General features: G+C 36.9%; 6 protein-coding genes and 2 pseudogenes across 15 annotated transcripts in view; 6 read left to right on the top strand and 2 right to left on the bottom strand.

The window, feature by feature from the left end:
* Window positions 1-1,296, bottom strand: part of LOC125476746 (threonine--tRNA ligase, chloroplastic/mitochondrial 2-like) — a 3,469-nt gene extending 2,173 nt beyond the window's left edge. For 5 of the 10 annotated variants that reach the window (XM_048583202.1, XM_048583204.1, XM_048583203.1 and 2 more), the window contains exons 1-2: window positions 835-1,295; window positions 222-368 (exon numbers count right to left, since the gene is read on the bottom strand). In XM_048583202.1, the coding sequence (XP_048439159.1) occupies window positions 222-368; window positions 835-969 (282 nt within the window). In that variant the 5' untranslated portion in view covers window positions 970-1,295. The other 5 variants (XR_007258049.1, XR_007258050.1, XM_048583207.1 and 2 more) reach the window with 3 other exon arrangements.
* Window positions 1,297-3,423: 2,127 nt separating this feature from the next.
* LOC125476808 (TMV resistance protein N-like) lies at window positions 3,424-4,142 on the bottom strand. Its single transcript, XM_048583361.1, has 2 exons — window positions 3,582-4,142; window positions 3,424-3,429 (listed from the first exon to the last, which is right to left on the bottom strand). Exons 1-2 carry the CDS (start codon window positions 4,140-4,142, stop codon window positions 3,424-3,426), a joined length of 567 nt encoding a protein of 188 aa, XP_048439318.1.
* Window positions 4,143-6,957: 2,815 nt separating this feature from the next.
* LOC103952600 lies at window positions 6,958-15,298 on the top strand (annotated as a pseudogene).
* A 7,022-nt stretch (window positions 15,299-22,320) lies between these two features.
* On the top strand, window positions 22,321-25,325 carry LOC103952516 (putative 12-oxophytodienoate reductase 11). The gene is made up of 5 exons (XM_048582887.1): window positions 22,321-22,705; window positions 23,130-23,270; window positions 23,370-23,500; window positions 23,953-24,117; window positions 24,445-25,325. Exons 1-5 carry the CDS (start codon window positions 22,629-22,631, stop codon window positions 25,035-25,037), a joined length of 1,107 nt encoding a protein of 368 aa, XP_048438844.1. The 5' UTR covers window positions 22,321-22,628; the 3' UTR covers window positions 25,038-25,325.
* Window positions 25,326-32,263: 6,938 nt separating this feature from the next.
* Window positions 32,264-34,902, top strand: LOC103952517 (putative 12-oxophytodienoate reductase 11). The gene is made up of 5 exons (XM_009364102.3): window positions 32,264-32,430; window positions 33,153-33,293; window positions 33,422-33,552; window positions 33,711-33,887; window positions 34,097-34,902. The coding sequence occupies exons 1-5, from the start codon at window positions 32,342-32,344 to the stop codon at window positions 34,687-34,689; spliced, it is 1,131 nt and encodes a 376-aa protein (XP_009362377.2). The 5' UTR covers window positions 32,264-32,341; the 3' UTR covers window positions 34,690-34,902.
* A 15,433-nt stretch (window positions 34,903-50,335) lies between these two features.
* LOC108867616 lies at window positions 50,336-52,910 on the top strand (annotated as a pseudogene).
* Window positions 52,911-59,586: 6,676 nt separating this feature from the next.
* On the top strand, window positions 59,587-62,475 carry LOC103952519 (putative 12-oxophytodienoate reductase 11). The gene is made up of 5 exons (XM_009364103.3): window positions 59,587-59,818; window positions 60,728-60,868; window positions 60,997-61,127; window positions 61,287-61,463; window positions 61,666-62,475. Exons 1-5 carry the CDS (start codon window positions 59,730-59,732, stop codon window positions 62,256-62,258), a joined length of 1,131 nt encoding a protein of 376 aa, XP_009362378.2. The 5' UTR covers window positions 59,587-59,729; the 3' UTR covers window positions 62,259-62,475.
* A 599-nt stretch (window positions 62,476-63,074) lies between these two features.
* LOC103952598 (lycopene epsilon cyclase, chloroplastic-like) lies at window positions 63,075-66,123 on the top strand. The gene is made up of 5 exons (XM_048583198.1): window positions 63,075-63,228; window positions 63,338-63,625; window positions 63,813-63,909; window positions 63,998-64,836; window positions 64,958-66,123. The coding sequence occupies exons 2-4, from the start codon at window positions 63,368-63,370 to the stop codon at window positions 64,255-64,257; spliced, it is 615 nt and encodes a 204-aa protein (XP_048439155.1). The 5' UTR covers window positions 63,075-63,228; window positions 63,338-63,367; the 3' UTR covers window positions 64,258-64,836; window positions 64,958-66,123.
* Window positions 66,124-71,460: the final 5,337 nt, after the last annotated feature.

Raw genomic sequence — 71,460 nt, 5'->3', positions numbered from 1 at the left:
TTTAATACTATCCAAAATATCCAATTTGTATGGTTCGTTGAGAGTGGTTATTCTTTTTGTGAGCTTCATCTCTTGAAACTTCTTCTCTTATGAGTGGTAAGTTTCAACCAATGATGCTATCCTACAAACCACAAAAGAAATGTTCACGAATACTTTTCAATAGTTTCATGGTTCCAAAACTTTGATACAAACATGATAACTTATACAGAAATTCCACTTACCATCTCCTTCTTGATTCTCTTCAACTCTTTGTCCGTCAAAGGCTCCATATCAAAATCATAATAGAACCCATTTTCTATCCACGGACCAATTGTCACTCTTGCATCCGGGAAGAACTTTTGAACAGCCATGGCCATCGCGTGTGCACACTGCAGTCAAACACATATACATGGTTCATCACCATAACAGCGGAAAAGGTGCCATTAATACCAAACTACAAGGAAATTCAGAAAAAAATGAACATAGCTCGACCTCAACACTTTATCAAAATACAGAAACCCGTGCATCTTCTCACATTCCCAAAAACAGGACGAAAATTTTCCCAGCTTATCCGCTGCTGTACACCCATTTTTCCATGTCCTATTCGATCAAATTTCAAATTGCCGAGAAGTTATGTTCTTATTTTCTTCATCCTTACTTCCTCATTCTTCACAACAGAATCAGGTGACAATTAGTAACGTAGAATTGAAAATAGTTAATTAAAAGCATCAAACTTTCAAAAAGGGGAAGCTCCTAAGAATCTAAAAATTCAAAAAATTCAACAGGAAAGCACTCCTACTTCAATTTAACATAACACAATCATAAATCCAATCCAAATGCAATTTCAATAAATACCATGTGTCGAATTCTGATGAGGTTTTCGGAGGACTCGTTTGTTGGAAGCACGACTTTCTCAGACTTATCAGCTACCTCCATCTGGGCATCCTTCAATTTGTCGTCTTGGGTCGAGACCTGAGCCTCCGTGGCCATCGCCGAGGAGGTGAAGACTCCATTTCTACCGCCGTAGAGGGACAGAGCCCTGAACTCGGAGCTCAGTGTTTAACTGGGGAAAGCAAAGAAGAGGTCTTGAGGAGAGGGATCATTGAGAGGAAGGAAGAAGAAGTGGCCATTGCCATTCTCTGAAGGATTAACACCTGGGTTGTGTTTGGATTTCAGAATTATGATTGGGTTCGTGTGTAACGGTGGAGGGTGAGTGAGAGTGGCGTGTTCGTGACTTCGTTTGTGGTGGAGGTTTTGGCTTTCCGATTTTTTCCCTCGGGGGTGCAGTCAAATAAGGATTTAGCGGGATTTTAAAGAATTTTAAAAGATTTTGGATTAGTCAATTAGAATTTAAAAAAAAATGTAAGAGAGTGTATTCAAATAAAGGCTAGTCAAGAATTTTACAAGATTTTAGAATCCTGAAGTAGTCAATTAGAATTTTAAAGAATTTTTATTGAGATTATGAAAATCTATATGTATTCAAAAATTTATAAATTTTGAAGGATTTTGATCGAGAGTGACTGAAGCAGAGGCTATTATGAGAGAGAAGTTGAAACGGAATGAAAAGTCGAGAGATTGCAGTCGAAGCAGACCTTTTGATGATGATGGACACGTAACCCATCCCCTCACCAAATTCCACACAACCGGCGATCTAGCGGATGATCAAAGTGTGGATCGAAAAATGAAAATTCCAATCTGAACGGAAATTCCAGCCCAAAGACCCAAAGCCCCATCTAAATCCAGTGACAATTTTGAAAATAAAATTAAATGAGGGGGCAGAGAGACTCAGTGGCAATTTCGTAAGTAAACTTAAATGTACCCCAAAATTGCACAGTACCACCTCCCCTACTTTAGACTAAAGTAATAACTATTAAAATTTATAGGGGATTAGAATGAAACAAACTTGTCCCTCACAATCCTATCATTTGGAGAGGGATTAGAATGGATAATCCCTCATTGTAGCTTTCATTGTCTTAACATCGATTTTAGGATTGATTTTCATATATATATATATATACACATATATATATATATATATATCCTTTGTTCGAAATAAATAAATAAAGGTATTGATCTTCATACCATCAGCATATCTATTGTTTTCATCTTTTTCCACAAGTGTGATTTGGAACAAATGTTTTTACATATAAAGGAGAATGTCTATCAGATTGGTCATTAGAAGCATACACTTGCCAAGGGCATGAATCTGAGCCTTAACCATGTACCAATCATTTGTGGTTAACTTGTAAGACCTGCAATTGTTATGAAAGTGTCATCTCACAGCTTCTTTGAATTCCTTGGAACTTGGAAATGTAAGAATATGAGCATGAGTATGAGTCTGGAGAATCGGTTATTCGTCTAAAGTTTGATAGAAAGTCTTAACAAGTATGGATTATCAATCCATGTTGTTCTAGGATTCAAATTGAACAAGGAACTGATTCACCTATTGTAAACAATTTCAGTTTTTTGTATGGATTTTAATAGGAAAATCCTTATTTGTCTTGGCTAGGATTATGTTCTATATATATAGTGGCCTATCCTTTCAAAGATATTACACTCTGTCTCGGACTAAGACCTATTATTTGTTTGAACATTTTAAATCTGGAAAGAGGAGAACGTTTACTACTTGTTTTGCTACTGAGATCGACTATGGCTTCTTCTTCTGGTGCATCTGCAGGTAAGAGCTGTACAATAGTTATGACCTATGGTTTGTGTTTTGATGGCTGTGATTCATAATTCACGATCTTGGTTTATACGTTTAGTCTAACAGGAAAAACCACCCCCAAATCAAACTCTATGATACTAAGATCAGTTTCTTTTCTATAATGTTTAAACATGGGCCGTTTCTTCTTCCTCCTATTCCTTCTCATTGAATCCGGTTCTTCACCATTTGAGTTCCCATATAGGCTTCTAAGTTCTTTCAAGTTGTACTCATCAGGCTCTCTGGTTCTTCTACTCGAATTTCATTATGTACATCTTTCTTGTTGATACAACCAATGTTAAAATTGCATACGGGCATATGAAGCTCAACTAGATTTTTCAGGGTAAAATTTGACGGCAAAGATTCCAGTGGATATCTGGCCAATAAAGACAAGGAAGAGAATCAAAAAGGTCTAGAGAACCAATGAATTTGCAGTCAAATATTTCAGATTCAACCACAATTAGCATTATTATTAGGTTAGACATCTTTTTGAAGTCTACACGTTTCAACGGTCGCTCCTCAATCATAGACCAATTAAAGAATATGGCTTCAACATTTAGAGTTTCCTCACAATAAGAACAAAGTTCATATGTGAATATATATGTTTTCAGGATAATGCTAGGAAGACCAAAATTTTTAAATCAAATTTGCAAAGCAAATGTAATGCACATTTGGAAAATGAGTACTTGCGATGGGAATGATGTACAAGTGTCGTAGTCTAGTAAGATAATTGTATCCTCCTCCTAACACTAACACAATAAAAATTCAATCAAATTCATCTATTAACAACCTGACTTCTTTATTATAAATTAGTATTACTTAGTTCAATTATCATCTAAAGTTTGTAATTTTTTCTTTCCCTAAAAATGAAAAGAATTTTTTTAATGCATTTGGCTCTTACCATGTTACTCTTCAATACACGATAAACATCCTTATCAATGAACAACCTATCCGGTTTTCCGAGATCCTTAGTACATTCTTTCTGAACAATTGTCCTTCCCATTTCTTGTGGCAAATCGTGCATCTCTATGGTTTTCCTTCCCCATTTTGAATCAATTGATACGAGAGACATATCAATGAGAATTCTAATTCTGGTTGTCCCAAACAATCCACAAACATTTAACCTTTGTTTTACATACTCCATAGGCCACCCTTTATGAAAACATGCTACATCCAGAAATATCTCCTTCTCATTTTTACCCAATCTATCATACTCTAAAGGAACACCTCTAGCATAATGCACAGCCTTTTTTGCCAACTCCTTATAATTTGTTCTACGAGTACTGTTATTCTTGAAAGCACGTGAACAGAAGAGCTGAAGAGCATCATCCAGTTTTAATACCTCAACCTTGTATATATTATCCTCTTCAATAGTATGCCTAAGTATGCCCCTAACTCTACTTATGATAACGATTCTACTTCTAGTGCTATACGGAAGACGATCGCCAGCTAAACGTTCCATCATTGAACTACTCACATCATCAAGAACAGTGAGGATCTTCGTGTGGTTAAGTCTTTTTCGAACACTAGTTGATCCTATGGATAGACCTTCTTCCTTTAATGTCTCTCCAAGAAGTGTCTTTTGCAATTGTTTTAGAATTTTTGTTTGTTCTCCCTCCCTAACATTTAAAAGAAAACAAGAAGCTTCTAATTTAGAAGAGTCGTTGAAATACAACTTTAGCAAGGGTGGTCTTGCCAATACCACCCATGCCCCAAATACATACAGTGATACAAGTGTCTAGTGAATGAATGCTTAATAGTGATTGGATTATAGGCTTCTAACTGCCCCTCTGTTACAATCAATGTTTAAATTGCATAAATCTGTTTTTGGTTATTTAAGGCATGCCTTCACTTTAACCTTCCAGAGTGAAGCTATGAAATTAAATAATGGGGGTCATGAAATTCTGTGCGCAAGATTAAAAAAGATGCTAGGTGTTAGTCAGGCGGCGAGCAAGGATCTAGCGTTTAGGTGGTAAGGTAGATATAACAAAAATTTATTATACATTGTATAATTACGTGTCTGCTTAAACTTAAAAAATTCATAATTTCATTGCAATACATAAATTGCAAAATAGAATGACATATAGATTACAAAGTATTACAACATAATGAAGACATGAAGAACAATCATATAATGTGTGTCCATCTAAGTATCTAACAAGTCTTTTACAATTTATTGAAACAATTAAAATGCAAAATGAAAGTTATTTATTTTCTATTAAATGATAGTTGTGATCTAGACGGGTTTGATTGGGCTAGGCGGATGCTTAAATAGGTCTAAGCGTCATTTCTTTTCAAAAGCTTAGGGATTAATCGAGACGTTGGTTGGCTCTAAACAAAAATTTTAGAACAGTATCTATGCAGAAGGACCTAATAGACTAAAACTATTGTCTTTAGCAATTATCCTATACAATCATCACAACAAAACCGACACAAAACACGTAGTACAATGTTAAACAATCATTGAATTTTTAGTAAATTTAAGTAATAAGGAACCAAAAACCTAGAAAAAACGTGCGCACCCACCATCCATAAAGCTACAAATATCTATGCCATCAATCATTTTTCTTCAATTCTTCAACAACCCTTATCAAAATCAAACTTAAAATCAACTTCTTTCTCTTCAAGACCTGACTCCAACATTGCTGATAAAACGCATCTTGCATTCGTGCAAGTTGATTGCAGCGAGCTCTAGGAAGTGGGTTGATGAAAATATCCCTCCGTGTGAATGGCAACTTGTTTTTATGGTAAAAAAGATGAAAGGTAACATAGGTAGTAGATTGAGTCTAGGAAGGAAGGGACTGCATGGGGATAGAAACTGCACCAAGGTACATAGGTATAATTGATTTCTGTCATTGCAATAAAGCGTCATATGCCTCATTAATTGGAGTAATTGGAATAGATTAATAAGGTGAAGTGTGTTTCAAATGAAAATTCTATAAAAAAAGTGAACGCATAAAAATTGCATCAACATCCATTAAACTCCGAAACAAAATTAGAGAATCCATTAAAATCTGTAACAAAATTCATGTAGAATTCCTTTACAATTCACTTGAGTAATCAATTAAAATTCATAAACTCCATGAGAATTTATAATTCCGTTGAAATTTATTAGAATCCAAATTGAATGTACCCCTTAGACCTATTCTAACCCTTTGAGTAAAACTCAAATTTTAGATTCTAAACTTATCCCAACTTACTCCAACCTTTGGGGCAAATATGAGTTTTAACCCAATACTCATTTATGAGGCAAATTTAGGCTTGGATGCCCCTGGGTTAGTGGGGCTGGCCCACTATATTCGTGTATTTTTTTAATTTTATATTTATAATTTATTAAATCTAACGGCTAAGATCTAATATGATCAAATCTAACAGTAAAATTTAGATTTAATACTCTGTCTTAAAATCTTGATTGAATAAATTTTAGAAAATCACTGAAAATCCTAATTGAATACTCCAAATTCATTAAAAGAATTAAAATCTCTTAAAATTCCAATTAAATGCACCCCCTTATTCTGCTTGAGTAGTTGAGATTTGGGCTGGTGGGTTTTGTTCATTTGGAAACAGGGTTGCAGAAATTCCCGGTTTTTTACAAGAAAAATGAAATTACTGCTTTTTTTTTTGGAAATGTGCAGGTTACTGGGCAGTTTTGTGCTTGTCTACGCAAGAATCCTGAATTTTCAGAATTAAAAGCATTAACTTTAATGGGATGGTTTGTTATTTAACATTTGGATGTTCACATTACTTGTAGAATTGTAAAGCTTGGAATTGGTTTAGTTTGATTGGTTGGATAACCCTGGTTTCGTTTGCGAGTTTGAGTTGCAACAGATAATGTGCTGCAACTTTTGGGTCAGTTTGTCCTGATGTTAGCCACGAATTACTTGCTTTTGTTCAAGATTGTTTGATTGTCGAATTCCTAGATGCGCTAGTGCAGTATACACCCGTTGTATCTTTGAAGTTGTGACTATATCTTAGCAACTAAAGTAGTCAACTCTTAAAGAAAATAAACTAGGATAGATGTTACTGATATTTGCTGTAAGCCCCAGACCTTGAAACCAAATATATGCATAGATGATCCCTAGAACCGACTGACATACGATTAGATATCGTTTCCCAAGACCTAAATGGTACATCATGGGTTGTGAACTCAGAACCACTCATCACTCCTGAGTTAGTACTTGATCTTGATCGGAAATTACTAAATTCATCTTTGGTATTCGATGCAGTTGGCTATGAAAAGTATATCTCCTTTCTCGATTTTTGGTCGTATTACTTAAATCTTGTTCTGTTTAGCAAGATCTGATGATGTCAGACATGTCATAGGCCATGTAGAGGTGTATTCTGTTGATATCCTTGCCTTCTGCAGACTTGTATTAGCACCATTGACTAGACAAAGACCATACAAAAATGTTTCTCAGCCGCATGCCATCTTATATTACTCACAGAGAAAAGCCACCGGAGTTTCTGACACAGCTCAAGGGTAACTTCACAAACATTAACTTTTTTTCAAGTTTCTTTTATGTCAAATTTTAGATGGAAAACATACATTAAGATGTGTACTTTCTTCATTTCAAAGTTTGATAACATTTTTATTTTTTTTTAACATGCGAAGGTACCCAGATACTCCCGGTATATGGACAAAGGAGCAAGTTGAAGCATGGAAACCCTTTGTTCATGCTGTTCATGCTAAAGGTGGCATCTTCTTCTGTCAGATTTGGCATGTGGGGAGGGTTTCAAATACCGGTGCGTTTCTAACATACGCTTTTATGACTTCACTTTGTGTCATTTAAAGCGTTTGGATCATAAGTGAAAAGTTAGGCCATTGAAGCATCAGAAAGCTGCCTTGATATTCCTGTAAAAGAAATCTTTCGGATTGTGATTCTATCAATATTTTCTTACAGGGTTTCAACCAAATGGGCAAGCTCCAATCTCTTCTACTGACAAGCCACCAACCCCCCAAATACGATCTAATGGCATTGATGTCGCTGAGTTTTCTCCTCCAAGGCAATTAAGGACAGATGAACAGACTTGCTGCAAGGAACGCTATAGAAGCTGGTAATTTGTATTTACTGAAGTACGAAATAAAATTAGCGAGAATTCAAAATTACTTCCAACAGAAGCAAACAAACCATATCTAATCTTACAAATGTAGTTAATTGCAGTTTAACTAGATGTGCGACAATAGTTCATGCTAGATTACAAATAATATTTGGTGCACTGAAATGGTTTGTCTGACATACAGGCTTTGATGGAGTAGAAATTCATGAGGCCTATGGATACCTTATTGATCATCAGTTTCTAAAAGATCAAATGAATGATCGAACAGACCAACATGGGGGATCATTGGAGAATCGTTGTCGATTTGCTCGGGTACTCGTTGAAGCTGTTGTTAATGAGATGGGAGCAGATAAAGTTGGAATTAGATTATCTTCATTTGCCAGCTATATGGAATCAGGGGATTCAGATCCGAAAGCGTTGGGCCTTTATCTGGCCAATTCGTTGAACAAATATGGGATCCTGTACTGCCATATGGTTGAGCCTAGGATGAAGACAGCTGGATAAAAATGTGATAGCCCCCACAGTCTTGTACCCATGAGAAAGGCTTTTATGTTGGAATATAAGTGTTTGTGCTAGAGAAATATTAGCATAACTTTTAGTATTTCAGATTTAAATGTGAGTCATTGGATTATATTCCAATTGGACAACTAAGATGTAATCTTAGTGATAGTAGTGTGTGTTGTCACTTGTAGCTATCTTATAGGGTAGATTACATGAATGGTAGAGATTGAACTTTGTAAGAGAGAATCTCTCTCTCCTCTTGACGGTTTTATTCTTGTACATGCCTTGTGTGATGAGTGTGAATGAATGAAGCAATTTTTGCTCTGTGTGAATATCCTCTCTGCAACTCTATGAGATTTTCGAGAAATCTTTCATCTCCATTTTCGCTTCACTCCCTACAATAGAGATCATAGTCTCTAGATTCTAACATGGCCTCAGAGCCAAGTTTGGTCGCTTAACACTGGGCGATTGAATCTGTGAAGGAAACGAGTTGAAATTTGAAGAAATTGATTGCAAGATCTGTGTCTAACATGGCAGGTTCTAGAGGTGGTGAGATAAGAGCGCTGATCTTCAACGACGAGAATTATGAATTCTGAAGCATAAGGATGAAGACTATATTCAAATCTTATGGGTTATGGGAGTTTGTTGAAAAAGGAGTAGAGTGCTCAAATTCGAAGGGAGCTAATGAATCTGATGAAAAGAAGAAGGAGAAGGAGGGATCGAGTGATGCTACATCTCTCTCGGAGAAGCTCATGAAAGATGCCAAGGCATTGGGGCTGATTCAAGGAGCAGTTTCCGATGAGATTTTCCCTCGAATCTTTCACGAAGAAACCTCTAAGGGAGCTTGGGATATCTTGATGCAAGAATTCCATGGTGACAAACAGGTTAGAAGTGTCAAATTACAAAGTCTTCGTAGAGAATTTGAATATACCAGAATGAGAGACAATGAGTCTTTGCCTGCTTATCTTACAAAATTGTTTGATCTGATAAATCAAATGAGAAGTTATGGAGAGGAATTGTCTAGAAAGAGAATTGTGCAGAAAATGTTGATTAGTTTACCTTCCGTGTATGATCCTATATGTTCTTTAATTGAACAGTCAAGGGATATATATGTGATTGAGGTCCAAGAGGTAGTTGCCTCGTTGAAAAGTTTTGCACATAAATTGGAGAGACATAATGAGAATAGGACTGAGAGAGCATTTGTAAGTCTTAGTGTGAATCCCAAACCTGTCAATGCTTATGGGAATCAAGGGAATCGATACCAGAAGAATTGGAAACCAAAATTTAAAAAGTGGGATCAAAAGCCTATTTACCAATCTAGGAAGTAAATTGTAGTTGCAGAACATGGTAGAAACCCTTGCAGGCACTGTGATAAATATCATTATGGAGAATGTTTTCTTAAAGGCAAACCTAAGTGTCACTGTTATGGAAAAATAGGGCATATTGCAAGGGACTGCAACAACAAGAAAAATGTTTAACAGCTGAATTATGCAACTCAGGTTCTTCCTACACCAACCAAGTTCTATGTTAATAATGCAGTTGATAAGAAGTCCATGGAAGATGTATGGTATGTGGACAGTGGCTTTAGTAATCATATGACTAGCAGAAAGGATATACTAGTTGATATTGATAGAAGCATAACTGCAAAAGTAGAAATGGGGACAGGACAATTGGTTGATGTTATTGGAAAAGGAAGTTTGGTGGTTGACACTAAGATGGGAATGAGGTATATCAAAGAAGTAATGGTCTTTGGTCTTAAGGAGAATTTTCTCGGTGTGGGACAGATGATGGAGCATGGGTACTTTCTGATTGTTGGAGATAATAAGGCTGAAATTTATTATGACTGCTTTCTCTCTAATCTAGTTGCTAAGGTGCCAATGAGAGGAAACAGAAGTTTTCCTTTAAAACTTCAAACAGATTTGCATTTTGCATTAAGAGCAAGTGTGAGTAAGTCAACTTTGATTTGGCATAGAAGAATGGGGAATCTGAATGTCAATAGTTTAAGGCTACTATAGGAGAAAGAAATGGTTCTTGGATTGCCAGAAATCAAGAACACCAATGAAGTGTGTGAGGGGTGTATTCTTGGGAAACATTGCAGAGATTCTTTTCCAAGAGAGACAATAAGTAGAGCCACTATTCCACTGGAATTGGTACACACTGATGTTTGTGGACCAATGCAAACTGTTACTGAAGGAAAATTTGTGAAAAACATGTTCATTTAAGCAACATCAATAGCATGCAATTAACAATTTAAAGGCGGAATCATGCTTGTATGCACTTAAAACAAAACATTTACCCATGAAATTCAAAGCCTAGTAGATAGGTGAATCAAGACTCAACTCAAAACAAAGTGAGTTGAGAAATCAACACCTTTGTAGATTCCTCTTTGCATAAGCAAAGGCTAATCACCCAAAGAGAGGGCCTTCATTCCTTGCATCTTAGATCCATGGATTTGGATGGATGAAAAGGTTTCTCCAAGTTCCCAAAATTGAGAACCTCTAAGTCTCCACACCAAGGTATATTGAAGAAGAAATGAGTGACCTAGAGGAAGTAAGATTGCTAGCTATTCCCCTCTAGATTGGCCGGCCTCTTTGAGAGCAAAGGGAGGTTTTTGTGTTCTCATCTTTACTCACTAGAAAACCCTAAGGATGAAATGGCTATAAAGATGTCTTTATACCACCTCACAATGGAGTGGCAAACTTGCAATTAAGCCAAGTTCACTACCCTCCTCTAAATGGCCGGCCTAAGGGGATTTATTGGGCTATTTGGGCCTTTGTGAATCATTATTCATTAAGTTGTCATACAACTTAAGTCAATGGACTTGACGTTCGAAGCCCATTGGGCCTTAAGGTCCAAAACTATCCCGAGGTCTTCAACGAACTTATTCGTTTGATTAATAATCATATTAATTAATCCTTGCCATAAATAATTAAACCATTTAATTATTCTTACTCATCTCCGTTGAATCTTCAAACTCTACCTTACACGGTGTACGATCCATTAGGTTCCTTTTAGCTAGGCAGTGGGCGATTCAAACTCTTTCAAATCGATTGTGAATTGAAACTTACTTTCAATTCTCCCGTTAGTGATAATACACTTTTAGGGCTTCCACAAACCATGAGTGACACCTAGCAGCATATCATGGTTACCCAAGCTAATCAGAAGAGGTGGAGAACCTATTCAGTTTAGGATTACAAATGCAATACGGTCTTTCTCTAATACAATACTCTTGACCACATTGTTTGGTTTGATAGTTTATTCATGTCTACTATCCAATGTGAATCTTGTACTTATATGATTACCTTGAATGTGATCTGGAACGCATTCCAACATCTCATTCATACTCTGGCCAGAGATTTTAAATCATATCATAGAGTATTCTCCCTCAAACAGTTTGAAGGTTAGAGATCCCTTGTTGCGCATTCACCTGCCTCCATGGCTAAGTGGCTTAACCCCAACGATGCCGTGGACACCCTGATAGAGTGACGTTGACATAATCAAAGATTAAGGACCTAACCACAAGACAACTGTGATGCCTCAGGTCAAAAGACTAATTTGCATTATCCCAACCATGAGTTCTCATGTGACATGAATATGAGAACTCTTCGTTGATCGTGTTCAGTGAACTCATTCTCTATTGAGCACCTACGTACTTGTCTTGATGTCACACACACCAATGACTCGAGACTAGTCACTCTCCCTGAGAGAAGACATAGCACGTACTGATCTTAACGGACTGTCAATGCCCAATTGACAATCCTATGATCAGGAACGTTTAGGATGTGTCAACGAAAGAATGGTCTCATGAATCTAACTTCTTTAGATCGCATTCTTCCAATCACATATTCCTTGGACTTATCGTTTAAGCATATAACATTTATATGAGACGGCTCAAACAATAATCTTTGCCCTTTACATTTAAACTACATTAGTTTGAAATGTCCGTAAAGTATCATCATATGATTGGTTTTAGGGCACATTTCCAACAGTTACAAAGGCTAGAAATAGGTACTTCATCGCTTTTATAGATGATTTTACTCGAATGTGTTGGGTTTACTTTCTGAGATACAAATATGAAGTGTTCGATGTCTTTAAGAAGTTTAAGGCTACTGTTGAATTGCAAAGTGGGTATAAGTTGAAGAAATTGAGAGTGACAGAGGAGGAGAGTATACATCCATTGAGTTCAACAGGTTTTGTGAAGAAATAGGAATGGAAAGGCAAATCACTGTGGCATACTCACCACAACAGAATAAAGTGGCTAAAAGGAAGAATAGGACCATTGTGGAGATGGCTAAGTGTATGATGTTTGAGAAAAAGACACCACTAGAGTTTTGGGCTGAGGCAGTTAACACTGTAGTATATGTCCTAAATAGGTGTCCAACTAAGGCTTTGGACAAAAAAACTCCATTCGAAGCCTGTAGTGGAAGAAAGCCAGGAATTAAGCATTTAAGGGTGTTTGGTTCTCTGTGCTATGCACATGTTCCAGAACAACAAAGACAGAAGCTTGATTTGCCTAGCCTAAGATGTGTGTTTCTGGGGTATGGAAGTTATGAGAAAGGCTACAAGCTTTATAACATTGAATCTAGAAAAGTCGTTATTTCCAGAGATGTAGTATTCAATGAGGAAGCAAGTTGGGATTGGAAGGCACAAAATGAATGTATTATATCAATTCCACTCACTGATATGCTTACTGAAAAAGAAAAGAAAACTAGTGAATCAAGTCTGACTCAAACTGAGATTTCAGAAGGTGATGGTGAGACACCAGAAAATAGTGAAGAAGTACATGTTGGAATTGGTGTTGTAGGAGATAGTGGAAGTTCAGGTCCACAGGATGTTGATCACACTCCACTGAAATATAAAAACATTGCAGAAGTGTATGAAAGGTGCAATTAGTGCATCATTGAACCTGAAACATTTGAAGAAGTTGTCAAGGATGAATCATGGTAGAAAACAATGGAGAATGAAATTGCAATGATAGAGAAGAACAATACTTGGGAGTTGGTTAGTAGACCATTTGATAAACCAGTAATTGGTGTCAAATGGGTTTACAAAACCAAGTTGAATCTTGATGGCTCAGTGCAGAAAAACAAAGCAAGACTAGTTGCAAAGGGTTACTTTGAAAAGCCTGGAATAAACTTGAATGAAATTTTTGCACCAGTTGCTAGGCTTGATACAATTAGAACATTGGTTGCTTTGACTACACAGAAAGGGTAGAGACTATTTCAATTAGATGTGAAGTCAGCATTTTTGAATGGAGTATTACATGAAGAGGTATATGTTGATCAACCCTCTAGATTTGTGATTAAGAACAAGGAAGATGGAGTTTACAGACTCAAGAAGGCATTATATGGTCTTAAGCAAGCTCCAAAAGCTTGGTATGAAGAAATCAACTCCTATTTAACTAAGGCTGGTTTTCAAAGAAGTCCCAGTGAAGCAACATTATATGTGAAGACTGCTGAAAGTGGAATACTCATTGTTTCTTTATATGTGGGTGATATCATCTACATTGGAAGTTCAACAAAATTGATGATGGAGTTCAAAACTGAGATGATGAGACAGTATGAAATGACTGATCTTGGGTTGTTGCATCATTTCTTGGGTTTAGGTGTGATACAAACTGATTCTTACATCTTCTTGCACTAGAAGAAGTATGTAAAGGCATTGATGGATAAGTTTGGTTTCAAAGATTGTAAATCAATTGCTACCCCTCTTGCAGTGAATGAAAAACTATCTAAGATGGATGGAAGTGAACAAGCTGATAAAAGTCTATATAGACAAATAGTTAGGAGCTTGTTATGTTTGATTGCAACAAGGCCAGACATCATGTTTGTAGCAAGTCTGTTAGCCAGATTTATGCTTGGTCCTATCAGAAAACATGTGGGAACTACCAAGAGAGTACTTAGGTACATTTAAGGCACTTTTGATTATGGTATACCATATGAGAACGAGAAGGAAGCAATGCTTATTGGCTACTGTGATAGTGATTGGTCAAGAAGTGAGGATGATATGAAAAAGCACCTCTGGATATGCATTTAACCTTGGTTTAGGTGTATTTTCGTGGGCATCAATCAAGTAAAGCAGTGTTGCACTATCCACTGCAGAGGCTGAATATGTCAGTGTAGCAAAAGCCACTATACAAGCAATCTGGTTGAGGTTTGTTCTCTCAGATTTTGGTGAAGAACATGTTGAGCTTACAACAATTCTATATGATAATACATCTTCTATAGCCATAACCAAGAATCCTGTGCATCATCATATGACAAGGCACATAAACAGACGATTTCACTTCATTCGAGATGCATTACAAGATGGGGAGATTGATCTACTGTACTGCAAGACTGAGGAGCAAGTTGCAGATATCCGTACCAAGGCATTGGCCAGAGATCGGTTCGAATACTTGAGAAAGAAGCTTGAAGTAATCTCAGCACAACACTTAGAAGGGAGTGTTGGAATGTAAGTGTTTGTGCTAGAGAAATATTAGCATAACTTTTAGTATTTCAGATTTAAATGTGAGCCATTGGATTATATTCTAATTGGACAGCTAAGATGTAATCTTAGTGATAGTAGTGTGTGTTGCCACTTATAGCTATCTTATAGGGTACATTACATGAATGGTGGAGATTGAACTTTGTAAGAGAGAATCTCTCTCTCCTCTTGACGGTTTTATTCTTGCACATGCCTTGTGTGCTGAGTGTGAATGAATGAAGTAGTTTTTGCTCTGTGTGAATATCCTCTCTGCAACTCTATGAGATTTTCCAAAAATCTTTCATCTCCATTTTTGCTTCACTCCTTACAATAGAGATCATAGTCTCTAGATTCTAACATTTTAATGGTACCTTCATTGCTACTGGTGGTTATGACAGGGAAGATGGGAACAATGCTGTGGCTGAGGGTCATGCAGATCTTATTGCTTATGGTCCTTGGTTCTTGGCTAAACCAGACTTGTCGAAGAAGTTTGAGCTCAATGCTCATCTAAACAAGTACAACAGAAACACATTCTACGTGCCTGAACCAGTTATTGGCTACGCTGATTATCCGTTCCTTGACACCACTGCATAGGTTTCGCGCAGCATATGGAAGCTTGTACACTCTTATATTTCTGAAATCCCCGCATTAGTCTGCTTACGTGTTTTCATGTTGCTTTTCTTGCACGGTTTGGATAATTAGAGAAAATAACGAATCAAGGGGCAGAAGTTGGCTGATAAGATTGTAAAATTATCATTTGTATAGTAAGTTTCTGCATTGTTCGATCTGTATCAAGTTCAAGTGTAGTGTTGTAGCTTGTGGTTACTTGAACATGCTAACTGATTGCATCCCATGCCAATGAGTTTAATAAAGATAGTTTGTGATGATCTTATATTATGATTATTGGAAATTAACAGTATAATTAACCTCTAGACGTTTGACTGTACATCTATTCAACTGGCTTTAGGATATATCTTTGATTCGTCTTCCCCATTTGCCAATGACGTGTCTTAAGTATATAAACTCAATGATCAGCAGTGTTCAATTTCTTAATTTAATTTGAAGATCATTCGTGCAAAAAATCATTCGAATTAGAAATTATTTAATCCATTCAAACATATCAAATAAATGAACAGTTCATCCTAAATATGTTACTTAACACCTACATCTTTGATTTGTTCTATACAATTGAATAACTAAATGATCTCCAATTCTTTTGTAAGGATATGAAGAATTATAAATTGAACGGTTTTGATTATGAACTTTGTACGATAAATGTACATTATTTGCATGGATGAAATAAGTTCATCCTTCCAAGAAAGAAATGCAAGTATTATCCATATAATAAAAGTGGCAAGTTATGATAATTCTACGTTTGGGATTCAAGGATGATATAAATCTTTATTCCTGACCGTCTCTCGTTAATGCTAGAATGTTATATTGGGCTCCAATTAACCCCTGATAAAAATGTTATTGTAGCAATATCCATTGTAGGCAAATTTTTCTCTTCCTTTTTTTCCTTTCTTGATTCTACTTGATGTGCACAAGGACTTTATTGTTTGTTGAATACAACGTTATTCCTACTCTAAATTACAATAAGAAAAGGGGAAATGGTTTGAACCACCAGAAGAATACACTACTTACAAATGTGATTTTTTTTTTTGTCAAAATATTCCACGCAACCTATTTTGGCCAAAAAGAGGTGTCGGTATAAAATTATATTATGTATGACAAAATCTAAATTTGCCCAATTGAAACCTGTCAAACTAACAAAAAAAAACGTAATTCATCCTTACAATGAATCTATATGCCCAAAAAATTATGATTATAGAAAAACAACGATCAGAAAGAGAAACTTCCATGTAACAGATCTGAATAAATCTTAACTTTATTTCTCGAGAAAGTTTTACATGATAGAGGGTATGCCCATTGTGTTAAAAGCACTCGTTAGGGAACTTGCATAACATATTTTTGCAAAAAGCTAGCAACCTTGTCATTTTTCATTTTAATTGTGCAATGATACTTGATTGGAGCTAGGGGTGGGTTCAAAAAACCAAAAACCGAACCGAACCTAGAGGCATGAGGGTTCAAAAACCCATGCACTCCTGCTTGAAAAGTTTCACCGAAACCAACTTGGCAGCACGTTTTGTTTAGTTATGATTGTAGTACTAAACTATTTATAAATATTGAAATCTATAGCCTTTTGTGGAATTAAAAATCAACAGAACCCTAGCCACTGGTAGTAGCAGCCACACCTTTTAGATTTTTCATTCCCCTCTTCTCTCTCCCGTCCCCTGCGCCTCCAGACTCCTTTCATGGCTCCATGTCTCTGCTCCAATTTCTCCATTCTTCTCCATTGTTCTCTCTTTGTTTCTCGATCTTCTCACTCCAAGGTAAGATCTCCAGTCTCTCTTATTTATTTTGTCGATTTATGGGTTTTTTTAAGGGTAAATTCCAGAGAGGGAGACTGAAATTTTGGTGTAAATTTATGGGTTGTTGTTTTGGTTCGTATTGCAGATTTAGGGTTTTCAAGTTTTGGTTCTTAAAGGATTATTCAGCATTAAGGACTTTATAATTTACAAAGGTTTCTGTTCGTATTGCAGATATTGATGATTTGTTTGATGCAACCATCATTGCGAGTCGCCCTAGTTTTAATTCAAGTTCCTTATTTAATTTCTCAGTTCATCGGAAAAAAAATATATATTTACTCTTCTTTATATTTTTCACAAAAAAAAAAGGATTTAAAAAAAATCAGGGAAAAAACCAAACCGGACTGAAACAGAACAAAAAAAAAAACCAAAACCGAAAAAAATAAACCGAGTCGAACCAAAATTTTGGTTCGGTTTCTATTTTGGCAAAAAACCGAACCAATTCGAACCAAACCTAGCCCTAATTGGAGCCTTTTATTTTTAGACTATTTAATTTGTCATAAATTCTTCATTGATCGAGTATTCATTTTGAAGATTTGTGAGGACAAACCATAAGATTATATTAGTTTGTATCCAAAAGCTTAAATATTTGACAACTTAATAAAACAAAAAAAGAAAATGAGTTTTCTAATGGTTCCTGAATTTTAAGTTGGTTTTTCTTTATTAAATTGTCAAATGTTTCAAGCGATCTAAACTAATATCATTTTGTAACTAACATGCATTTAGTCTCACATATCCTCAAAATTCTAACCTTAGGCCATCTCCAACCGAAATGATTGAACAGTATCAGGCCATACTTATATACCGTCACCGAAGTGGCTAAACATAACCCTCTCAATAATTATTTAGTTTTAAGTTTATATATTAAATTTATTGGTTAATTTAATTAAACTTCCGCTAGATGTTTTCAAACATAACTATTGAATTTGACTCAAATAGTGCAGTAGAGGAGCTGGGCCCCAACAAAGGGCTAAGAGGGAGGCTACATTTGGCCAGCCTAATGCCCTTTAGCCAAATGATGGCTTGATGAGCTTCATAGAATTTTAGCCTAGCTATCCATCGGAAATTGATGAGGCTATGTTTAGCTCATTTAGTTGGAGATAGTATATGAATATGATTTGACACTGTTAATTTAAAATTAATATTTTTACAAAGTTATAATTCTAGACGGGATTATGTTTTAACCCTTCTGGTTCCAACGGCTTTAAGACCTACTCCAACCATGGGCTAAAACCTATAATTCCCCTCCCTGCCCACCCTCCCCTCCCCGCCCCCCCCCCCCAAAAAAAAAAAAAAATCCACTCCAACCCATGGCCTAAAATTAACCTAAAACCAAAACTGATATGGGGGTCAAATACCGGCCCAAGTTTAGGTCACAAATTAGAGTGGACCCCAGCCTGTGTGACTGAAACCTGAGCTATGAAGGCCAAACGCCCAACCCAACTTGCTCCACGCGGTAAAGATGCAGTCGAGGCGGACCCCACCCATGTGGGCATGTCCCCCGGCTTGTCAGAAGCTGTCTGTAGCCAATGGCTACTTTTCTTCATCCAACAGCTGTGGTAATTGGACCGTTGGCTAATCCAACGGTCCATGTTCAAATGTTTTTTTTTAATTTTATATTATATATTTATTGAATCCAACGACTTAGATTGAATATAATCAAATCTAACGGTAAAAAAAAAAAAAAAAAAAAAAAGATCTAACGGTCCAAATTTAAATCCAACGGCTAAAATAATTTAACTCAAAATTCAACCAAAAACTCTATAAATACCTATGTATTTGTTCAAATATCCACACAAAACTCACCTTTCTCCTACAATTCTTCCAATTTTTCTTTCTACCATTTCTTCTCATTTCCAAATTTTTCAAGATGGCAAAAGAGCATGTTAGAGGTCATAATTGGACCTTTGATGAAGATATTGCTTTATGTTTGGCATGGATTTCTATTAGCTAAGATGGTGTCATCAACATGAATCAAAATAGAAAGGTTTTGTGGAGTAAAATCGTTGATAAATTCCATGAAAACTTCAAGTCAGTTGAAGGGAAGCTGGTGGTGTTTATGATCAGTGGAAGATTATCAACAAAGCGTGCACTTTGTGGAAGGGAAGCTTGGAGAGAGTCATGGTTGACATGCCTTGTGGAAGCGGCGCCTTAGAAATTGTGAGTTTCTTTGTTGATATTTTATTTGTCATGTACATAATAGTATTTTGCAACTAATTGTTTTTATGTATTTGTTGCGTAGGGTGACAAAGCAATGGCAATTTACAAGACAAGAACTACACCAAAAATATAAGCTTTTAAGTTGCATCATACTTGGAACATCCTCAAGGCTTGTCCAAGGTGGGGAACCAATGCGGACCAACAATGGGGAAGATTATTTCATAGTGAAGGTCTACCCCCAAATGATGTCAATGAAGGTGTGAATTTTGCCGACAATGAAGGTGTCAAACAAATGACCCCAACTTCTTCTTTTGCAAGGCTCCCGAGTAGAGATAAGCAAAAGGAAGCAAAGAGAAAAGGGAAGTCCCAAGATCCGATAAGTGCACAACTTGCTAGCGGATTTGCAAGAATGAATAAAACCATATCTCTCGGCAAGAAGAATCGGTCCAAATGCATTTGGCCATGAGGGAAGAAGAGGATAGGGAGGTTTGAAATTAATTTGATGATGGAGGACCTCGACAAATACACTCCAGAGAGGAAGAAATGCTTACGTGGTAAGCAAAAGGACATTTTACGAAAGAATGCCACAATGAGTATATTTCAAGATGATGATTCATCTCAAGACTATCACCCAAGTCCATCACCAAGTCAAGATGGTGGATATCATTATTAAGTTTATGTGAGTTTTCGATTATATTAAGTTTATGTGGTTTATTAAATGTCGTTTGTATTAAGTTTATGTGGTTTATCATGGTTTTTATATATCGATTTAGTGATTTTTCAAAATTTATCGGAATTTAAATATCTTGAGGTTAAAATGTTCATAAAATTAATTTAGGATAGTCTACATCAGTGTTCTAAAAAACGGCCTAGGCGGTGCCTAGGCACTGGGCGTAGGTGTGCCGATCTGATTAGCTCCAAATCGTTAAGAAAAATCGGGGAGCTATTAGGCATCCACCTAGGCGCTCTTAGGCAGCCTGGGTAGTCTAGGCGGCTATCTAGGTGGCAGTCTAGGCGGAGTGAAATGGTTTCCTGGGAAGAAATTCCAAACACATACTTAGAATCGTAAAAGCTTTCTCGCCGCTTCGACTCCCTCTCTTTGTGCACCACGACCTTCTTAGCTTTTGCGATTCCCTCTCTGAAATCAACCGAAGAAGAGGAACTTAAAAGCGCAAAACAGAAGAAAAGGAAAAAAAGAAGGGAGAATTTACAGAAGGAAAACCAAAAAAAAAAGAAGAAGAACTGAAGAAGAGGAAACATAAAGATAACGAAGACGATGAGGAAAAGGAAAGAATAAAAAAGAAGAAAAGTTTTCGGTTTTGTCAAAATGGTCTGGGAGTCCCAAGGCTGATTTGAGTGATGGAAAGAATAAAAAAAAAAACAAAAGAAAAGTTTCTGGTTTTGTCAAAATGGTTTGGGAGTCTCATGGCTGATTTGAGTGATGGAAAGAATAAAAAAAAAGAAAAGTTTCCGATTTTGTCAAAATGGTTTGTGAGTCTCTAGGCTGATTTGAGTGATGGGTGGGACTATGGGTGGAAGGGAGGGGTCAAGTGTGGTGTGCTTTATGAAATGGTGAAGGAAGGATGCATGCATCTTTCCATAATTGTGTCTTCATGATTTCTGACCTCAAGACCGGTTTTTGGTGGGATTTTTACTTTTATGTTTCAAAAATAAGATATAACCATTTAAAATGTCTTAAGTTATATAGGATATATGTTTAATGTGTTTTTAAATTTTGAACACTTGTTGGATACTATTTTTGTATTTTATCATTCTTTTACTATCTTATTCATGGATTTTATACAAGTATAATTTTTTATGTGTACTTATTTATGAGATATACAAGAAATTTACCTAAATCCACCTAGGCCGCCTAGGCGCCCCCCTAAATCCTGCCTAGTCGCCTAGGCGCTAGCCCGCCGCTCGACTAGTGCCTAGCGTTTTTTAGAACCTTGGTCTACATATTTTTTTTTTAAGTTAATTTTAAAAAAAATTAGTCTAAATTCATTCTTTAATAATCTCGGGCTAAAATTTTAGGCCAAAAGGTTGGAGTAGAAAAACTGTTTATGGGCTAAAACCTAAGGGCCTGTTTGGTATCCTATTTGACATTTTTTTATCATTTCTCAAAACAATTTTTGAAAACAATTTTTTTAAGACTAAAAAATTTGATTGGTTTGCGATTTAAAATTTTTAAATCTTAAGACTTAAATTAGACAAAGAAGTCTAAAAAGAAGGGGGTCATAGGAGAGGGAGAAAGAGGAGAGAGGAGAAAAGAAGGTAAGAGATAATTGAAGGAAAGTGAAAGAAGAGATAGGATCGTATGAGATAGAGAGGAAGATGAGTGAGAGAAAGAACCGAGAGAATAAAGAAAGCAGATTGAAGGAGAGACGAAAAAGGTTAAAAAAAAAAAAAAAAAAAAGAGAAGAAGAAAAGAGACAGATAGATTTAGAGTAAGAGGGGAGAAGGGAGAGAAAAGAAAGTAGTGAGTTTAGCTTTAAAAACTCTAAAAACTCACTTTTTATGTTTTTAGAGAATATACTATATTTTTGAGTTAGTCTTGAATTCAGTTTTTTAAAATAATTCTATCAAACAAGTTTTTAAGGTCTAAAACTTAAAATTGTTTTTGAATTTAAAAAGTTGGATTCAAGTAGAGTATTAAACAGATCCTAAATTTTCTAGACTAAATATTTTAGGTTTTAGGTCGGGGTTAGAGATGGTCTAAGGATCTAAATAATATACCATTCAAACCATGGCCTAATAATGCAGGATGAAAAAGCAAAATCGAAATGAACATGCGGCTAGCATTACGCCCGAATTCAGTGGACGTCCTTTTTCATGTGGAAAACCGGTGAATTTTCAACCCCCGTAAACGTAATTACAGACCTCATCAAACTGGTGAATTTTCAACCCCCGTAAATAATTCACACAACCACCCCCCACACCCACCCCACCCACCCCCCCCCCCCCCCAGTAAACGTAACTACAGACCTCATCAAACTGGTGAATTTTCAACGTAATTACACACCTCATCAAACCTTCCTAATGCATTGGAGAGATCCATCATCCACCCACCGACGTCCGCCGCCGCAACCACCACCACAGCTTTCAGCCTTCCATTCCATAAAAGGGAGGGGAGATGTGGGACCCAGCCATCTCTGACTTTTCTGGAGGAAAGCTGCAGGGCGGACTTTTAAGCTCCTAACGAACGTATAAAGACCCAATGAGGTCCTGTATTCATTCATTCATTCCTTCCTTCCTTCCTTCCTTCATCCCAGAATCCAGTATACAAGGCCAAGTGCAAGATCAGGTGGCGGACGACCGACTCGAATTCTGAGATGTCTTCTGCTGCTCAACCTCCCACGATTCCTCTCCTCACTCCCTACAAATTGGGAAACTTCAATCTTTCTCATAGGTACTTAAAACTTTCATACATTGTTACTATTTGTTTACTTTTTTCAATTTCTCTGTCGCGTTATCTTAATATAATGTGCATGGAATGATACCGAAAATGAAGAACATAAAGCAAATTCAGATAGTCTACAATTAGAGTTTTTATTTCACACATTTTCGTCCCAAATTCCTTCTCCCTCCCTTGTTTCTCCTTCTTAACTAAAACAAGAAAACTGTAAGCGAATTTGTTATCAAGGGAGCCTTAGCAAACTAAAGCTTCCTACAAAGTCTGAAGGTTGTATTTATGGTTTATTATATGTTTTTCCTCTTTAGAATTGTATTTTCACCGTTGATGACTAGATACAGATCATTCGATAATTTTCCTCGGCCACATTCCGTCTTGATCACTCTGTATTTATAATTTACAATTTCTTTTTCCTTTCCAGAATTGTTTTAGCACCATTGACCAGACAGAGATCATACAACAATGTTCCTCAACCACATGCTATCTTATATTACTCTCAGAGAGCGTCGAACGGGGGTCTTCTCATAACCGAAGCCACTGGAGTTTCCGACACAGCTCAAGGGTAATTTCAACAACAGTAGATTTATAGACTAACAAACATTTGAGGGTGCTTCTTTCGTTTCAAAGTTTGATGAAATTTTTGTTTCTTTAATATACGAAGGTACCCGCACACACCTGGCATATGGACAAAGGAGCAAGTTGAAGCCTGGAAACCCATTGTTGATGCTGTTCATGCTAAAGGGGGTGTCTTCTTCTGTCAGATTTGGCATGTTGGAAGGGTTTCTAATAGCGGTGCGTTTCTGACTTACTCCTTTATGACCTCACTTTTACCATAAAATGCTTTGTTAACATGAGTGAATAATTAGACCGATTAAGAAGTTCGATGTATAACATAATGGTTTATGCATCAGAACGAGCGAGTGATTATAATTGACAACTTTGTTGCTCAAATGACGATAAAACTTGGACTTGTTAAGTTCCGAGTTGGTGTTTTTAACATAAGAAGACACCACTTTTATGACCTTGCTGTTTCAGAAGCATTGTTATTATTATTATTGGATGGGAAGAAGTTTGATGTTAACATAACTCAGAATTCAGAACTAGTATATAGCATGTGTGGTTCATCAGACCAAGCGATTTTATAGTAATTTGTAACAAAGGATTCCCACTTAAAAGAGTGCTTCTGTGGATGTTTGTTACTGTCGTTAGACTTCAGGTTGTAATTCTTCTCTCCTTGCTTACAGGTTATCAACCAAATGGGCAAGCTCCAATATCTTCTACTGACAAGCCGATACGATTAAATGGCATTGATGCTTCTGAATTCACGCCTCCAAGACGATTAAGGACAGATGAAATTCCACAAATTGTCAATGATTTTAGACTTGCTGCAAGGAATTCTATTGAAGCTGGTAATTTGTCTTTACGTTAAATGAAACAAAATTTACAACAACTCAATTTGCTTCAAAGCTTATGCAAAACAAATTGTGTTTGATCAGAGAGGTGTAGTTAGAGATGGGAGGGGGATTCTTCAAACTCTGGCGATCTGGGTGATGGGAGATGGGAGGGGCTGAGGGGGGTTGGTGTGGGTAAAAAGCTCACTGCCGTGGAGCTGCAAGCCCCCTCACATCTCGTTATTGAACTACATATTAACTAACCATTATTTGTTTGGTAATTCAGCGACAATGCTTAAGGTTCTAATACCGTCAGTACGTTGAAATTGTTAATCTGTTATGTAGGCTTCGATGGAGTTGAAATTCATGGGGCGCATGGCTACCTTCTCGATCAGTTTCTGAAAGATCATGTGAATGATCGAACAGACCAATATGGTGGATCTCTAGAGAATCGTTGCCGCCTTCCTCTGGAAGTTGTTGAAGCTGTCGCTAACGAAATAGGAGCAGATAAAGTTGGAATTAGATTATCTCCATTTGCTGACTATATGGACTCAGGGGATTCAAATCCAAAAGAATTAGGCCTCTACATGGCCAATGCCCTGAACAAATATGGAATCGCGTACTGTCACATGGTTGAGCCGAGGATGAAGACAATGGGAGAAAAAGATGAAACACACCAGAGTCTTCTTCCCATGAGAAAGTCTTTCCATGGTACCTTCATTGCTGCTGGCGGTTATGACAGGGAAGATGGAAACAGTGCTGTAGCCGAGGGCCGTGCAGATCTTATTGCTTATGGCCGTATTTTCTTGGCGAATCCGGATTTGCCAAAGAGATTTGAACTTAATACTCCTCTAAACAAGTACAACAGAGAGACATTCTACATACCTGATCCCGTCATTGGTTACACTGATTATCCATTTCTTGAAGCCAACACTTAAGTTTACCGCAAGGATGGAAGCTTGAACACTAGGGCTCCGTTGATTCATCCGATTGAGTCTATACTATCTTAGATGGATTATTTTCAACTATATTGTATTGTACCGTTATATCTTATTGCATTATCTAGTATTGTAGTGTCCAATGTTTGGGTGGGTTCCGGACTTAGAGGCCGGAAAAGTTATACTCTGTTCAGTGTTGACCGTATAATGGCCGGAATGAATAAGTAACATTTGTGAAAGAGGAAACTCAATTCTTATCCCTACATAAAGTACAACCAATTGATCCTAGTTGTGCCTTTTATTCTCAAGATGTTGAAGCCATTGACCGCATTTTGTCAGCTGACCGTTTGCCTGAGATATTTGGAGCAGATGCGGCTCAAACCAATTGATCCCACCTTCCTAAACTTGGAAAGATCCTTCTTTTATGTTTGCAAACATGGGATGCTTGATCATATCAGCTTCTATCATGTTTTAGATTAAGCTAATTTTGTGGCAGATGCTTTAACAAAGATGCGTCATTCTATTGAGGCGTTTATTGAGGATCAACTCGTTTCCCTTAGATGTTCTCACTGCATGGCTTTTTTTCATCTCTGAGCGAAGGCCGTTTTAGAATATTTGTCTTTGTAATATATGGCCTCGTTTCGTCTCTAGGTTACTCTTAAAATTCAAAGGAGATTGGATGAAACAAACTCATCCCTCACAATCCTATCATTTGGAGAGGGATTAGAATGGATAATCCCTCATTGTAGCTTTCATTGTCTTAACATCCATTTTAGGATTGATTTTCATATATATATGCCGTCCTTTATTTAAAAAATAAAATAAAATAAAATAAGAAAAGAAAAGAAAAGGATTGATCTTCATATCATCCACATATCTCTCAGCCAACCCAGTACTCGTTACACTTGAATTGTTCTCATCTTTTCCACAAGTGTGATTTGGAACAAATGTTTTTACATATAAAGGAGAATGTCTATAAGATTGGTCATTAGAAGCATCACTTGCCAAGGGCATGAATTAATTTGAGCCTTAACATTGTACCAACCATTTGTGGTTAACTTGTAAGACCTGCATATTATAAAAGTGTCTATTCACAGCTTCTTTGAATTCCTTGGAACTTGGGAATGTAAGAATATGAGCATGAGTCTGGAGAATTGGTGATTCGTCTCAAGTTTGATAGAAAGTCTTAATGAGTATGGATTATTAATCCATGTTGTTCTAGGATTCAAATAGAACAAGGAACTGATTCACCTATTGTAAACAATTTCAGTTTTCTGTATGGATTTTAATAGGAAAATCCTTAATGGTTTTGGCTAGGATTATGTTCTATATATATAGTGGCCTATGCTCTCACAGTTATTACGCTCTGTCTCGGACTAAGACCTATTATTAGTTTGAGCATTTTGAATCTGGAAAGAGGAGAAAGTTTACTAGTTTTGCTGTCGAGATTGACTACGGCTTCTTCTTCTGGTGCATCTGCGGGTAAGATTTCTACTCTGTACAATAGTTACGAACTACAGTTTGTGTTTGGATGGCTGTGATTCATGTTACATGATCTTGGTTTATATGTTTAGTCTAACAAGAAAAGACATCCCCAAATAAAACTCTAATATGGTACTGACATCAGTTTCTTTTCTATGATGTTTAAACTTGGGTCGTTTCTTCTTCCTCCTATTCCTTCTCATTGAATCCAGTTCTTCATCACTAGATGAGTTCCCACATAGGCTTCTAAGTTCTTCCAAGTTGTACCCATCAGGCTCTCTGGTTCTTCTACTTCAATTTCATTCTGTACATCTTTCTTGTTGACAACTTCTACATTCTGCGAGTAATCTACGTACATCATCAGTTTCGTCAGGCTTTTATATGCTTCATGTTCTCGCACATCCACATCCACCACATTACTTTGTAAGATATTTGGTTGAGCTTTCTCTGTTACAAGTCTCTCTACTCCAATATTAGTATGATGCTAACTGCTCCTCTATTACAATCAATGTTGAAATTGCATAAATCTCTTTTTGGTTATTTAAAGCATGCTTTCACTTTAACCTCCCAGGGGGGAGAGATTTTTCAGTGACCGGTACAGGGGATGGTACACCACATGTCACTATACAAATGGTAGGATATGTGTGCTAAAAAGTTATAACTTCAAAACAAAAAACTTCCCACCACTTCTATTAAAATACATGGTGTACCACTTGTGTTCTTGTCACAATGAAAATTTTCTCCCCAAAGTGAAGCTACGAAACTAAATAATAGGGGTCATGAAGTTTTGTGCACCAAGTTCTAAAAGACGTTAGGCGCTAGTCGGATGGCGGGTTGGGTTTAGCGCTAGTCGGAGCAACGGCTGTGGTCTATCGCCTAGGTGAATATGACTAAAATTTATTATACATCGTATAAATAAGTGTCTATTTATACTTAAAATATAGATAATTTCACTGAAATACATAAATTGTAAAATAAAATGACATAGATTATAAAGTATTAGAATATAATGAAAACATGAGGAACAAGCATATAATGTATATCCATCTAAGTATCTAACAAGTCTTTTATAATATATTCAAACAAATAAAATGCAAAATGAATTCTATCTATTTTCTGTCCAAATGAAAGTTGCGACCTAGGTAGGTGCATAGGTGGGTCTAGGCGGGCACCTAAGCAGGTCTAGGTGCCCTATTTTAATTAATCGAAACGATGGTCAGCCGCCTAGCGTCTAGACGACGCTATGCTAGGCATGAATTTTTAGAACAGTAACTATGCATAAGGACCTAATAGACTAAGATTTGTCTTTAGCAATTGCCCTATACAGTCACCACAACAAACCCAACACAAAACACATACTACGATGTTAAACAATAAATAATTTGAATTTTTAGTAAGTCCAAGTAATAAAGAACCAAAAATCCGAAAAAAAACATGCAGCCACCATCCACCAAACTACAAATGTAGATGCCAGCAGTCATTTTTTACTTCAATTCTTCAACAACCCTTGTCAAATCAAACTCGTCTCTTCATGACCTGACTCCAACGCTGCTGAAAAATGCATATTGCCTTTGTGCAAATTAATTGTAGTGAGCTCTACGAAGTGGATTGACGAAAAATACCCCTCCACATGAGTGGCAGCATGTTTTTACGCAAAAAGATGGAAGGTAACATATGTAGTAGATTACAAAAGTTAAGAAAGTCTAAGTGGTTTTGGGTTTACGAGGAAGCGAATCTACAAGGATCGAAACTGCACAAAGGTGCATAAGCATAATTGTTTTCCGTCACTGCAATAAAGCATCATCTACCTCACTTCACTACGCCACACGTAAGACAGGGTTAGCAGTTCTTGTTGAGCATATTCGAAGTACTTGCTGTTTTGATCCATCGTTGAGTCCCGATGACGATCCATGAAGACTATGCCATATGTATCAATCCAACCAAGGCATGATACATCAACAAAGTCAATGCCAAGGCATATTGCATCTACATCTACATCAGCAAAGCATCAGGTCATTGAAGTCATGCAAACCAATCCCAGACAACCTTGCCGACCTCTACACGATGTCACCACCGAAGTTAACCTTCCAGAAGCTTGTCCGAGGAATTGGTCTGCCTAACTATTCATATGCAATGCTTGTAGTTCTCATTTGGAAGTTCTGTCAAACTCAGGGGGAGTATTCAAAAGTATACTCACTTAATCTTAATGTACTTTTTTTTCTATGATTAGGAGCATTTTTCCTACTAGTTTTTTGCTACCTAACTAGGTTTTGACGAGGCACCCATCCTGGGCTAATCATACCCTTATGAGCTCTTCTACTTGCATCCAGAAGACGTATAGTTTTAACTTAATGCAACTTCTCACTTTTCTCTTTAGTCTATGGGTTTTTCTCTCACCTTGGGTTTTACTATAGTGAGGTTTTGTGAGTTTTACTTTTTATGCATTCTTCCGTTGATCTGAGACTCGCATTCGCTCATTGTACCGACGACTTCATCAACTGCACTTACTTCATCGTTGAAGACCCGATGCGCCATTTAGTTGAGTATTTACAAACTCAAGGTGAAGTCTTGCAATCTTATTAGATTAGGAATGTGATTGTGTATAAATCAGTGTATCTAGGGATATCTTTGAATATTTCCTTAATAGTTAATATCCTATTAGAGTTGTAATCCTAAAAGGGTAAAGAATTAACCTTCCCTACTACTCTAAATAAAGGCACAATTGGGTGGAATAGAACCTTCTCTCCATCTCACAATTACACATCTCTTTCTTCTCTCTCTATGTTTCACCTTCTCTCTCTTTCTGGTCTCCATAATTGTTCAGCAAAATTATGCCCACAACAAAACAATAAATAATTTGAATTTTTAGTAAGTCTAAGTAATAAAAAACCAAAAACCCAGAAAAAATACATGCAGCCACCATCCACCAAACTACAAATGTAGTGCCAGCAATCATTTTTCACTTCAATTCTTCAACAACCCTTGTCAAAATCAAACCCGCCTCTTCATGACCTGACTCCAATGCTGCTAAAAAAATGCATTTTGAATTTGTGCAAATTGATTGCAGTGAGCTTTAGGAAGTGGATTGACGAAAAATATCCCTCCAGGCGAGTGGGAACATGTTTTTACGGCAAAAAAATGGAAGGTAACATATGTAGTAGATTCCAAAAGTTAAGAAAGTCTAAGTGGTTTTGGGTTTAGGAGAAAGTGAATCTGCGAGGATCGAAACTGCACAAAAGTACGTAAGTATAATTGTTTTCTATTATGCAATAAAACATCATCTACCTCGTTAATTGGAATAATTGAAAAAGAGTAACAAGGTGAAGCGAGTTTCAAATGAAAATCCTACCACAAGTAATGCTGGCCCTTGGTAATAAACGAGGATCCCATTGAGCATGATGAATCAAATGAAAGGATGAAACGGAAAAAGAAAATAATTGAACCAAAAAGCATGGAAGCAATTATTTGGATAAAAGTAATGTATCCAAATTATTGTCAAATGGTCGTTGGTCGTTGGTCGTTCGTCGTTGGTGCCGTCCACATTGGCAGCCATCTATTCTCTACTAGCGCACTGTATGATGATTTGATATCAGCATCTTCAATGAACGTGTAATATAATTATTGTCAAAATTATGGTTGGCGTGGCCAATCAAATAGAGATGTTAAATTTTTTTTCTTTACAATGAATATGTTAAATATTTACTTTATTAATATAGAGTATTGCAAGACCCACCTTAAGTCTTATTTTTTCACCCACATTATTATAATTTTATCCATCAAAAAGTTAAAAAATTAAAATGCTATTTTTTTGTCCACTATTATTCTTAAAATAACCTCTAATGTATATATCTAAGTTATTTTTTAATTTTTCAAAAAAATAAATATTAGAGCGTTGTCCAGGTGAGACTCCACCCACCGCGAATTCCAAAGCCTCCCTTTCCAGATTTTAATTATGGTAAGAATCCCATAATTCGGTCACTTACTAGTTCTCCAGCTGATTGCAACTGTCATTCCTTCCTTCTATCCAAACCCCCAATGCAACCCCCTTTCCTCCCCTTCCAATTCTCACGACCAAGCCTCATGCAACATTCTCAAAATTTCATCCTCATGCCCCATTTTCATATTCGGGACAACCCAATTCCATCTCTCCAAGCCCAATTCCTTCTTCTGGTCTCACATTTCATTTTTCAAAATTTTAAATAATTATTATATTAATAAAGTGTTTTGAACAACTATTATGTATAATTAAGCTAGGGGGACAAAAAAGAAAAAAAAATATTTATTTGAAGGGAGTTAGGTAGTTGCAGAAAGATGGTGAACAAAGAAGAGAGTCCTATTTTCTTTTTCTTTTTTAATTTTTGCTTGGTCCTTATATGTCATTTTACAAGAGATTAGATTAACATCCATTTTTTTATATATATTAAAAAATGAGTAGGAGATAAGATAAGGAGGTAAGTTTATCAACACTCTTAATACATTGGGCTACATGGCTGTATTATTATTATTTTTTTTAACAAACAATATTATCTATACTAAGGAGGTGAGGAAGTGGGCTTAAGCCTTATAATGGACTAGCAATAATATGGTTCAACTTCGCCTTTGGCAATAATCAAACTTAAGACCTCTCACTTACAAATGAAAAGAAATATCACTAGATCCTGGTATTAAGTGGCACTGCATTAACGATTAAAAATATATTTTTTTTTCCATCTTATTGGTTGTCAATGGTATTCATGCATTAAAAAAAAAAAAAAAATTAAAAGCGACACTTAGTACTACAGTCTAGTGATATTCTTCTTTACTTGTAAGTGAGAGATCTTAGGTTCAATTCTTGCCAAAGAAAATTTGAACCACATTAATGCTACCCCATTATGAGGAGAAGCTCACCCCCTCCTCATTAGTGTAGATAATATCGTATGTTAAAAAAAAAAAAAAATAAAAGCATTTGACGCTCAAGCCTTATGCTATCAAAAAAGACAGTCAAAGGCAATGCAATCAATCCATGTCAACTAATAACATTTCGGTTGGAAGAAATTGTGTTGTTTTTCTATCTCACATGGCATTCCATATCACATTTGACATCTCCTTTCAGTTGGAAGAAATTTTGCTATCTTGGGATTTGTCAAGTGCAAAGTGAGCACAAATTTTAACCCTCTTAATTTGAGGATATATTTTTGGACCATCAGCTCTGCTTTGATAGATTATTTGATCAGAATGCTAAAAATGTGCTACCCTTTCATGTGGTATCAGAGATATGAAAAATTCCATATCAGCAATAACAGTTAATAAAGATTGTGTTAGTGTTTTTCAAGCGAAATGTCAATTCCTATGTGACATGATATGGATTGACAACAAAGGTGGTAGCTATCAAATCTGACAAACTTCAAATCTATTTTAAGTGATTACTAAATTCTTTTTCTCATTAGTTTATTATTTTCTGTTTTAAAAAACTTACTACAATTATTAGAAGTAAATTAATGTGATAAATAATAGTTTAAATTTGATACATCGGCGGATAACAAAATTTTAAAAATGATTAAAGTGCCACAAACTTTTAAATTGAAATTTTATGCCTAAAATTTAACATTTTCTTTGAAGATAGTCCAATACTTCCTACATTAGAAAAGAAAAAAAAAGAAAAAAAAAAAAAAAAAAAAAAAAAACACGATTACGTAACTACAAACGTCATCAAACATTTCAAAAGGAGCCGCCCGGCCTACCACCGCCTCTGCCTCCTCCCCGAACAGTATAAATACCCAATATGAGAGCATATCAAATCAAATCAAAAATAAGGATCGAGCTGTGAACCCAGTTGAATTGAAATGGCTACCACTAATCAAGCTCAAGTAGGTGGTCCCACAAGCCCTCTCCTTGCTCCTTACAAACTTGGAAACTTCAATCTTTCTCATAGGTAACTTAACTCACAGGCTCAACCTTTTCTACAAGTTATATTCTTCCACATTCTGCATAGATTTTGTTGACTTATTCTGCTGGAGTAGTTGAGATTTGGGCTGCTGGGTTTTGTTCATTTGGAAACAGGGTTGCAGAAAATCCCGGTTTTCTTACAAGAAAAATGAAATTACTGCTTATTTTTTGGGCAAGTTGCAGGTTACTGGGAAGTTTTTGTGATTGTCAAATGTTTTTTTGCCTATGCAAGAATCCTGAATTTTTAGAAATAAAAGCAGCAACTTTCATTGGATGGTTTATTATGTAGCATTTGCATGTTCACGTTACTTGCAAAGCAAGGAATTCGTTTAGTTGATTGGTTGGATAACCAGGGTTTCGTTTGCGAGTTTCTGCTGCAACTTTTGCGTCGGTTTATATTGATGTCTACCGCTATGAATTACTTGCTTTGTGTTCAAGATTGTTTGATTGTCGAATTCCTAGGAGCTCGTGCAGAATACGCTCATTGTATATTTACGTTGTAACTAGGACAGGTGTTACTGAAATCCGCTGTAAGCCCGAGATGTTGAAACCAAATAAACTAGGAAAAGTATGTCTCCTTTCTGGATATTTCGTCGTATTACTTAAATCTTGCTGTTTAGCAAGATCTGATAATACTTCCTATCTAACTTGTCATAGGCTATGCAGCAGGTGCATTCTGATAATATACTTCTTCCTTGCCTTCTGCAGAGTTGTCTTAGCACCATTGACTAGACAAAGATCATACAGAAATGTTCCTCAGCCGCATGCCATCTTATATTACTCTCAGAGAACATCTAATGGGGGTCTTCTCATAGCTGAAGCCACTGGAATTTCTGACACCGCTCAAGGGTAACTTCACAAAGATTAGCTTTTTTCAAGTTTCTTTTATGTTAAATTTTAAATGGAAAACATACATTTAATTGTATACGTGCTTCATTTCAAAGTTTGATAACATTTTGTTTCTTTAATACAAGAAGGTACGCAGACACTCCCGGTATATGGACAAAGGAGCAAGTTGAAGCATGGAAACCCATTGTTGACGCTGTTCATGCTAAAGGAGGCATCTTCTTCTGTCAGATTGGGCATGTTGGGAGGGTTTCAAATACCGGTGCGTTTCTAACATACACTTATATGACTTCACTTTGTGTCATTGAAAGCGTTCGGACCATAAGTGAAAAGTTAGCCCATTGAAGCATTAGAACGCTGCCTTGATATTCCTGTAATGGAAATCTTTCAGATTGTAATTCTATCTATATTTTCTTACAGGATCTCAGCCGAATGGGCAAGCTCCAATCTCTTCTACTGACAAGCCACTAAGCCCCCAAGTACCATCTAGTGGCATTGATATTAATGAATTTACTCCTCCAAGGCGATTAAGGACAGATGAAATCCCACTAATAGTCAATGATTTCAGACTTGCAGCAAGAAATGCTATGGAAGCTGGTAATTTGTCTTTGCTTAAGTACGAAATAAAATTTGCGAGAACTCAAAATTGCTTTCAACATAAGCAAACGAACCGTCTCTTCCAGAATCCGAATGCAATTAAAGGCATAATTTAATTTGCAGTTTGACTAGATCTAGATGTGTGACAATAGTTCATGCTAGATTTCAAATAATATTTGGTGCACTGAAATTGTTTGTCTGATATACAGGCTTTGATGGAGTGGAAATTCATGGGGCCCATGGCTACCTTATTGATCAGTTTCTGAAAGATGAAGTGAATGACCGAACAGACCAATATGGTGGATCTATGGAGAATCGTTGTCGATTTGCTCTGGAAGTCGTTGAAGCTGTTGTTAACGAGATAGGAGCGGATAAAGTTGGAATTAGATTATCTCCATTTGCCAACTATATGGAATCAGGGGATTCAGATCCGGAAGCATTGGGCCTTTATCTGGCCAATTCATTGAACAAATATGGGATCCTGTATTGCCATATGGTTGAGCCGAGGATGAAGACAGTTGCAGAAAAGAGTGATTGCCCCAACAGTCTTGTACCCATGAGAAAGGCTTTTAATGGTACCTTCATTGCTGCTGGTGGTTATGAGAAGGAAGATGGGAACAATGCTGTGGCTGAGGGCCGTGCAGATCTTATTGCGTATGGCCGTATTTTCTTGGCGAATCCGGATTTGCCAAAGAGATTTGAGCTTAATGCTCCTCTAAACAAGTACAAAAGAGAGACATTCTACGTATCTGATCCCGTCGTTGGTTACACTGATTATCCATTTCTTGAAGCCACTACTTAAATTTACCGCAAAATATGGAAACTTGAACACGGGCTCCTCTGGTTCATCCGATTGAGTCTGTACTATTTTAGATAGATTGTTTTTCAACTACATTGTATTGCACGGTGTTGTGTATTATTGCATTATAGTATTGTAGCGATGTAGAACAGATGACCGAGTGGATTGAAGATGAAATGGACCGAAGGATACAAAAGGGTACAGTGGGAATTTATAGATTTGGTGTCCGAGTTCCGTTTTGGGCTCATGATATTTTTCAGAAAAATTGCGATGTCCCTGTTCAAACACGCTGCTTTGCTGTGACGTATGATTTATTTTTACTATCCGAGGTCGTTTAGACTTTCAAAACCTCATTTTTAAGTTTGTAATAAAAAATCGAACTTTCGTTTAACGTCCAATCTTCTTTTACTTTCCCTAAGAATACCTTGAGCTTCCCAAGGGTTATGTCTATTTAAGCCTTACAGACTTACAGTTGTTATGTAATCATCGTTCAATTATTATAAAATAAACCTTTCGCTTTTCACCGAACTCCAGTAGATTCCAAAAAACTTTGTTCTTCGAGGGTTTACGTTTGTATCCCATGTTAGCTCGTGCTGCATCGTGTAGTGTCCAATGTTTGGGAGGGTTCCGGACTAGGAGGCCGGAAAAGTTGTACTCTCTGTTCAATGTTGTACCATATAACAGCCGGAATGAACTGTTGTAAAAAAGTAAATAAGTAACATTTGCGAAAGAAGAAAATCAATTCTTATCCCTATCTAAAGTACAACCAATTGATCCTATTTGTGCCTTTTATTCTCAAGATGTTGCAGCCATTGATCCAAGCTTGCCCGTCTCCTCCTTCCTCTGCAGGTTAGAGTCTGCTTCGCGGCTCGAATTGGTTTCTCCTCTGGCAACTCCCACCTTACTAAACTCGTAAAGATACTTGTTTTATGTTGACAAACATGGGATGCTTGATCATATCAGCTTCTATCATGTTTTACATGAAGTTAACTTTGTGGCAGATGCTTTAACGAAGCCATGTCATTCTGTTGAGGCGTTTATTGAGGATCAACTCGTTTCCTTTAGATGTTCTCACTGCATGGCATTTTTGATTCTCCGAGCGAAGGCTGTTTTAGAAGCTCTCTTTGTAATCTATGGCCTCATTTAGTCTGTAGGGTTAGATTGGAATGGGTAACTCTTAAAAGTCAAAGTACATTGAGGTTAGTGGTCAATGATTTTTCATCTTCAAATGATTAGAATGGGTGATGCACTTTTTCAGATATAAAACATCTATTGGACCGGTGATGACACTAGGACTATGTCTTTGTTGTGAGAGAGAATGCCTTGATTAGAAGGGGATTGGAACAAAACAAACTTATCCCTCACAATCCTATCATTTGGAAAGGGATTATAACGGATTATCCCTCACTGTAACTTTCATTGTCTTAACATCCATATTAGGATTAATCTCCAATCATAAGCTCATCTCTCAGCCAACTAACTACTGGTCACACTACTTGTATTGTTTTCATCTTTTCCACAAGTATGATTTGGAACAAATGTTTTAACATATAAATAAGATTGCCTATCAGATTGGTCATTAGAAGCATACACTTGCCAAGGGCATGAATATGAGCCTTAACCTTGTACCAATCATTTGTGGTTAACTTGTAAGACCTGCAATTGTTATAAAAGTGTCATTTCATAGCTTCTTTGAATTCCTTGGAACTTGGAAATGTAAGAATATGAGCATAAGTATGAGTCTGGAGAATCGGTTATTCGTCTCAAGTTTGATAGAAAGTCTTAATGAGTATGGATTATCAATCCATGTTGTTCTAGGATTCAAATAGAACGAGAAGCTAATTCCTTATTGTATAAGGAAACAATTTCAGTTTTCTATATGGATTTTAATAGAAAATCTTTTTTGGTTTTGGCTAGGATTATGTTCTATATATGCTCTAACAGATATTATGCTCTGTCTAGGACCAAGACCTATTATTTGTTTGAGCATTTTAAATCTGGAAAGAGGAGAAGGTTTACTACTTGTTTTGCTGCCAAGATCGACTATGGCTTCTTCTTCTGGTGCATCTGCAGGTAAGAGCTGTACAATAGTTATGAACTATGGTTTGTGTTTTGATGGCTCTTATTCATGTTTCATGATCTTGGTTTATATGTTTAGTCTAACAGGAAAAACCACCCCCAAATCAAACTCTATGGTACCGAGATCAGTTTCTTTTCTATAATGTTCAAACATGGGCCGTTTCTTCTTCCTCGTTTTCCTTCTCATTGAATCCGGTTCTTCATCACCATTTGAGTTCCTATATAGGCTTCTAAGTTCTCTCAAGTTGTACCCATCAGGCTATCTGGTTCTCTACTCCAATTTCATTCTATACATCCTTCTGGTTGACACTTTCTAAATAATGGGGGTCATGAAATTCTGTGCATAAGGACCTATTAGACTAGGACTATTGTCTTTAGCAATTATCCAGTAGTCATCACAACAAACCTGATACAAAACACATACTGCAATGTTAAACAATAACTAATTTGAAATTTTAGTAAATTTAAGTAACGGAGAACCAAAAACACAGAAGAAACACATGCACCCACAATCCATATATAAAGCTACAAATGTTCCCTAGGAAGTGGATTGACGAAAATATTCCTCCACATGAGTGACAACATGTTTTTACAACAAAAAGATGGAAGCTAACATAGGTGGTAGAATCTAACAGTTAAGAAAGTCCAAGTGGTTTTGATTCTAGGGAGGAGGAGAATCGGTGATTATCGAACATGAACCAAGGTATATAAGCGTGATTGTTTTCCATCACTGCAATGAAACGTTATTTGCTGTGTTAATTGGAGTAATTGGAATAGAGTAACAAGGCGAAGTGAGTTTCAAATGAAAATCCTACACAAAAGGTGAATGTACAAAAACTGCATCAAAATTCATTAAACAATATTTACGTAGAATTCCTTTTCAATCCAAATGAGTCTATGTCAATCAAATAAAATCCATAAACTCCATGATAATTTATTTATGTTACAATTCATTAGAATCCAAATTGAATACACCCCCCTTGGTTGATGAAATGAATAAGAAGGTTATGGTTTCTTGGTAGTGAAACATTTGCCTCTTGAAAGTTCTAGAATGGCTACTAGTATAAAGTCAAAAAAAGAGAGAAGAGGAGGAGGAGGAGGAGGAGGAGGAGGAGAGAGAGGAGGAGGAGGGAGGGGGGGGTGTTGGGGGTTGAATAGGATCCAACTTAAAATTCCAACTCAAATACAGTGTTCAACTTAATTTTCACATTCACAACACATATACAATTAAAAAGATAAATTAAATATGCACACATGATGTAGGATTTAACAAGGCAAAACTCACCACATGATGTAGGATTTAAGAAGGCAAAACTCACCACTGGAAAAATCCTCAGGCTCCCAAGCCAATACAAACACTAAGAGAACTGAGTACAAAAAGACTTACAAAACTCATCAACTAGACACACATCCTAGTTGGCAGTTTTGTCTCTACGCTTTGCTATTTGTTCTCTTTTCAACGTTTGAGTGGAAGTGGTACAACACTAACGCGGCCATCAATCACCTTTTCCTCAAACTTTACAGGATACAAACGCGCTCATACATAACGAATGAATGATGAAATGTTTTTTGAAAAACAATCAATTACAAAAATCACAAGGCACGTTTTAAACTAATTTTTTTCTTGAAGAAGCTCACGGTTAACATATGAGGAGCGGAGCCGCCTTGTGATTGGAGCGATCATTTAACCCTACTGAACTTTTAATGATTCTCATTAAATTAGTATATATTATCTTATAATTTATTAATAACCTGTTATATTCTTATATATTGACCATTGCGGCCCACCAAACAACTTAGCCCTGATGGCTTTATTTGTTAGTTGACTGAAGAGCCCCAATATGATAGAGTTATTTCTCACATTTTTATCTTATTTTATTATTAATACATTTATAATATGGGAAGTATTATTGGCACTTTAAAATTCTTATTCTACACTCTTCACAAGTATATTTTTCTTTCTAAATATAGAAAATTTGGAGGGTAGAATGAGAATTTTAGAGTGCCAATAATAATTCCATATAATATTTAGAAATTACGAGAATTAGATAAACTGAAAAGGTAATCAATCAATTAGCATTAAACTTTAAACTTCTCCTCCATCAATAAAAAAAATAAAAAATAAAAAATAAATTTTTTTTTTTTTTAAACTTCTCCCATTTATAGAATCGGGCATCTCCAACTCGAGAAAAATTTCAATGTGCCTAGGACACGGAATGGTACATCACATGTCACTATAAAAGTGGTGAGATACTTGTGTTAAAAAATTTAACAACTTAAAAAATATAACTTTCCGTGACTTATATAATAACATGTGTTGTACCACTACCACCCATATTCCGAGCACAATGAAAAATTTCTCCTCCAACTCCAAGACAGTAAGCCTTCACTTGTTCATCTTTGGAGTTCTTTTCTAAATCAACAAATCAATTAGGTAGTTATTAATTCTTAGTTTACAATTTTCTTTGTGATTTTGTTGTTTATTGGTGAGAATTATTATTATTTTTCTATTAAGACTAAGGATTGTTATTTTTGTATGAATTTTCTTATTATCTTTTAATCTGATAGTTATTTAAAGTTGACCCTCCTGAAAGTTATTTTGACTATGCCATTGTAACAGACTAATTTTTCTGAAATAAAAATAGCACTCTGCAATTGGGGCTGCTACAAGATGTTTGTTTTCAAATCATATTTCATGCAACAACAAACGAAAAACAACGGCTGCATTGCATTTCTCTCTCATATTCTGTGCAAGTTCCTCCCAAGTGTAGATCAAAATATCAACTAATAAAGAATGCACATAACTAAAAGATATCGTCAAAATAATGATAAAAAGCTAATGCCCCCAAACTATTCCTCTGTACCGGGTGTGTTATATGCGCAGCCATGGGCATTCCTTTACCCAAATAAGTTTGTAAATAATGTCCTTTTGAAATTTTTTTGACCCCTATACCAGCATGCAGATGAATAATAAGGAATTTTAATTAATATGAATCTTTAATTAATTATTTTTTAATTAACACGAATCTACTCTTTTAAGTGGCAAGGTTTGAATCAAGACACCAAGTGTCAAACATGCAAGTGATACACGTTGGAGCTCACACTATGGTAGCCTGATAAGTTTGATTAAAATATTCTCTTTTGAACTTAAGAATTATATTTATAACATGTCTTTGCATAGTGAATTTTCTGTTTTGAAAGAAATGAATAGTTTTGCACAGAAGTTGGTGGAGGAAAAGGGGAATATACATTATCACTTGGTATACTTGCTAGTCAAATCAGTATTAATTTTACCAGTTGCGACTGTTTATGCTGAAAAAACATTTTCAGTGACGAATATTGTAAAGAATCCACATCGTAATAGAGTGGAGGATCAATGGTTGAATGGTAGTTTAGTTGTACACACAGAAAAAGATGTATTTGGTTCTATTGATAATGATCCTATGATATGACGTTTCTAAAATATGAGAACACGTCATGGACAATTATAAATAAAATTGATTTTTTAAAGCTATTTTTGACCCTATAGTTGTAAATTCCTAACCCCGCCACTAGGACATGACACATTAATTCGCAACAGTTGACGAAACTTTGATAATCAGATGAATACCTGAAGTGAAAGTGACTAGAAACTTTCCGACATTCCATTAGTCATCGATCGCTTTAGCTCTTTCATTTTATACGACTATCGGCCCCGACTATGGTCACTTTTTCTCTTAATCCTCGCATAGTCCATGATTATTTGGTCTACTTATTAGTCACGGATTTTTTAGGAAATGATGAAAATCAAATATCCCAATTGCCACTCGCATGATTTCTCCTCAACAAACGGCATTTTTGGCAAGTAGACGTATTTCTGATTGCATTGGGCTAGTTTTAGAAGGGTTCAATTTTATGAACAAAAAGGCTTTGGGCGGTAACGTAGGCATAAAAATCGACATTGCTAAAGCTTTTGATACTTTGAACTGGAATTTTCTTCTCTATGTGCTTTCTAGTTTTGGTTTTTCTAGTATCTTTGTGGATTGGGTGCGTGTTTTATAACAGATAGCTCGCCTTTTAATTTCAGTAAATGGCACACCGCATGGGTTCTTCTCTTTCTCCCAGGGGGTACATCAAGGTGACCCTTTTTCTCAACTTCTTTTTTGTCTAGCAGATGAAGCTTTGAGCGAAGGTTTATCTTTGCTTTTCTCTACTGGATGGATTACTTCTATTTCAGCTCCATGAGGTTGTTGCCTTCCTACTTATGTGTTATATGCTGATGATCTTTTCACTTTTTTGTCTTGGGAATGTTTGATCCCTTCGTTCTCTTCGAAATTTCTTGGATAAGTATGGTTGTGCATCGAGGCAACTTGTTAATCCATCTAAGAGTACTTTTTATCTCGGCTTCTCCTTAGTCCATAGTAAAGCGCATGTCTCTAGGCACCTTGGCTTTCGTTTGGGTGTTGTTCCTTTCATTTATCTTGGGGTACCCATTTTTCGTGGTAAGCCAAGGAGAATTCACTTTCAAGCTTTGGTAGACAAGGCTAAAGCTCGCCTCTCAGGTTGGAAAGGTAAACTTCTCTCAATGGATGGACGATTTCAATTGGTGCAGTCCGTTTATCAAAGATTATTCCTCCATAGCTTCTCGGTTTATCAATTGCCATATTGCGTCTTAAAGCATATTTCTACTTGCGCAAGAGATTTTATTTGGTCAGGGGATTTAACTTCCCAGAAGTTGGTAACTATTGATTGGAGTATCGTGTGTGGACCTAAAAATGAAGGTGGGCTTGATCTTCGTGATTTAGCTTCTTTGAACTTGACGACTTTGCTTAGTTTTGGATGAGATGCTTTACAATCCTCTTCTATGCGGGATTCTTTTGCTTGTCAGCGTTTTCCTCTTTCGCCTTACAAAAATCAAAATATTTATTTACGATCTTCTGTGTGGCATGATTTGAAGCGTGCTTTGCCTATTTTGAATAATAATAGTCGTTGGATTATTGGTGATGGAAGGTCAGTTTCCTTTTGGTTTGACAAATGGTTGGATGAACCTATTATTAGCCTCCTTCATCTTCGGTCATTTCACCTAAGGTTCTTCCTCGGGTTTCAGATGTTATTGAAGCACAGAGTTGGTCTTTGCCAGATTATTCTTTAAATTTATTCCCTTTTATGGTGCAACAGATCTTACGTTTGCCTTGTGCCCTTAAATGTTGACGATGACAAATTGATTTCGGAGCCTTCACCTACTGGGAAGTTTTTTTTTTCTTTTGGTTATCACCTTATTCGAATGAGACATAGTGATTGTGGGCTAAGGTTATATGACAACATTTTATTCCTCCACGACTATCTATTATGGCTTGGAGGCTTTTTCATGATAAACTTTCTTCAGAGGGTGTGCTACAACGAAATGGTGTTTCTTTGGCATCCATTTGTTATTTATTTTGTATTTCTAAAGAATCTACTACTCATCTTTTCTCCGGTGTCGAATACCTAGGAAACTTTGGAGGTGGTTAGCATGTCAATTTGATACCTCTTTGTCTCTTTCAGATTCTTTGGTTGTTTTTTTAGGGATGACTAAGTCTGTAAGCACTCTTCCAAACAATTGCACAATCTATGAATTTTTGCGGGTCTTTCTATTATTTCAGCTAATTGGAAGGCTCGAAATGAGTTTATTTTTTAGGGTCGTCCAATCTATTTTCATTGCTTTTGCATATCTATCAATTATGCAATTGTTCATGGTCGGAAATTTATTCCTGGTTACTCTCAGGGTTTTGTGACACACCCTGACCCGAGATGTCCACCTAGATTCTGAATCGAGATGTGCTGGCTGACACCAGGAAGGCGACGAAACCATAAAGTGTAGTGATGTAGGAAGTGTGAATAAATTTAAACCTAAAAGTACCTAAATATAAGAGTGTGCATGTGAGCAGGATTGAACCCAATTCACACATGATGAAGAGCATAAGTAAAGTTCAGTAGAGGTAAGATGAGAATTATACAATCAAAGGTAGTCACCTATACCAAGATTTGCCACAAATCCTCATCTACACGAAAGCTTTGCCACTAAAACCTGGATGGGCGAAAAACAAGGGTGAGTGGGCCTAAAAATAAAGTTCTGTAAAAACCTTTTCAAAAACATAATAATCCCTTGTCGTAAAACAAATATAGTTTCCTAAATATACATACTATGTATAGTATGAAAACTTACTGCAAAACATAAATATTTCACCTATAAAACATATGACAATCGGTAATCACAATATCTTGCATAAACAAACATGTAATATCGGGTGCTCATCGACATATATTGACACATGAGTTCATGCAGAGATATTCTGACATGAACAAGAGTGGGTGTAATAATGATTTACGCTCTAGTACTACAATCACGTGAAGATTGGTGCTATGCACGTTAGATACGAGTCCTAATTGCCTATAGCAATGTAGGACAGGACTGGCACCTACAATGGATCCAAAGTGAGCGTACGGTGCAATGTGAACATACACGTGAAGCTTGGTCCTGGCCCGGGCGATTATTGACACCAGTGTGGCACACGATGAGCATATAACGTGAATGCGATAATGCAACGGTAAATCAATAATTCACATCGACATAATTCTATTCAATAAAATATTAATCAGGGTCATAAATAAAATCCCATAGTAGTTTGCCTACTTGTGCATCCCGTAAGATTTAGCATACTTTCGTACATTCCATTAATACGCTAATTTCTAAAAACGTTAGTCTAATCTAAGTGTAACGTAGAAAATTCTTTAATAAATATAAAATAGAAACTAAATAAATATATAATATCTAAAAGCAAAGACCCACTCACAGATCATGTCGTCGGGTCGAACCCAACTCAATGGCATGGGAGGTTCTTACAATGCGTTTCACCTAGAAACGAAATCATTCACATAAATATATAATGTACTAACATAAATATGCATTTTTGTATAAAGTACGACTAATAATAATAAAGGAACTATTTTAAAACAATAAAATTTCGAAAAATGGAGGGCATATTCAGATTCAGCACATTGAGAAACCTAAGGTGGGACCTCGGGTTTCTTTATGGGTCGTCGCACGCGCCGAGCACTGGATAACCCCCACGCGCTTGTGAGTACCATCGTACTTGCCTCCCTCGTGAAACCAGAAATCTGGCCAGTTTTTTAGGCCGATTTCCAAAGCTCTAAACGAGCTCAAATCTCATATGTAACCAGCAATTTATATATGGATGTAAAGTTGGGAATGAGGGGAATCTATATATTCCGACATGGGACCAACTCATGGTTGGATATGGCCAGAAATGTCATTTGAAAGTGAGCAAATGCTCACGAATCGTCAGAATCTGGGGAACTTTCCTCCCAATTGTGTTTCTATATCAAACTTCACCAAATCAGACATCATGCATCTTAACATTTCTTCTAAACCATGAAGGAGGACCATCCCCCACTCTAATTCTCATGTCTTTCTGGAGAAGTTTAGCAACATGAACAATGGCTCTCTAAGAGAGGTGACCCGAGGCTTACCTTGGTCGAAACATAAGAACTCGCTGGGAAAATGGCATCGGTGGTGACGTGAGAAAGAGAGATAGAGTGGTGTGGTGAGTTGGGTACCTTCCCATGGAGGAGGTGACTTTCTAGTAAAGCTTGCCGTTGCACCATCTTGGTGCTTGCAGAGAGATGAGGGAAACTTTGAGATGAGAGAGTTTGAGAGTGTAGGGAGTAAGGTGAGGTGGTGATCTGGATTTTTGACGCTCGTCGGAGTGGCCATCGTCGTAAGTGGCTGGTGGTGGTGGATCGGTGCTCCAACGTTCCGGCGAGGGTGGTGTGATGTGGCATGGTCTCTATGCACTTGCAGAAAGAGAGAGAGATGAGAAGGAGCTGAGAGGTAGAACAGAGTGAAATGAAAGAGAGAAAAGAAGAATTTTTTTTTTTTTAAATGAGCAGTCCGATAGATTTGGAAGGCACGGGAGAGAGGAAAGAGTGGGGTGTGAGCCCTAGCTACTTGGCACACAACCCAAAGTCATAAAAGACAACAAAAAAAATTATCCCCCGTGAATGTAAAATTACCAAATCACCCTTCATGCTCCGTAATTCATAAAATCTTCATCGTAACTTCAAATTTGATAAAGTACTTCGAGAATATGATAAAATAATAGTTCGTATGCGTCACGAAATGATAGTCAAGAAAGTCAATAATCTCGCATCAAGGGGCATTTTTGTCAATTTACTCTTTTAAAATTAATAAAATCGTAAAATTAGGGACAAGTTGTTACATTTTGACACTCATATCATTTATTCTTTGGGGATGAATATGCTCATTTCTTGTTGAATAACTCCAATTCCCAGGAAATGATGCACCAGTCCTAAGTCTGTCATCTCATACTTACTCATAATGTCACATTTGAAATCTTCAATCATCTATGAACAACTTCCAGTGTAGACAATGTCATCCACGTATATTGAAACAATTAAAGTTCCCTGTCCTTCCTTATGCTTCACATATAGAGTAGGTTCACTTGGACTTTTTGTAAACCCACACTGCACCAAGTAGGTGTCAATATTGCTATACCAAGCTCTGGGAGCTTGCTTCAGTCCATACAAGGCTTTCTTTAGCTTGTATACATTGTGTTCTTCTCCCTTGACAAGATACCCATCTGGTTAATCTATATACACTTATTCTTCAAGGATCCTATTCATAATAGCAGACTTCCCATCTAACTGGAACAGTTTCCACCCTTTCTGTGCTGCCAAAGCAATAAGAGTCCTTATAGTGTCCAATCTAGCCACTGGTGCAAAAGTTTCATTGAAATCAATTCACGCTTTTGAGTGTAACCTTTGGCAACTAATCTTTCCTTGTGTTTCTGTATAGTGCCATCTAGATTTAGCTTGGTCTTAAAAATCTACTTTACTCCAACAATGGGTTTATCACTTGGTCTATCAACCAATTCCCAAGTACCATTCTTCTCAATCATAGAGATCTCATCATTCATTGCTTTCTTCCAAGCTTCATCTTGATAGGCTTCATTGTAGTTTTCAAGGTCAATGACACTGAGTCTACACTGAGCAAACACTTCATTTAAGTTTCTCCACTTCTTTGGTGTATTGTCATAAGTTTCTATGAATTGGATCTCACTCTCCACATTCACAACATTAGAAACATTAATGTGTACACCAGTAATACACTCTTCACCAGTTGTTAATCATTCGACTTAGAAGAACCAATATTAGATTCCTCACATACACCATTTTCAATCTCAGTTATGCTTACACCTTCATTAGCTTATGAATAGGGCAGAGGGATGTGCACTGTCTCCGTATTCTCCCAATTGAGCACTGCATCTTCATCAAACATGACATTTCTAGAAACAATGATCTTGTTGCTTTTTAGATCATACACTCTATAGCCATTCTCTCTTGTCCCATATCCAACAAATATACCTTTCTGTCCAGTTTCATCCAGTTTCTACCTTAACTGAGTTAGCACATGAGTGTAGCACACAGAACCAAAAATTCTCAAGTGCTTTACTCCTGGTTTTCTACCACAAAACTCTTTAAAGGGAGTCTTGTTCTCCAATGCTTTTGTAGGACACCTATTAAGTAGGTAGACAGCAGTGTGAACTGCTTCACCCCAGAACTTGAGTGGTAGCTTCTTTTCATAGAGCATGGTTCTTGCCATCTCTATAATGGTACGATTCTTCCTCTTAGCAATGCCATTTTGCTAGGGAGAATAAGCAACAATGAGTTCCTTTTCAATACCAACATCTTCACAAAACTTCTCAAATTCTAGAGATGTATACTCTCCTCCCCTGTCACTTATGAGCTTCTTCAACTTATGAACAGTTTGTAGTTCAACCATAGCCTTGAACATTTTAAAAATTCTGAATACCTTATACTTACACTTCAAGAAATAGACGCAGCACATCCTTGACTTGTCATCAATGGAGGTAAGGAAGTATCTGTTTCCACCAAGAGTCTCACTTATGGGTCCACACACATCTGTGTGTACAAGTTCTAGTGAAAATGTTACCCTCCATTGTCTAGATACCAAACGCCACTGTTTTCTTGCACAAAAGCCTTATGACGAGCATAGAACATCATTGCATTGTCTTGAACATGGTTCAAATAGTTTGCAATATGAGTTTTCTTTGGCTGATGACAATCTTTCACTACATGTCCAAATCTCTTGCAGTTATGGCATTTAGGTTTTCCCTTAAACCAACACTCTCCAAGGTAAGCTTTAACACAGATTTTGCACTTTTGTTTGATACCCTCAGTGATCTCACCTACTCTCACAGTCTGGTGAGTTTTGTTTTCCCATTTCTTAGGCTTAGACTTCCAATTCTTCTTTCCCTTACTGTGATTTCCTTGAGCTAATAGCCTATTCTATGGTTTTGACCCAAGATTCATGCTAGATAATGCATGCCCAGAGCTTGCATCATCATCATCATCATGTCTACTGAGCCTAAGTTCATAGCTCTTAAGAGATCCAACTACCTCTTGTACAGTCACAGTATTCAAATCAGAAGTTGTTTCAATCACAACACAGATTGGATCATATTTACTAGACAAACTAATCAAAACCTTTTGAACTTCTCTTTGATGAGTGAGGTTCTCACCATAAGATTTCATTTGATTAATTAGTTCAAACTGTCTAGTACGATAGGTAGATAGAGATTCATTTTCTTTCATCCTCATATACTCAAATTCACTACGTAAGCTTTGAAGTTTGACAGACCTTGCCTGTTCATCGCCATGAAATTCCTCTTGGAGTAGATCCCAAGCACCCTTGGATGTCTCTTGATTCATAATCCAAGGGAAGATCTCCTTAGAAATTGCACTTTAAATAATTTCCAGTGCTTTAGCATCTTTCATGAATTGATCCTCCATGTGAGCAATAAACACATTGTCGTCTCCTTCATCATCGTCCGATGAGGATGAGTCTTCCTCGCCTTTCTCCTTCCTTGTTTTCCCTTTTTCCTTCTTCTTCTTCTTCGACTCTAGGCAACAATCCCTTTGTCTACCAGTTTCCAAATTCCATACGATTTGAAAGTGGTGATCATTCTCACCTTCCAAAACTCGAACTTCGTTCCATCAAAAACGGGAGCTTGTAAATCGCTGCTTCCAGACCCAGCCATTTCAACTTGAATAGGAATTAAAATTGAGAGTTTCTCGTTGTGTTCTCTAGCACAATTTCACATAAATCAACGCCCAATCTGAAATCGAACTTAGGCTCTTGATACCATGTCAGAATCTGAACTATTTGATGGTGTATTTGCAGCAATTTAGCACAGAGAGGAAGAAGATTTAGAGAGAGAGAGAGTGCTCTGAATTTCAGAAAGAGCTCAAATGCTCTTATGTGTGTGCTCGTTTCATCACATCAGCATTTACATAATCATTAGAGAGGGAGAGAATCTAGGAGAGCCTATGAGCTCATCCAACCATTCATTACAAGACCCTATGAGATCTTGACACTTGCCCACATTTCAGCCTGCTACAAATTGATTTAATCTCAGCCCTTGATCACTAACAACCCTAATTATTCAAACTAACAGCTCGCTACAAATAATAAAATGACAGTTTAGACCTAATCAACCAACAACTCTTTCATCCAGAAACCAGACCGGGATGGTCATACGGCCCCACGCACACAAAATCGTTGCTATCCTATTCCTTCTGATTTTTATATGTTTACTCAGTCCTATTTGCGTTTCACCCCCTCTCACACAACACCCGAACCCACCGCCAATAGTGGGCACACTCGAGTCCTTCTCGTGACGGTGAGGGTCGGAAGAAAGGAAAAACCATCAATTACGTGCACTGGGCTATCGTATAATTGGATACAGATGTCCGATTACGTGCAGATACATATCGTCTTCCGCGTTGCTACTTCGACAAACAAATAGTAGGTATTATTTATGGTTGGTGGGTGGCGGAAGAAAACAAATAGCAGGTAGTTTTTGACGCCCACCAGCTAGGACCTTTGGAATTAATTAGTTCATAGTTGAATTTGCCAACGAATAAATATATTTTATACAATAGGTTGTAAATTTGCTCGAATAAGGGATTAGGTTCCCACTCTTTAGTGGCGGATTTAATATGAGTTGTTGGCTGCTCATGACCTCAATAGCTTCATAGCCTCAATTTATATTTGTATACGACTCATACATACATAAACTAAAAGAATGAGTAAAAACACGAAATTACAGCGTGCTATTTCTTTTGTGTAACTCTATGTGTAGTTATTTGTAAATTTACTTCTTTCTTTCTATTATCTTTCATCCCTTATTTCTTGTGTGCGACCATACGGTCCGTATGTTGCGTTTGATAAAATGTCTCACTCAACAAGGCCCCAACAGAGATAGACAGAATGCACCACAACCCGGTAGGTAGGTACTAATTAGGAACTCGACAAAATAATCCAATAAAAAAATTTGGCCAAAATTATGACCCCCTCGTTATAAAATTCTAGACTCTCTTATCCCTTTCAAAACACGTGAGCCACAAAATGATAAGGCCTAAGCACTTATCATTTAAGATATAATGAGATAACAAAGTGAGCGATAAAGATGAAAATCCACAAGGACATTATCACCATGTTGAATTTGTGGAAAACAAAAGCTAGGTTATGCAGCACGACGACTACAATGCTAGTTAAAATATAAAGGAAAATTAATGAAAAAGGTTTAAAAAGTTTGAGTTTTAATCAAAATGACAAAAATGTATTGTAAGTGAATAGTACCGATAATTGAACTAAATTTTGTAAATCAAATGGTATGGTTGTTGATAATTGAATTATTAATTAAGTGTTGATTAACGTGTTTTTTTTTTCTATTGATAACACATTATTTGATTTGCATATTTTGTTTAAAATTTAGTATTTCTAACATTAATTATACAGATAAACCCAATATTCTTCTTTTAATGAACAATACAACTCAAAATTTAAGTCAAAATTAAATAGCCCACTGAACTCAAACCTAGACTATATCCATATGAATGCGTATGCATGCAGATGTTCCTGAAATGCTTGTTATTTTTGTGATCTAGAGCATAACAGATAAATTTAGACAAAAATAATTACAATTAAAAAATGCACTAATTTAAAATATTACAAACTTAAGTGTTTTGTCAAGGAACTGCCAATTTTACTCTAGTACTTCTTCCTGGTCAAATGGTCGTTGTTGGTGTCCAAATTGGCAGACATCATTGGTGGTGTGGTGTCCCTTGAAAAAGGATCCCCCCGCCCACCACTGCCTATGCCTCCCAGGAGGAAGGAGGAGGGGAAGGGGTCTGTGCTGGTACTAGTGTTGCTTTTGAGTTTCTCTTCCTCCTCTCCCTAACGAATGAGGATTCTCTTCGGATCTTATTTGTGAGGATTTTTGATATTCTTCAATCACATTCGTTCATTATATATCGTGCAATCAATTTTCATCAAGTATTATTTATATTTAATTTTATATAAAAAAATTATAATAATTTCTGATTGCATAATATATAATGAATGAATGTAATTGAAGAATCTCAAGATCCTCATAAAAATGATCCGAAGAGGATCCTCATTCTGTATAAATATCCGTGCAGATTAAATAAAATCAAACAAAAAACCAAACACAAAAGTAGGATCTAGCTCTGAACCCAGTTGAGTTCAAATGGCTACCACTAATCAAACTCAAGTAGGTGGTCCCACAATCCCTCTCCTTACTCCTTACAAACTTGGAAACTTCAATCTTTCTCATAGGTACCTTAACTCAGTCGCTCAACCTTTTCTACAATATATTCTTCAACATTCTGCATTGATTTTTATGTTTTCTTTTTTTCTTTTTTTTTTTAAAAAAAATTTGTATTCTGCTGGAGAAGTTGAGATTTGGGCAGTTGGGTTTTGTTCATTTGGAAACATATTTAGCAACTAAATTAGTCAATTCTTAAAGAAAATAAACTTGGACAGGTGTTACTGAAATTCGTTGTAAGCCCCAGATCTTGAAAGCAAATATATGCATAGATGATGCCTAGAACTCTGAAGCACTCATCACACCTCAGTTAGTACTTGACCTTGACCTGAAATTACCTAATTCATCTTTGATATTAGAGGCACTTGGCTAGGAAAAGTACATCTCCTTTCTGGCGTTTTCGTCGTATTACTTAAATTTTGTTCTGTTTAGCAAGATCTGATAATATATACTTCAAGGGGCTAGTTATAATAACACCTATCAAACTAGTCATAATACTTCCTTGCCATCTGCAGAGTTGTCTTAGCACCAATGGGTAGACAAAGATCGTACGGATATGTTCCTCAGCCGCATGCGATCTTATATTACTCCCAGAGAACATCTAACGGGGGTCTTCTCATAACTGAAGCCACTGGAGTTTCTGACACAGCTCAAGGGTAACTTCACAAAGATTAGCTTTTTTCAAGTTTCTTTTATGTCAAATTTTAAATGGAAAACATACATTTAAATGTGTACTTTCTTCCTTTCAAAGTTTGACAACATTTTTGTTTCTTTAATATGCGAAGGTACACAGATACTCCCGGTATATGGACAAAGGAGCAAGTTGAAGCATGGAAACCCATTGTTGATGCTGTTCATGCTAAAGGTGGCATCTTCTTCTGTCAGATTTTGCATGTAGGGAGGGTTTCAAATACCGGTGCGTTTCTAACACACTTTTATGACTTCAGTTTGTGTCTTTGAAAGCATCCGGATCATAAGCGAAAAGTTAGCCCATTGAAGCATCAGAGAGCTGCCTTGATATTCCTGTAATAGAAATCTTTCAGATTGTGATTCTATCTACATTTTCTTATCTTACAGGATTTCAGCCAAATGGGCAAGTTCCAATCTCTTCTACTGAGAAGCCGATACCATTAAATGGCATTGATGTTCCTGAATTCACGCCTCCAAGACGATTAAGGACAGATGAAATTCCACAAATTGTTAATGATTTTAGACTTGCTGCATGGAATGCTATGGAAGCTGGTAATTTGTCTTTACTTAAGTATGAAATAAAATTTGCGAGAACTCAAAATCGATTTCAACAGCAAGTGACCCTATACCATAGTGGTAGAGAGGAGTGTTGCCTTTGCACCACTGTCTGGGTTCAACCCCCGTCGTCTCCCTAATCTAACAAATTTATTGTTTGACCAAAAAAAAATATATATTGCTTTCAACATAAGCACCATCCTTAATCTTACAAATGTAGTTAAAGCCATGAATATAATTTGCAGTTTGATTAGGTGTGTGACAATAGTTCACGTTAGATTACATGTTAACTAACCTTACATTATAACGGCATGCCTCATTTAAAATGCTAGATTACAAATAATATTTGGTGCACTGAAATTGTTTGTCTGATATACAGGCTTTGATGGAGTGGAAATTCATGGGGCCCATGGATACCTTATTGATCAGTTTACGAAAGATCAAGTGAATGATCGAACAGACCAATATGGCGGATCTATGGAGAATCGTTGTCGATTTGCTCTGGAAGTTGTTGAAGCTATTGCTAACGAGATAGGAGCCGATAAAGTTGGAATTAGATTATCTCCATTTGCCAACTATATGGAATCAGGGGATTCAGATCCTGAAGCGTTGGGCCTTTATCTGGCCAATTCATTGAACAAGTATGGGATCGTGTACTGCCATATGGTTGAGCCGAGGATGAAGACAATTGGAGAAAAGAGTGATTGCCCCCAGAGTCTTGTATCGATGAGAAACGCTTTTAATGGTACCTTCATTGCTGCTGGTGGTTATGACAAGGAAGAAGGGAACAATGGTGTGGCCGAGGGCCGTGCAGATCTTATTGCTTATGGCCGTATTTTCTTGGCGAATCCGGATTTGCCAAAGAGATTTGAGCTTAATGCTCCTCTAAACAAGTACAACAGAGAGACATTCTACTGCGTCTGAGCCGCTTATTGGCTACACTGATTATCCGTTCCTTGAAACCACTCCTTAGGTTATGGAAGCTTGTACGCTTTTATATTTCTGAAATTCCCGCAGTTAGTCTGCGTACATGTTTTCGTGTTGCTTTTCTTACACGGTTTGCGTACATGATTCTGCATTGTTTGATCTGTATCAAGTGTAGTACTGTAGCTTGTGTGGTTATTACCTGAACATGCTAACTGATTGCTTGCCAAGTCAATGAGTTTAATAAAAGATAGTTTGTGATGATCTTATTATGATTAGTGGAATTTAACGGAAACCTAAAAAAATGACATTTTGGATACGTTCCCTAACTACCAGTATTTCAATATTCTTTGACTGAAATTTTGTAGGTTTTAGTTTTTGATAGAAGTCCATGACATTAATGTAATAATATATTTCTATGTAGGTTATTATATTTTTAAATTAAAAATAAAATTTGTAGTTATTTATTTTAATGAGATTTTAAATAAAACCCATAATTTATAGGATTAAAAATATTAAAGATGAATTATACTCTCCAATGTATTGTGTGTGTGTGTACACACACAGGCATGTTCATCAAAACTAACCAAGAAATTATTGTACTAAAACATGGGTACATTTTTCAAAAACACAAAAAAATAAAAATTATTAGGCTTAATAACATTATTAAATTTTTTTTATTAAACTTAATCCGGATAAATTCTCAAATCAACTAAATAGAATGTATCCATATAAGTTTAAAAATAGATTAGAGAAAAGATTGAAAGAATTTTATATAAAACATGGGTGCATTTTGTATTAAAAAAAGGTACATCTTTCATATAACAAATTAGTATATTTAAGAATAGGTACATATAAGATTAAAAATTTGAAATTTTTTTTATAAAAATTTAATGCGTACAAACTTATACTAATTTTATTTTTAACATTTTGGAAACAAAAAATTTCACTTTCATATTTAACGTACTATTTTATTTTAATATAATACATCTCTTACATGATTGACACATTTGTGCCACGTGGCTGCCACACTCTGTGGGTGGTTCGTTTGAAAATAAATCAATCTTGAGTCTCGGCTGACCACTCTGCTTACGGACATGTTATACTGGGATGAATTCGGCTTGCCCTTTTCCTTTGTTTTAGGGAGATGAGCATCCACCATGCCAATTGTCGTCAAGGGGAAGGGATTGACGTCAACTGCCTTCTGTTTCTCAGGAAATTTTAACTTACCTTTTTCAATCCAACTTTGAATCGCATCACGGAACATGACGCAATTATTGGTAGCATGCTTGTTCAAATTATGGTACTTGCAATACATTTTTCCTTTCAACTCTTCGGCCTTAGGAATGTTGTGTCCTGGGCGAAGTTTTATGATTTTTGCTACCAACAATTGGTCGAAAATTGCATCGGCCTTGGTGATATCGAAAATGTAAACTTTTGATGTTTTAATCATCTCTTCAGAGGCCAAGTGGGTTTTGGCATCCTTGGGACTGATTTGAGCTAATGCCTTGCAAACGTATGGTTTGTCTATTACTATTTCAACCGCGTCCACACTGACATATTAGGGATCCTCACTTTTGGCCAATGCGTAACTGATCGTGGGATTCTTATATATCGTTCCTCGAGATGGGAACTTTGAGATTTTTCCTTTCGGAGCAAATAATCATACTGCTCAACGTGTTGAGCCAGTTTGCACATATCTCCGATATTTGCCCTCAGGAATTTCATTTTGTATTCCACGTCCAGGGCGTTTAGAGCGATTCTGACGAATTCAACTTCAGGAAGAGGTACTCGGCACTAATTCCTAGCCGATTTGAACCTGGTTAAGTATTCCATTAGCGATTTGTCTGAAGCTTGAGCCATCCTAGCTAATGATGGAATGGACATTTCCATCCCTAGTCGATAGAATTGTTCATGGAATTTCTCGACCAAGTTCTCCCAACTCTGGACGGAGTTCGGTGGGAGGTTGATGTACCAAGCAAAGGCTGAACCCGTTAGTGAAAAGTTGAATAGCCGTAGTTTATGGAAGCCGCTATTAACGTCTCCACATTGCACAATGAACTGAGCTACATAATCTAACGAAGATAAGGACGATTCTCCAGCGAAAAGATTGAAGTCTAGGATCTTGAAGCCTTTAGGATATTCAACTTTTCCAAATAAGCTGGGTACATATAGATGAACTTTGGGAACTTTGGCCCTTTTTTTAAGGCCGAATCGATCATTCTTTGGACCTCGGTCATATTGACGGATGCTGCTTCCACTCTCTGGTCAGGTCCATCAGATCTACTACTTGATCCTCCTCTTTGTTCTAAGTCAATTGGTTGGAGCCGAGCGAATCCTTTCTCGGCTTGTAATGGAACATTCTTAAAGGGAAGTTGTCGAGGTTGGCCGATGTGGCCATCTTCGAAGGCTTTACTGACCAATAGTTCAAGCAACCTGGTCTGTGTATCACTATTGTGTTGTATTGCTTCAAGCAAATTATTCATTTTCTGGCCAATCGACTGCTCAACCTGCCGAGATTGTTTATCAAGTTGTCTTCGAAAAACCGACCTAGTTGGGGGATCAGAACTTTCCCCACCATCTTCGTCGCAATCTTCCACTATTTCTTCGATGAAAATGCCTGCCGTTTGGTTGGGAATGTCTGGGTTGCGAGGCTGTCTGCCAAGACAAACTTCATACTCTCGATGTGTCCACTTACGGCCTCGGTTGGCACAACAATGAGGGGATTTTGTACCTGAGACAAATGTTGTCCAGGGCCTTGTACTGGCAAGTCAGTTGTTGACTTTGCCATGATTGTTTTCTTCTTTACGGACCGTGTCTCAATGGTTATGAACTGCCAAGGTCTAGCACGAGGTCCTACTAGGCGTGCCAAAATGTTGACCCTAAAAATTACAAAGCCTACGTGACGCACAGGCCGAGTAACTAATGAGCTAACTACGTCATTCGGTTGATGCGGGGCGTGCCAACTCGTCGGCCGAGCCTAACCGAGGAGTACAATTTGTTGATGTTGCGTTGAGCGCATTGCTAACTTTTTGATCTTGCAATTGGGACCGAGGAATGAAAAAATCTCGGCCTTTGGATTCTTGAGCCTAAAGACAAGGCTACTAATTTCGATCACAGTGATTATATTCGTGAGAGTATAAGCACGCCGAATCGACACCAGACTATACGAACATAAGTACTCAAAGGTGATGTATGTCTTGATGATAAATGTGGTTTGGCCGTCAGAATGCCGAACTTTGAAATTCACTTGTGATTATCCAATCATAAAATCACTCGGCGTTCAATGGGTCGAATGTCGTAACTCATAACACCTTACTTCGCTGAGAAATCTAATAAGATGACCTCTACCAATAAAGATTCGGAAACCCTTCTCAACTGAGACTTGGATAGGTAACCAGTTGGTCGTGACGCAGTACTGTTTATCCAAACTGAAGGTGCCCCTTGATCGGCTGATTTTACAGAAACAATGTTGTTTATCCAAATCCAAACTAAAGATGTTCGCCAATTGCCTTCACAGTGCTGTTTATCCAAGCTGAAGATGTGTTGGCGGAAAAAGAAAATAAAAAAATCTCAAGATGTTTGATAGGTTTGGGCAGGACAATTGTGTGTTAAATTGGAGGTCTTTTGAATTGTGCATTCCATTCTCTATTTATAGCAGCAAGAACAAATCCTAACCATACTCGAACTAGGACTCCTTACCCCAGTCTATCTTATCTCGGCCAATCCTCATTCTATTAGAATTTTGAATTCAACCTCTTATTAGGCCACATTCACTTCCAAGTTTTAAGCATCCTTACCTGACCGAGAATCCTTACTGCATCAGGACTTAACCTCTTCATTCATCCGCTTCACCATAGGGCTCACCACTTTCTATTCATCTGGAATATTCTTTTTCCAAACAGGACTTGGTCAACCTTAGTTAGGCGGCCCATGAACCGGATGGTTTATAGCAATCCTCGAGCAGAGCTTCTGGGCCGAGAACAATTCCATACTCGGCCCAGCCTAATAATTTTAGGTCCAAATAGATACATAGGCATAACTAATTTCCTTCACTACAGTAAAGCATTATCTGCCTTGTTAATTGAAGTAATTGGAATAGAGTAACAAGGTGAAGCGAGTTTCAAATGAAAATCCTACACAAAAAGTGATCGTACAAAAACTGCATTAAAATCCATTAGACTCCATAACAAAATTAGATTCATTAAAATCCATTAAACTCTGTAATAAAATTCATGTAAAATTCCTTTACAACACATGAGTCTATGCCAATCAATTAAAATTCATAAACTCCATGAGATTTATAATTTTGTTAAAATTCATCAAAATCCAAATTGAATACACCTTCTTTAGTAGATGAAATGAATAAGAAAGGTCTGGTTTCTTGGTGGAGAAACATTTGCCAATTCATGGTCGAATACCATATCTTTATTTAGTGGTAAGTCTGAGCTTGAAGGTGATTTGTTAGAGCACGTGTGGTGTCTCATGATTGACTTGTTTGAGATTCGTTATCCCGCTCATTAAGTCATTAGCCATTTGAATTTGAGAGATAAAACAAGGAGTGTCAATTAAGTGTCCCATTTAGGAAGACCCTTAACCACGTTGTGGCTTATGACTAGCCCACGATTGTAGGGATTGTGATCCCATTTGCTAATCTTGAAGGATCATTCCTTATCCAGCCTCGCCTTTCGAAGCCTTAGGAGGGGTTTGAGCTTCGCTAAGCCGCCTTGGTCCGATAGCTCTACTAAGTTAAATGACCCAAGACGCGAACCCGACAAAGGTGTTAATTTCGTTACGAGACCCTCGCGGCCGCACCTCTAGGTTTTAATGCGGCGAGTGCTCGAAGGGCATTTTCGTTCGTTTGGTTTCTTGTGTCAGCATTTTCAATCCTCAATATGTAGTAATAATTTTCCATCTCAAAATTTTTGGCACTCTTCATAATTGATTTTATGAGGACATTTTACATGAAAATGCTCTACAAAAAAAAAAAAAAATCATTTATGTCAACATCATCACCGTCAACACCGTCATTAACACCACCACCGCACCACAACACGCCACCATTGTTGCACCATTTACTTCACCATCCACCCCCACTAATTCATGTACACCACCAAAGGTGATGTTGGCCCTTGGTAATAAACGACGATCCCATTGCGCATGATGAGAGAAAAAAAGAGAGTAAATAATTGAACTAAAGCATGGATGCAATTATTTGGATTAAAGTAAAAGATTAATAAAAGAATGTCCAAATTATAGTCAAACGGTGGTTGTGGTGTCGACGGTGGCAGCCATCACTTATATTAGACGCTTAAAATATGTTATCGTCTGATGTAAAATAAGATACTGTATCTCCTATAATAGAGAAAGAAAGAAAAAAGGAAACACAATTGTGGTGTCGGCCATATCAATAAAAAGAAACAGAAAAATGATTTGAAAAAGGAGCCGGCCGTTGGTGCCGTTGGTGTCGTCCACATCGGCAGCCATCTGATAGACATGTTATTATACACTTATTGTCCAATTTTATCGTCTGATGTAAAATAAGACACTGTATCATATATTTATTGTCATTTATTTTAGTTGCGTATGACTGTTAATAAATTGGTTAAAATTGGCTTTAAATGATGATTTGGTAAGTGTGAAACCCATATTATATAGATTTAGAATTCAAAATTGTGACACGTGCTTAAAAAAAACACAAAAAAAAAAAAACAAATTGAAACAATGAGGAAAGAGAAAGAGAGAGATAAAGGAGAACGGCCGCGACAATTGAAAATTTGAAAAAATAACTAAAATTTGGATCCGTTATAAAATTGTGACCATTTTTTTAAAATTTGTGATAATTATAGCAAAAAAGTGATATAAAAATACTAAAATACCTTTAACAACTAAAAACTCCTCCAATAGCCCCTGCTTCTAAGGATAAGGATTGTCTGCCCTCCCACTTCCAGTACCCTCCCGTGCTCTCCTGTTTGTATAGCCACGGTTAAGCCACGTCAATATTTTATATTACTATTCATTTTTATCTTATTATCTCTATAAAAAAAACAATATAAAATGTTGACGTGGCTTAACCGTTACTACACAAATTAAAAGAGTACGAGAAAGCACCGAAAATGAAACGGCAGACAATCCTTGTCTCGCTTCTAATTTATAAACAGGTGCAACTTTGTCTTCGCAAAAGTCGCCACATCGATCTGACCTCTAGTTCAATTCAACTCCATAGATCTTCGATAGGAATCCATAATATCGGGGCAATAGTCCAAATTTGCTCAAATAAGATTTTTCGTATCTCACAATCCAAACCCAATAAATAATCACAAAGCTTGAATTAAAATAAATGGTTAAATTAGATTAATAATTCTCGTGATAATAGGGTAACAAGAAGATAGCTTCTGTGATAAAAAAATTCAAATTTATACCTTCGTGGTGAAAACCGTTAGTATTCAAGCCCAACATTAACGTTACCGTTAACTCTCCATTAACATTGCCCACCCCACCCCAAACCAGCTTCTTTTTTTTTTTTTTTTTTTTCAAATAGCTTATCGCCCACTTGGGTTCTGCCTCTGCCTACCTGCTAATGCATGCATCGTAGGGCTTTCTCTCTAACCCACTGAGTTCAATACCCCTTTGTTCGAATTAAAACAGTAATTTCACTGGTAATCAAATGAATGTTTTGTGTAAAAAATGATCAGGTTACAAATGGTTACGGTATCGAAGCATCAAGCAGGAGTAAAAGGCAGGATCAGTAAATTACCAGAGGCCCTTCTTTGTCTTTGTCACGTAGTTTCCTTCCTTCCAACAATACGTACTGTAAAAAAAGGGCATAAAAAAATAAAAAATAAAAAAAGCCGATTACGTAATGACAAGCGTCATCAAATATTTCAATTTCGTAATAAAAAAATTAAAAAATGATTAGAAAAAGGAGCCGCCCGGCCCACCACTGCCTCTCCCTCCCCAGCTAGTGCTCGTGTTGCTTTATAGTTCACTGTTCATCTTCCTCCTCTCCCCGACGGTATAAATCCCCCAATGTGAGAGCAGATCAAATCAAATCAAATCAAAAATCAGGATCGAGCTCTGAAAATGGCTACCACTAATCAAACTCAAGTAGGTGGTCCCACAAGCCCACTCCTTGCTCCGTACAAACTTGGAAACTTCAATCTTTCTCATAGGTTAACTTAACGAACTCACTCACTCACTCAACCTTTTCTACAATTTTATTCTTCTACATTCTGCATTGGTTTTGTTGACTTATTATGTTTGAGTAGTTGAGATTTGGGCTGTTGGGTTTTGTTCATTTGGAAACAGGGTTGCAGAAAATCCCAGTTTTCTATCAAGAAAAATGAAATTACTGCTTATTTTTTTGGGTAAATTGCAGGTTACTGGGCAGTTTTTGTGCTTGTCAAATGTTTATTTGCCTATGCAAGAATCCTGAATTTTCAGAAATAAAAGCAGCAACTTTCATTGCATGGTTTGTTATGTAACATTTGTATGTTCACATTACTTGCAAAGCAAGGAATTGGTTTAGCTTGCGAGCTTGAGTTACAATAGATAGTGTGCTGCAACTTTTGGGTCAGTTTGTAAACTTTGTATTGATGTCTACCGCTATGAATTACTTGCTTTGTGTTCAAGATTGTTTGAACACATCGTATCTTAAAGTTGTAACTATATCACAGCAACTAAAGTCAACTGTTAAAGAAACTGAACTAGGACAGGCGTTACTGAAATTCGCCGTAAGCCCCAGATCTTGAAACCAAATATATGCGTGGATGATGCCTATAACCGACTGACATTCGGTTTGATATTGCTTCCCAAAACATAAATGGTACATCATGAGGTGTGAACTCTGATCGAACTCATCACACCTGAGTTAGTACTTGACCTTGACCTGAAATTACTTAATTCATCTTTGATATTAGGTCCACTTGGCTAGGAAAAGTATATCTCCTTTGTCGCTTTTTTGTCGTAATACTTAAATCTTGTTCTGTTTAGCAAGATCTGATAATACTTCCTATCAAACTTGTCATAGACTATGTTGTAGGTGCATTCTGATAACATACTTCTTCCTTGCCTTTCTGCAGAGTTGTCTTAGCACCATTGACCAGACAAAGATCATACGGAAATGTTCCTCAGCCACATGCCGTCTTATATTACTCTCAGAGAACATCGAACGGGGGTCTTCTCGTATCTGAAGCTACTGGAGTTTCTGACACAGCTCAAGGGTAACTTCACAAAGATTTGCTTTTCTCAAGTTTCTTTTACGTTAAATTTTAAATGGAATACTTACTTTAAATGTGCACTTTCTTCATTTCAAAGTTTGATAACATTTTTGTTTCTTTAATACGCGAAGGTACCCAGATACTCCCGGTATATGGACAAAGGAGCAAGTTGAAGCATGGAAACCCATTGTTGACGCTGTTCATGCTAAAGGAGGCATCTTCTTCTGTCAGATTTGGCATGTTGGGAGGGTTTCAAATACTGGTGTGGTTCTAACACTACACTTTTATGACTTCACGTTGGGTCATTGAAAGCGTTCGGATCACAAGTGAAAAGTTAGCCCATTGAAGCATCAGAATGTTGCCTTGATATTCCTGTAATAGTAATCTTTCAGATTGTGATTCTATGTATATTTTCTTACAGGATCTCAGCCAAATGGGCAAGCTCCAATCTCTTGTACTGACAAGTCACTAACCTCCGAAACGCCATCTAATGGCGTTTATGCTATTGAATTTTCTCCTCCAAGGCGATTAAGGACAGATGAAGTCCCACAAATAGTCAATGATTTCAGACTTGCTGCAAGGAATGCTATGGAAGCTGGTAAATTGTTTTTCCTTTAGTACGAAACAAAAGTTGCGAGAACTCAAAATTGCTTTCAACATGAGCAAACGAACCATCTCCTAATCTTCCAAATGTAATTAAAGGCATAATTTAATTTGCAGTTTGACTAGATGTGTGATAATAGTTCATACTAAATTACAAATAATATTTGGTGCACTGTAATTGTTTGTCTGACATACAGGCTTTGATGGAGTGGAAATTCATGGGGCCCATGGCTACCTTGTTGATCAGTTTCTGAAAGATCACGTGAATGACCGAACAGACCAATATGGCGGATCTGTGGAGAATCGTTGTCGATTTGCTCTGGAAATTGTTGAAGCTGTCGTTAACGAAATAGGAGCAGATAAAGTTGGAATTAGATTATCTCCATTTGCTGACTTTATGGACTCAGGGGATTCAAATCCAAAAGAATTAGGCCTCTGTATGGCCAATTCATTGAACAAATATGGGATCCTGTACTGCCACATGGTTGAGCCGAGGATAACGATAGCTGCAGAAAAGCGTGACCACTCCCATAGTCTTGTACCAATGAGAAAGGCTTTTAATGGTACCTTCATTGCTGCTGGTGGTTACGGCAAGGAAGATGGGAACAATGCTCTGGCTGAGGGCCGTGCAGATCTTATTGCTTATGGCCGTATTTTCCTGGCGAATCCGGATTTGCCGAAGAGATTTGAGCTTACTGCTCCTCTGAACAAGTACAACAGAGAGACATTCTACACATCTGATCCCGTCGTTGGTTACACTGATTATCCATTTCTTGAGGCCACTACTTAAGTTTACCACAACATATGGAAGCTTGAACACTCGGGCTCCTTTGATTCACCCGATTCTGTAATATCTTATAGTACCGTGTTGTATTTATTGCATTATCTATTGTTGTAGTGTCCCATGTTTGGGAATGAATAACATTTGTCAGTGTTGTGCTCTGTTCAGTGTACTCTCTGTTCAGTGTTGTACCGTATAGTGGCCGGAATGAATAACATTTGTCAAAGAGGAAACTCAATTCTTATCCCTATATAAAGTACAACCAATTGATCCTAGTTGTGCCTTGATCTGGCTGCAGAGTAAGCCAAGTTGGGCTTATTGGCCCTGATCTCCCTTTCACATATAACTATGGTGTTTGGGAGGATGAGTTTAAAGGTATTAACTTTACTATTATGTCTTGTTAATTGTATGGTTTGTGAACTACCCAATTCACAAACTCTGCTCACATCTGATATTCACTTTGATTTTTATATTTCCAGATCTTGGACTTGAAGGGTGTATGGAACGTGTTTGGATCCTTCGCACTTATGGTCATGTTTGTCGAGATATGCTACATGAGGAGCTTTTGAGAAAGCAACTAGAACCCTATCCTACTATATTTCTACGCGTTTCATGTTTGCAGGCATTGTAGTCTCTCTAAATGCATAATTCATATTAAATTTTATTAGGTGTGTGGAGTCAGGTGTTTTGTACCTCGATTCAAGTGTGGAAAGTATTGTTGAAGCTAGTAATGGCATTAGTCATGTAGCCTGTGGGCACAATATCGTTGTTTCATGTAGGTACGAGGGAATAACGTTTCTTCAGTTGAAAGAAAGTATATTTATCTTTTATCCTACTACTTCCAGGCCTGTTTCAAACATCTAACAGGTATTACAGGCTTGCTACTGTTGCATCAGCAGCTGCTTCTGGGAAGCTTTTGCCGTACAAGGTGGGTGGTCCAAAAGTGGCTGTCCAAACAGCTTATGGTATCGAAGTTGAGGTAGGAACAATTGTACTCTGGGATGACTAGTTCCTTAACTTCCTTTTGGGGCAGAAACTTTTTGATGACTTGCTACTATGTCCATTCTTTCTTACAATTTCAATTTCAGGTGGAAAATAATCCGTATGATCCCAGCCTGATGGTTTTCTTGGATTATAGAAACTACACAAAGCAAAAGGCTCCATCTTTAGAAGCAGAATATCCAACATTTCCTTATGTCATGCCCATGTCTCCAACAACATTGTTCTTTGAGGTTTGCTCGATGTACATCAGTTTGTCCGTCCTGTTACTTAACTTGCTTTCAAAGTACTTAGAGAAATTGATTGCAGGAAACTTGAAAAAGCTCTTGTCATGGTTAACGACAATGGGAATCTGTATTACGAAAACTTATGAAGAGGTAAATTTTGTATGAAGGAGGACAATGCTTACAATTTTTGAGATGAACAATCGCCTTTATTGTGAAAACATCTCTGAACTATCTGAACTAGGCATAATGCCTTGCCTTGTAGCGGAACAATTTATGCAGTAATTTGGTCTGGGTTACTTTCATAATTCAAGGCATAATCTTGCAGTAGTTTATGCAGGATTGGTCTTGGATTCCAGTTGGTGGCTCCTTACCAAATACAGAGCAAAACAACCTAGCATTTGGTGCTGCTGCTTGCATGGTACATCCAGCCACAGGTAACAATTAAACCGAATAAATTGATCAGAGCAGTTTCCCCAATTGTTCAGTCAAAACTAGCCTCTTAACTTTATGATCATCAAGCAGGGTATTCACTTGCGAGGTCTTTGTCCGAGGCTCCAAAATACGCTTCTGTGATTGCAACTATTTTAAAGCCGGATCATTACAAGGTTACTCCCAGCCGCCAAACGAGTAATCGGAACATGTCGATGAAAGTTAAGTGTTGGTTCGGTTTGTTTGGAATGGTTATCTGCATCTTATATAGAATGAGTGTGTCGAACTGTTTAAAGGGTTGGTATCCTTCGGACCTCGTTCTCAAAGTTTTTAGCTTACCTTCAGAAATATGACTAGCTTGAAGAGGAGACTCATCTCTCTGTCTGCATGTTGCTGCTCTTACATTGTCTATAGAATAATTCACTTAACTTGTAAACTTGCAGCCATAGTTGGTGGTGTTAGTCATGCAAACCAAATAATTAAGAGACTTGCAAGAACTGTATGTTGTGACCTTCATATTACTTTATCGGCGCATTCCCTAACATGGTATTAGAGTTCTTGTTGCATGAGCCTTGAGTTTGAAACCTTCAATCCTCATTCCCCTCTAAATCGTTAATTTGCAAGGCACAGAGTGAGCTGCATCGATATGTTCTTTTTCTTTAGACATCTACCTGTCTCGCATTTGAATTATGCTTGCTTTGTCATCGGCATCCCTGCTTAGCTAGCATACTGTGATTCGAGTGTCTTCTACTATCAACAGCATTCAGCTATGAGGAGTCATACTTGCAATTTGTGATTCACTCTTTTCCTTTCAGCAAGGAATACACTGGCCGCAAGAAAGGAAACGCTATTTTTGGACTAGCACTTATTCTGCAACAGGATACTGAGGGCATCATGACATTCTTTCGTACTTTCTTCTGCTTATCCACCTGGTACGATCAATTGCGTAGCTTTTCTAAACATTCTTGCTTCATGAAGTAAACTTGGAACAGATTTCTTCGGGAAAATTAGACGAACTTGAATGATTGATCGATGTTTGTTCTTCCATTGCAGGATGTGGCAGGGTTTCCTTGGCTCTACATTGTCGTCAGCTGTTCTCATTGGTTTCGCCTTGTACGTTTGTTTTAGCTCCAAATGACCTGAGAAAGGGCCTCGTGAGACGTCCACTTTCTGATCCTTCTGGAGGCGCTATGATTAGAACCTATCTCACATTCCCTAATTAGTGCTACTCCTACATAATAAGAGTACACAGTTTAGAGTACCCTAAGAAGTAAGATCCCACCCTACTTTTGAAGGTCACTTGTTTGTTTGTCTCTTTTTTTTTTTTTTCCGGGTGTCAATTGTACAAATGTATATGCAGCATTATTGTCAATACGTAATCAATATATCAACAATTATTAAATTTGATTTGGTTTGAAAAACCTTCCTTTTAACTAATTTTGCATAAAAGTAATTGAAATTTCACATCCTCCCGTCATCCCACGAGATTTTGAAACTGATTCAAGTTCTATATATGACACTAAAGACATTAGCTTTTAGCTATCAACTCATATAAAAAAAATTAAAAAAAAAATAAAAATGAGTATAAATAAGAAAAATAAAATATTACCGCATAAATAGTATCTTAAAAGTTGGTGTCTCAAGTGAGCTCAAGTTCTATAATGACGTCGTTTTTCTGTAAATGACGTCGTTTTCTTTTAATTTGCACCGAATAAAAATAACTTAATTTAAACGAAAACCCTAAAACTTCCAACGGCACATTCACGCAACACGTTTTTCTCTGTTTCTCTGTCTGAGAAAGGCGATTTTAGGGTGTTGAAATCAGATCTCTGCGATCGGAGAATGGTCTCACGGCGTACAATCGCTGTATGATCTGACGGCGTGCGACAGAGAATAATCTGACAACGTGCGATCGGAGAATGATCTGACGGCGGATACCGGAAAATGGTCTGACGGCTTCTGTGCTGCTGGTGCGATAGTGGTTCTCGTCAGCCATAAGATAAGCTTTTTTGGTTATAATTGATTATTTTAACTGCATTGTATGCCGATAAGGGCGAATAGAATTAGAATTAGGGTTTCATATGTTTTGGGAAACAAATGCATGCTATCTCTATGAATCTAGTTCGCGAAAAGATCTAAGTTCCCAGTTAGGGTTTTCGTTTGGAAAATAATATGAAGTCATCTTTTCATATATCTTCACAATTTTCATGGTTGCCTCAGTTATTTGGTGCTGCTATTTTTGGTTGCCTCGATATTTGTTTTAATACTTGTCATGGCTGCCTCAGATTTGTCGGCTTGATTTTATGGTTGCATCGATTTATAGTTGCCTCAGTTTATGGTTACCTCGGATATGTTGCCTCGGATTTGTTGCTTCAATTTATTGGCTTGATTAATAATTACATCGGTTATTTGATGCCTCATTTCATAGTTGCCTCGGATTATTTTGTAAGTCATTGATTAGGGCTTACCTCAATTGTTTAACATCACGATATTTGTTGTGAATTTTAATGGTTGTCTCGATAGTTTTTGCATTGGTTAATGGTTTTTGGGGCTTTTTGATCCCCAGGTCTTCAGTTTTTAATGCCTTATTTTTATGCATTATGGCTGCCTTTTTGATACATTTCATCGTTGCCTCGATCATTATGGGCTAATTAATCGCTTTCTCAAATATCTGGATGCCTTAAGTTCATGTTTTAATGCTTGTCATGGTTGCCTCATATTTTTTGGCTTAATTTTATAGTTGCATCGATTTATGGTTGCCGCAAATCTGTTGCCTCGACCCTCGATTTATGGTCACCCCATATATGTTGCCTCAAATTTATTGCCTCAGATATGTTGCCTCGATTTATTGGTTTGATTAATAATTACCTCGGTTAGTTGATGCCTCTTTCCTTAGTTGCTTTAGATTATTTTTTTAAGGCATTGATTAGTGGTTACCACCTTAGTTGTTTAATGTCACGATATTTGTTGCATACTTTAAATGGTTGTCTCGATAGTTTTTGCATTGTTTAATGGTTTTTTCGACTTTTTGATCCCTAAGTCCTGAGTTTTTAATGCCTTATCGCTGACTCGTTTTTTATGCATTATGGCTGCCATTTTGATACCTTTCGTCATTGCCTCATTCATTGTGGGCTAATAAATGGCTGTTTCAAATATCTTGATGCCTTAAGTTCATGTTTTTAATGCTTGTCATGGTTGCCTCAGATTTGTTGGCTTAATTTTATGGTTGCATTGGTTTATGGTTGCCTCGAATCTGTAGCCTCAACCATCGATTTATGGTTACCTCACATATATTGCCTCGATTTTGGTTGCCTTGAATTTACTGCCTTGGATTTGTTGCCTAGATTTATTGGTTTGATTAATAATTACCTCTCATTGTTTCATGCCTCATTTCGTAGTTGCCTCAGATTATTTTGTAATGCATTGATTGGTGGTTACCTCAGTTGTCACCATAGGTGTTGCGTATTTTAATGGTTGTCTCAATAGTTTTGGTTAATGGTTTTTTGGGCTGTTTGATACCCAAGTCTTGAGTTTTTAATGCCTTATGGCTGACTTGTTTTTTATGCATTATGGCTGCCCTTTTGATACCTTTCGTCGTTGCCTTCATCATTGTGGGCTAATAAATGGTTGCCTCAAATATCTTGATGCCTTAAGTTCATGTTTTAATGCTTGTCATGGTTGCCTCAGATTTGTTGGCTTAATTTTATGGTTGCATCGATTTATGGCCTTGAATCTTCAGCCCTCGACTTATGGTTACCTCGGACATTTTGCCTCAATTTTGGTTGCCTCGAATTTGTTGCCTCGGATTTGTTGCCTCGATTTATTGATTAGATTAATACTTACCTCAGTTATTTGATGCCTCGTTTCGTAGTTGCCTCAGATTATTTTCTAAGGCAATGATTAGTAGTTACCTCATTTGTTTAATGTCACAATATTTGATGCGTATTTGAATGGTTGTCTCGATAATTTTTTGCATTGGTTAATGGTTTTCTGGGCTCCCCAAGTCCTGAGTTTAATGCCTTATGGCTGACTTGTTTTTTATGCATTATGGCTGCCTTTTTTAATACCTTTCATCGTTGCCTCGATCAGTGTGGGCTAATTAATGGATGTCTCAAATATCTTGATGCCTTAAGTTCATGTTTTAATGCTTGTCATAGTTGCCTCAGATTTGTTGGCTTAATTTTATGGTTGCCTCGGATCTGTAGCCCCGGCCCTCGATTTATGATTACCTCGGATATGTTGCCTAAAATTTGTTGCCTCGATTTATTGGTTTGATTAATAATTACCTTGGTTATTTGATGCTTCATTTTGTAGTTGCCTCAGATTATTTTCTAAGGCATTGATTAGTGGTTACCTCAGTTGTTTAATGTCACGATAATTGTTGCGTATTTTAATGGTTGTCTCGATAGTTTTTGCATTGGTTAATGGTTTTTGGGCTTTTTGATCCCCAAGCCCTTTGTTTTTAACGCCTTACAGCTGAGTCGATTTTTATGCATTATGGTTGCCTTTTTTGATACCTTTCATTGTTGCCTCAATCATGTGGGCTAATTAATAGCTGTCTCAAATATCTTGATGCCTTAAGTTCATGTTTTAATGCTTGGCATGGTTGCCTCAGGTTTGTTGTCTTAATTTTATGGCTGCATCGATTTATGGTAGCCTCAAATCTGTAGCCTCAGCCCTTGATTTATGGTTACCTTGGATAGGTTGTCTCGATGTCAATTGCTTCAAATTTGTTGCCTCGATTTATTGGTTTGATTAATAATTACCCCGGTTATTTGATGCCTCATTTTGTAGTTGCCTTGGATTATTTTGTAAGGCATCAATTAGAGGTTGCCTTAGCTGTTTAACGTCATGATATTTGTTGCGTATTTTGCATTGGTTAATGGATTTTTGGGCTTTTCGATCCCAGTAGGTCCTCACTTTTTAATGCCTTATGACTGCCTCGATAGTTTTTGCATTGGTTAATGGTTTTTGGGCGTTTTGATCCCGAAGCCCTTTGTTTTTAATGCCTTACAATTGAGTCGATTTTTATGCATTATGGTTGCCTTTTTTGATACCTTTCATTGTTGCCTCAATCATGTGGGCTAATTAATAGCTGTCTCAAATATCTTGATGCCTTAAGTTCATGTTTTAATGCATTGGCATGGTTGCCTCAGGTTTGTTGTCTTAATTTTATGGCTGCATCGATTTATGGTTACCTCGGATCTGTAGCCTCGGCCCTTGATTTATGGTTACCTTGGATATGTTGTCCCGATTTTGATTGCTTCAAATTTGTTGCCTCGATTTATTGGTTTGATTAATAATTACCCCAGTTATTTGATGCCTCATTTCGTAGTTGCCTCAAATTATTTTGTAAGGCATCGATTAGAGGTTGCCTCAGCTATTTAATGTCATGATATTTGTTGCGTATTTTAATGGTTGTCTCAATAGTTTTGCATTGGGTAATGGATTTTTGGGCTTTTCGATCCCAGGTCCTCACTTTTTAATGCCTTATGGCTGCCTCGTTTTGTACGCATTATGGCTGCCTTGTTTTGATACCTTTCACCGTTGCCTCGATTATTGTGGGCTAATTAACGGTTGTCCCAAATATCTTGATGGCTTAAGTTCATGGTTACTTTTGACTATTATGTTGTCAGAATTAATGTGTGTTCAATGGCCTTGGTTATTTTGATGCATCATTCTTAGGTATTTTGTTGGTCAACTTGTTGGTTTTCTCATCTTGTTATTATCTTGTTGGATTTACGGTTAATTGTGACCAAAAGAATAACTTTTGTTTCTATCTTAGATCATGGGGCCTGATTATATTGAAACCTTGATTCATATTGGGTTTAAATTTGCTGTCTCGGTTAATGATTTCCTCAGTAATTTGTTCCTTGAATTCATGGTCCCTCAGATTATTTGATACCTCAAATTTCGTTGCTTCTGTTATTGTTTGCCTAATATTGTTGCCTTGGTGAATGGTTTTTACCTAGCTCTAGATTATTTGATGCCTCAGATTATTTTTGGAGTTAGCTCACCCTTGCGGGATCACGATTCTTTATATATACTTGGTATTGGCCATAATTTACAAGAACATTCGGTAAATACATTCAACCAACTCCAATCCTTTTACCCATTAACATCTTAGAAGATTTCACGAAACCCTTATCGCTTAGATTTCTGACTTTTCGGAAATATTTTAGCTGATGAATTAGTAGTTGTCGATGAAGGTTGATATCTTGCTTGGTTTATATTAAGGTTCCATTTTAAGCAAGAATGCTACTTATGCCGCAGCACCACATAGTCATTCCTCGTTACACAGGAAGGAGCCAAGAGAGGGAGACTGAAAGTAAGAGTGCTAATAACTGCAAAGAGCATAAAAGCACATATTCCCCTGATTAATGCCTAGTCGTTTGAAAATTAAGAAAGGGTGCCTAGATCTGCTGATGCGCCCGCCTAATATGTTTGCTCCCCATGTTTGTATTATGTTCCAATATTTCATAATATATATATATATATATATATATATATATATATATATATATATATACACTTCATAATATATACTTCATAATATATATATATATAAACCATTGGTTAATGGTTTAGCCGCCTAGGCGCTAGGTCCCAACCCATCGCCCGACTAACGTCTAACATCTTTTGGAACCTTGATGATGATGTCAAGATATCCCACTTCTTATACCCCAAGAAGCTAATGGGCTGAATTCTTTAAATGAAGACACAAAACCAAATGGGATGGACTCTCATGATTTTGAATATAGTTTTACTAAACAAGTTTTTAAGGCCTAAAACTTGAAAATTGTTTTTTAGTTTAAAAAGTTGGATTCAAGTAGAGTACCAAACAGACCCTTAATTTTTCACTGTAATTTTATTCCCTTTACTGCTGCCTTGCCTGACGCCTATCATGGTTGCCTCAGATTTTGTTACCCTAATTTTTGTTGCCTCAGTTATTTGATGCCTCGGTCCATGGTTTCCTCAAATTAATGTTGATATCGTTCATGGTTGTCAGTGTTGAGAATATTGCGTTTAAGAATGGGAAAAACATAATGAACTCGAGAAATTGAAAACAAAACAACCAAAGCAAATAACACCATTCATCTTCATCTTGGTCTAGTCATCATTATACATACTTGTTGGCTTGCTCGTAACATCTTCAGTAAAGCATGTCCTTCATTCTTGATTTCCAAGTAACACAGTTAAAGTGGGTCACACCATCCATTCGAAAAGGATATCAACCAAACCAAGCTTTGATTCCACTTGGTGAGAATATCGATTTTACGAATAGGAAAAACAGAACAAACTCAAGAAATCGAAAACAAAATAATCAAGACAAATAACATCGAGAATTAATTGCTTTGATACCACTTGTTGAGAATATCGCATTTTGCTAATGGAAAAAACATAACGAACTCGAGAAATCGAAAACAAAATAATCAAGAGTAATAACACTAAGAATTAACTTGGTTCAGCTATATGTGCCTACATCCACAGAGCAGCAACAATAATTTTTTACTATATCAATAATGAGTACAATGAATAATCTTGTCAAATCTCTA

The sequence above is a fragment of a genome, unplaced genomic scaffold, assembly GCF_019419815.1.
Source record: "Pyrus x bretschneideri cultivar Hongxiangsu unplaced genomic scaffold, Pyrus_bretschneideri_v1 Contig2, whole genome shotgun sequence".
Classification (NCBI taxonomy): domain Eukaryota; kingdom Viridiplantae; phylum Streptophyta; class Magnoliopsida; order Rosales; family Rosaceae; genus Pyrus; species Pyrus x bretschneideri.
The sequence above is the reverse complement of the archived record's forward strand: the minus strand, read 5'-3'. Positions and strand labels throughout refer to the sequence as shown.

Bases quoted from the DNA above. Each gene is read 5' to 3' on its own strand.
- LOC103952598 (XM_048583198.1), top strand. From the start codon at position 63,368: ATGGTTTTCTTGGATTATAGAAACTACACAAAGCAAAAGGCTCCATCT. The intron at 63,626-63,812 runs GTAAATTTTGTA...TAGTTTATGCAG, and splicing joins TTACGAAAACTTATGAAGAG to GATTGGTCTTGGATTCCAGT. The intron at 63,910-63,997 runs GTAACAATTAAA...ATCATCAAGCAG, and splicing joins CATGGTACATCCAGCCACAG to GGTATTCACTTGCGAGGTCT.
- LOC103952519 (XM_009364103.3), top strand. From the start codon at position 59,730: ATGGCTACCACTAATCAAACTCAAGTAGGTGGTCCCACAAGCCCACTC. The intron at 60,869-60,996 runs GTAACTTCACAA...TAATACGCGAAG, and splicing joins GTTTCTGACACAGCTCAAGG to GTACCCAGATACTCCCGGTA. The intron at 61,128-61,286 runs GTGTGGTTCTAA...ATTTTCTTACAG, and splicing joins TGGGAGGGTTTCAAATACTG to GATCTCAGCCAAATGGGCAA.
- LOC125476808 (XM_048583361.1), bottom strand. From the start codon at position 4,142: ATGGAACGTTTAGCTGGCGATCGTCTTCCGTATAGCACTAGAAGTAGA.
- LOC103952516 (XM_048582887.1), top strand. From the start codon at position 22,629: ATGTCTTCTGCTGCTCAACCTCCCACGATTCCTCTCCTCACTCCCTAC. The intron at 23,271-23,369 runs GTAATTTCAACA...TAATATACGAAG, and splicing joins GTTTCCGACACAGCTCAAGG to GTACCCGCACACACCTGGCA. The intron at 24,118-24,444 runs GTAATTTGTCTT...TCTGTTATGTAG, and splicing joins AAGGAATTCTATTGAAGCTG to GCTTCGATGGAGTTGAAATT.
- LOC103952517 (XM_009364102.3), top strand. From the start codon at position 32,342: ATGGCTACCACTAATCAAGCTCAAGTAGGTGGTCCCACAAGCCCTCTC. The intron at 33,553-33,710 runs GTGCGTTTCTAA...ATTTTCTTACAG, and splicing joins TGGGAGGGTTTCAAATACCG to GATCTCAGCCGAATGGGCAA. The intron at 33,888-34,096 runs GTAATTTGTCTT...TCTGATATACAG, and splicing joins AAGAAATGCTATGGAAGCTG to GCTTTGATGGAGTGGAAATT.